We start from the raw sequence: 61,896 nt of genomic DNA, 5'->3' as shown, positions 1-61,896 counted from the left end.
TTTTGCTGCTTGACCAGCTGACCGTGCTGCTCAGTTGACGATGCTTGGGGAGTTCCCCTGAGGATCTTCTGGCCCATCGCCTCCACAACATCTGCTCCTTGGTCCCGTCCTGTCCTTGGAGAAAAGCTTGGGCTTCTGGGTGATGGACCAAGGTGTTGCCGACACTCACCGTTTCAGAGGATGCAAAATTTGGGATGTCTGGGAATGACACTCTCATTTCTACGTCCGTTACAAAGTCCTGCAATTCAGAGCCAGGATTTATATTTTTTATTCCGGATTCAGGAATATCATGATAGAAATTAATTTTGTCAGTGAGAGGTTCAGAAAGAACCCAATTGCACATTCACATATGCAAGCTCAGTCACCTCATCTGCATCTGAATGGTGTTCCAAAAACATGGACACGTAGGTAATGATGGAGCGCTCATCTGGTGAGGAGCAGGCTACGTCTGCAGAGAGAAACATTAAGATTTAAGATGGCAGCGGGGAAGCGAGCGAGGGTTAAGTTAATCAAAGCAGCCGGGTTCATCCCCTGTGTTAAAAAGCATCCGTCCTACTCAGGTGTTCTCATCCAAGATAATGAACCCAGCTCTCCCAGCTCCAGGGGTTCTCTTTAGTAGCTGACCTCGCTCTGCATTTAGGGAGCTAAGAGAAAAGAGGGTTTTCCTTGCAAGCGTAATATAATACTATGTTATTAGAAAATATAACATCAGAATATCTTGCCTTATTAAGGTTCTCGTCTTTCACAATGCTACCCCGCCTGTCACTCTACCTCATTTGTCAGTTAGGTATCGAGGAATAGAACATCTCAGAACCGATATCAGGGAGGGTATCATTGAGAAGACTCTAGAGATTACCTCTAGATCCTAGAGGGAATCTCGGGCCAGTTTTTTGACAACATGGTTTAGAAAGGCTGTCCTTTCCAAACCATGTTGACACCATGGCGCCCATTGGCAACACTTGACAGCAAAGACAGCACCTGATGGTTCTTTGGCGTAGCATCATGTCCACGCTGTGTGTTTTACATCAAACAAATGACTTATTGTAGCTTCCTTGCTGGTCAGAAGATTGCAGGATTAAGCGGCAGGTATCAGTACAAAGCAGGTCACGACTCCCTCTGACTCACTATTGAAAGTGTGCTACTTCCCCAGGAACCAGGTTATACAGTACACTACAGTATGCTCAAACAAAGAAATGATCTGGCAGAAGAAAAATCGATTTCCATCTGAGAGATTGCATTGTTTGTTTGTGATTCTGAACAGATCAATGGTGAGCCCTTTGAAATGTTTCCTTTACCTTCAGGCTCCAGTAGAGCTGGAATGCCCAGGTTGCTGCGGGCGATTCTGAAGGCCTCCTGAAGGTTCTCTCTCGGTTGTCTGGACAAGCCGTCCCTCAGATCCACCAGCGCTGGGTCTATGGACTTAATCAAGGCCAAGAAGGCCAATCCGTTCCTCCAGCTCCTCCCAAAGTCATGCACCTCCACCCCAAACCTACAGCAACACAAAGGACAGCATGGTGGATAGCCAGAACAAACAAACAAAGAACATCAAGGTGAACCCGCAGCTCTGATTGAAAGGATACTGTGCAGCATTTGGGAATTGTTTCTGACTGTGTTAACTCGTTAACTCCATTCCCCTGAAAAAACAAAACCACACTGTATCACTTTTCTCTCTTTGAGATGCTGCCAACAAAGGAACGAGCCTTATCTGTCGTTGCTTGGCTTCACTGGTCAAATATTTCTCTACTACAGCCGCCATTTGTCAATGCAGCGCGCAAGTTTCCGCAAACATTTCATTGTCTTTCAAATGAAGGTTCAACTTTCCTCCTCCACTTTGGTTATATCTTCAACTGGACAGAGAGAAAAATGTTGTAGGTAGTTTCATGGTAACTGGCTATGTATTCCAAATCGAAAATGGTTATCTAGTATATAAAAAATGGGGCAAAAGTTCTGGTATACATCTTTAAGTATAGGACTGTGCACACAGATAGTTTATCCTTTTGCTTTTTTGGATGGCTTTATTTATTTATTTTAATTTATCTTCTTCTATCTATTATTATTATTATTATAATTTTTTTTTTTTACAACATTTTCTTAATCATTATTATTTTGTTTTGTTCTGCCTTTCCCAAGATGCTGTGTCCTTTTGGTTTCTGTTTTCTATCTAAAACAAATTTATATATCATCTTTTATGTGAAATTAGCAACCAAAGTAAAACTGTCTATAATTTTCTAAATAATGAAATGCTTATAAGTTCATGGGACTTGAACACTGTTTATATTGAATGGTAACAAACACTGTAACATTGAAATAAGACACAATTCAGTATTGAAAGAAAATCTAAGCAAGAATGCCTCTCACTAAAGTCCTGTAGGGTTTTGGACTGCTTCCTTGGAACAGCAGTGTCTGTCATGTTATATTTTTTATCAGCCACTCGAAGATGACTCGAAGATACCTCTACCTCTTTTCCACTGCACAAAAACCCCACCAACACCCGCTAACTTCTGGGTTTTGTCTTTAGTGGGAAAGGTTACATGGTCCATGAAATGTCTACAGTGTGGGGACCGGGCATGCACGGAGTGGCGACCCCCCACGCTCCCCGCCGGGCTCCGAGACACTCCAGCACTACCCCAAGTTGTGTTTGTGATGTCAAAAGACAACAGAAAAAAAAAGAAAGGCATACTTGTCTACCGTCAATGGGAAAGGAGTCAATCACCTATTTTTAGCGGGTTTACCCGCGTCTAAATAACCTGCATATACATTGTAAATTTGGTGTAAAAATGACACTACAAACTCAGTGTTATATTTCTCCTACTTCCAACTTACTTGGATGTGCTATTCTGGGCCCATTGCAGGAGCACTTTTATAGGTTTCCCATGGAACTTTGCTGCCCCGGCTGCCCTCCTGCCCTTTGTGGGCAGCGTGTAGCTGGAGTAGCCACTGATGTCCCCAGACGGGGGTGAAAGGTTGCCAGAGGAGGGACAACTGCTGCTGGACAAAGAGGAGAGGCTGGAGGACAAACGCTTGTGGAGGCCGCCCGTCACCTCCTTTATCTGGAGGAGGAAATGACATGAGGTAAGGGAGCAATTTGTGTGTGTGTGTGTGTGTGTGTGTGTGTGTGTGTGTGTGTGTGTGTGTGTGTGTGTGTGTGTGTGTGTGTGTGTGTGTGTGTGTGTGTGTGTGTGTGTGTGTGTTTGAATCTGCAATGCTGACACTGTATATATGAGTGTATTTGTTTGCTAATTTGGTGTTTTTTGAAGTATTTAGGGGATGCGTCGATACAGGTGTAGGTTTCAGATCCTAGTTCAGATACCAGGCTCATGTAGCCTTCGAACCAGACGAATCTGCAGCTCCTGTTTCATTTGCTCTGCAGAATCCATCTGGCCACCCTCCCATTCTAACAGATTTCCACCTGAACTTGCCAGGGTTGGGCCAACCACTACTGTTTATCTAATATGGGGCGGGTTCGATATGATGACGATGCAGAGGAGAGCTGCTGATGCACCTTTCCAAGATGGCTGCCACTGATGTAGAACAGTCGATTGAATCCGCTATCGTGGATTGGATGGTATATTTTCTCTAAAAAGCTTTTGTTGATAAGAAAGATATGTTACTCCCAACAGGATTTGGTAAAAGTTGAATTTAGCAACTCACTCGCTCAGCGCTACGTCACATGTTTCATTGCTCTGATTGGTTGTAGGTCTATCCAATGCTCTGATTGGTTGTAGTTCCATCCAATTGTGTCCAGGGACATTTTGGTCTGCACCCGTTACTATCGCCCCTTGAAAATTTGGTCTGGTGATGGTGCCTTGGTTTCATGTTGCTTGTCCATTAAATAAAAATAATAATAACGAGAACACAGTATCTTCCAAATCAACAACCGTATAGATAGTAACGGAAAGAGTCGCGTTATTAAAAGTCATTTTTATCTGTATGAGAACTTTCCAAAATGTAGGGCTTTGTTGTTGTTTTAAAAAATAATGCTCTCCGTGGATTCTAAGTTGCAAAATAAATAATTTTTCGATTTCATCCTATGAGTTGATGAAATCGAAGAAGAATGAACAACTCCTACAAGGGATGACTACAAGTTGAGAATGACATCAAAGTGTGTAGAGAATGAGCTGAAAACCCAACCTGGAAAAACAGGATCATATTCCATACGAGGTTGAGGACCACAGGAGCGACGCCGTCCATGATGCTGGAGGCATCGATGCCGAGCAGCTTCACCTGTGCAGGCGGAGACCACAAAGTAGTAAACCACCAGGTCGGCTTGTTGCGTCAACAATTCGAATGAGGAAAAACAGTACGGCAAAGCGCTACTGCGCCCTCACATGCCGGTCGTCCAGGAACGCCAGCGCTTTGGCGATGTTGTTCAGCCTGAAGATGCGGTGGGTGGAAGGTCGGAAGCGATAAACCTGCAACGACAAATCACCTTGACGACACAAGATGGCTGCATAGCCACGCTGAGAGAGGAAAGCAACAATTCAACAGAATAGAATTCACATCGAATCACAGACAGAAATATGTCGAAATAAGGAGTTGGTTTCATTGCTCTGGATGAAATTTTCCTCCAAGGTGAACATTAAATTACACTTCCCAATCTATTTTGACCTGCTTATTGCTGGTCACAGTGTGTGGGTGGGGAAGTGGTGAAACTTTCCAGCTTGAGGGATGCCGGTCCATCACAAGGCCACACAGCATCCACTCATTAGGAAATTTAGGGTCCCCCCCCGAAATAAACATTTCTTTGTCGGCAGGAGAATAGAAAACCAAGATCTCGCTGTTCAGTTGGTGGACAATTCCATGTTAAGAAAGAAAAAATCCAGTTTCCATGTTTTTGCTCCAACCATGCACTGATCCAGCAGTTGGACCTCTGGGTGGGTGATGATTAGATAATGGTTGACTCAAAACCCCGGAGTGGTTTTTGTACATTCTGGACCCGGACTTTCCACCTCTGGTTTCAACCACTGGCTCTCGGACCAGCCAGCCTATTCTTACCTGAGGATACATCTGGGCGGTGGCATCCGAATTTCCATAGAAACAGGAAATGTTGCAACATTCTTTCAGGGAGGGGGTATATTTCTCGTTGGATTCTAACCAGTTTGCAGCCGGACAGTTCCTCCAGCAGAACCATCAGTGCTCTGCCGTCCTGGACGTCTGCGAACAGGTCGTTCAGCACAACAGGAGGATTGCACTGGAATCAACCACAGAAACAAGCAGAAATGTATAGTTTCATAGTATAACCCGAGTAGTGAGGCACAAACAAAATATTCTGTGTGGTCGTGAAGCGTCCTTACTCTCTGAAGGTAGTGATTCATCCATCTGGTGAAGGTTCTTTTCTGCACGGTCGTCCTCTCCCCTGCAGGAAACAGGACACGACCGGAATTGACATAAATAATTTTGTATCAATGGCAGCTTTTCAAAATCTAATACAGTGAGACACACCCATCTGGTTATCATGAGCAGGTAACAACACAACTCTGTCAGGGAATGTTGTGGTGGCAGAGAAAATTGTCCATAAAGAAAATGAAGCTGGTAAACCCTACGCTAGGAGTGGGTGGATAAAGCCTTATCTTTTGGTTTTACATTTTTTGTTAAATTTGTAAAAAGCAAAGATCAAGGTCTGTGGTCTCAAGACCACAACATATTATTACCACTGACTGAAAAGTGGGAGCAGGAAAGATCATTTGAAATGGGAATAAAGTTTGTAGATGAGGCATCATTCCTCTTCCTGGCAAAATTATTGCACTTGAATGTTTCTTTCCAGACAGTGAAGACAGTCAAAGTACCTCATGACCTCACACCCGCATACAAATTCTTAATGTTGAGTATTGGCATCTATGTACCTTGAGGGCGCCGAGTCTCGTTACCACTGGTCTCCACCGATTCACCTGGAACATCTGGACACTCTTCTCCCTGTAACGCCATTGGATCCCTGGAAAACCCTGGGACACCCTGCAGAACCTTAAACCCTGTGGAACCCCGGGATCCAACTATTCAGGATCCGTTCTCCACAGATTTGAGAATGCCTGTACCGTACCGCTGTAAGTTGTTCAAGCTCCTGCCAGGTTTATTACCCAGAATGAAATGAAGAAATGTCAGAGTGCAATGCGACTCTTGCCTGAACACGCTGAGGCTCCTTCCATTGTTTTTTATCACCTGTGGAGCCCCACCCACCCACCCACACCCCACTAAACATGTACTGCAGACTTAGGGGCTGTGGTTTAATCCAAAACGAATACAGTGGGTGCACAGTGTGTATGCAGTGCGGTGTGTACTAATTCTGCAGATTAAAGCACAATGGACTGATGAAATTAATATTTATTGCAGCAATAGCCTGCAGGTTGCACTGGTCTCTCTGGCTGACTGGCTTTTTCCAGTCCAGACTAGATGCGACATTCCTGAACTTCTCTTGCAGGTTGATGCTGTTTCCATCACCTCCAAAAAGTACGCGAAAATAAAGTTTTGTTTCTACAATAGTGATAATTGCCAGAACATGTGATATTTTGCCCTTAAAAAGGACTGTATGGTTTTGTTTACTTAGATAAATGAGTCAACGGGTAGGGTGGGGAAATACTGAACAACGTGTTATCTTGATCATGAAATCATCGCACATCACAATATTTGCATATGAATTCCAGATGCGACCTGAGGGTCATCATTGCATTCAGCTGTAGGGTAATGTAAAGTACGGCATCAGCCCAAAACTCAAGTGGTGGCAAATCTTTCCATTGTTTGCTACAAATCTGTGCAGCTCCCTTACGTCTTGAGAATTTGTGAAGACACCAGACAATATATTGAAAATAACACATTGATCCCCATAGGAGGAACAGGAAGAGAGAGCAGTGACAGCTGGGGCTTGATGATACTGAGCCAGTAAAGAGTTGGAAGCAGGAATTGATCTTAAAGATTGAGAGAAAAACTGGGAATACACTGAGAACATTAGAAAACAACATGGTTCTCAGAGCTGAAACTTGTTCTCCATCCTGTTCCTATGCTCGGGTCACGAAAAGAAAAAATAAAAGCCGTCAAACACTAAATCCCTCTCATTTTGAGTTCTCACAAGTTCAGAGGCTCGGGAGCCATATTATCATATTTTCACCATTTCCTTATTTTTATAAAGTAATACACATTTTAATCGAAATTGTATTTGCATGTTGGAAGCCAACATCATACCTGTGCCACACTCACATTCCTTAGAGAGAACGAATCACGGACCCGGCAAGTAAATTGAAAACATGTTGGTGGCCGTGGTGATTTTGTGACTTCCTTGTGATCCAACATGGTGGACTGATTTAAAGTGTAGACAGAGCATTTACACAAGGTCACACATTCACCTTTCCATTCCTCACCCTGACACTTACAGCCCGGCCCTACATGCAGGCTTTTTATTTGCATTTAGATGAAAGAAAACACATTTAAGCCTTAAACCTTTTGAGTTGAACTGGTATTCTCCACTCAGCACTGCTTTGAAACCTGAATGCAAAACACAGCTGCTAAACTTCAATGAAGGCTGTCACCTTCAGAGGTGGATGTGCGAGGGAAAATGAAAGATATTCCAAAGGATATCGAAAGCTGCCCCCTGCTGCACTGCAACGGTCCTGCAGTTTGGTGGGAAAGTAAAAGAATATAGATATTGATTCCATTCAAAGTATTACCAGAATGTCCTGATCTGGAGTGTAAAAAGTTATTGTGACCACAATTAAGGGGTTTATACACAATGTTGATGGATTATATATGTTATATTTATTCTAAATACTACATTGAAGCACAATTGTAGTTCATTACATTGAAGTATACGGTAAAGTGTGAGATTAGTCCAAATCTCTCCTTTCTCAAGTAAAGCTAAATCAAACACTACAGAACTCTTGAGAAATCATTTGTTCTATGTTCTTGGCATTATTCATTTATCACAATTAAATAAGAATAAATTCATTTCATGATATGGTGAGGATCTTAATTGAATTTCTATAATGCAGCAGTAAAAGATGATAAAACTAATATCACAAAGTTTAAATTAGGTAGATTAATATCTGATCAACATCCTGTGTGACTGAAAACCATCTCTGTCCAACAGAACAGTGACCCCACCTTACCTATCTATTACTCATTACCATGTCAACACAGCTTCCTGAAAAACAGAATAACTTTATTCCACATTTGTCATGAGATTGCAAAAATTATATATGGGTTATAAAAGATGTTCCGAGTTGGCCAATATGCTTCTATGTTTACAAGCGAGTTCCCTGCATTTCATGGACTCTCAGCCGATAACAGTCACCTCATATCAATACGATTGCTGTTTAAGTGATTTTCAAAACAAATCTAAAAAATAGAATTCAGCAGCAATGTGCCAGTTCTAAGTGTTTGATGGGAACAGCTCTCCCCAATTCACACCGTGTGAGGCTGATTCACTCTCCCTGCTTCAAGAAAGGTGATGGCTACGGGAGGCCAGGCCAACACCGCCGTGGAAAGCAGGTTACTCTGAAACCGGACATGTCCAAGGAACATCGCACGTGATACTCCCGAGCCTCGGGGAGTCACGCCTTTTTATTCTTTGAGTTTCTCTCTGCAACCTTGTTGGGCCATACGTGCAGTTTGATGAGCACGGGGCAGCTACACAACGTTGCAATACAGGTAAACACCAGAGGTATAATGGGACAGAGAGAGGTACAATTGAAGCAAGTATCACATTATCGCCATTTATAATAACAAACATTAAAATACCAACAAGATGGGGATTTAGTCATAGAAAGGAATAACTGAAGCAGACATCTTTCATTGACATTGTTGTATGTTTATTAAAAGATGTACATCATAAATTTTAAATATATAAAACGGTATTGAGCGGTTGATGTTTAGGCACAACCCACTGACCCTCATCTTATAGAGTGAGTGGGTTGCAAGGCTCAAATTCAGGAAAGTCTCACTCCTCAATGATAAACAGATTATAAAAGCCGCCCAATGTTATGGCAGTGCTGGATGTCGGCTGAAGCAAAACATGATCTATAAAAAAAAAAAAAAAACATAAAGGAACCAGCATTGGAAAGAGGTCGGGATTTCCCCAGCTAATCCACCATACAGTCCTGGTTTCCCTGCCTATTAAACAAGGTAATGCTGCAAAGTCTTTGGAAATAGGAACTCCAATTCCACTATTGTTGCTTAATTGACCCAATGCGGGTTCGCGTTTTCCCTTTGCAGGGTAGAATACAGGAACAGGCCGGTGCCTTGGTCACTTCTTTCCCATAATGAAGCTGGGGGCCTCGGCATCATCATCAGCTTCCCTCTCGTCGTCGTCGCTGCTGCTGCTGCTGCCGGAGGAGCTCTTCCCCTCCTTCCCGGCTTCCTCCTCCTTCGCTTTCTTCGCCTTCAGCTTCTTCTGCTTCAGCTTGTCCCTCTTCCTCCTGCGCTTCGCCGTCCTCTCCTGCGCCGCCCGCTGGTTCTCTTCCACCTTGTCAAGGTACTGCAGGTCGCTCCTTTGCTTCTCGGACATCTTGTCCAGGAAGTCCTGCCTCTGGTACTCCCGGCGCCGGAGGTGGCGGTACACATGGAACTCCCCGCTCCCGGCCCCGGCGCTGGAGCCCATCACGTCGCGGACGAACTCCGGCGGGGCCCGCGGGTTCCAGTCCTTCGGGCGATCAGGGATGGGGGCGGGTTTGTCCGGGTTCCGCATCAACCGTTCCAGCTTGAGCCGCTGCTCCTCCGCGGGGGTTTTGGCGATGATGAGCGGTTGGGAATCCTTCCCAGGAGGCTTCCCGCCCCGTCCAGCTCCATTCTTCGGAGGCTGCGCCGCCATTTTTGTTTCAAAACGCCTCACTTCCGTCTCCTGCAGCCGGAACCGGAAATTTATAAAAGGCATGCGTGACCCGGAAATCGTTGACGTTAGCGTGCTTATTTTTTGAACTAGCGATTACAGCATTTAAAGAAGAAGAAGAAGAAGACGAAGACGAAGACGAAGAAGAAGAAGAAGAAGAAGAAGAAGAAGAAGAAGTTTTAAGATATTTATTTTGAAGATATTTAAGATAAACGGATTTTTACTTGGCACAATTCAAATGATATTTAGACATTTTCAGCTTTTATATTTATTTGTCTAACATTTTTATATTTTAGTTATTATATTTTCTATATTAATTGACAACGTGAAAATCCATACACAATGCATACAAAATATTCCAACAAAATGCTATGAAATCGAACAAAATTTGTAAAAATAAAAATGTTGTGTTATGTGCTTCTTATAAAAAAATTAAAACGAAAAAAACAAGTCACTAGAGCCGGAAATCGTTCTCACCCGTATTTATCTAGTGAATTAAATTAAACACGAAACAATTAATCCTAAATACAATATCATTATTAAATATGAAATACAATATATGTAATTCATTTGACAAATTAATTAGTTAATTAATTAATTAATTCCAAAAACATACTAAAAGTTTCGACGTATACGTCACACTTACCAAACCTAAACATGATCGACAGCTCCATCCACCAATGAGACACCAGCTCACAATGACGTCACCGCGCCGCGATCCAATCAATGGCGAGAGTCCTTCGGAATAGGTCGACTACATTGTGAGTGGCACTGGGTAAGGAAGTCGTTCCCGAGAAGGTGAAGAAGCACCGAAGTCCGGACCGAGCGATCCGCCATGAACAACCTCATCAGGTCCAGCGCTGCGATGTGTCTGCGGGCCGGGGCGTCGGCCTACCTTCCGGCTAGGTGCCGGGCGCCGGCCCGGCACCTGTGCGTCTCGGCGGACCGGCCGCGGGACGTGGAGGACATGGTGAAGAAGGACAAGGTGGTAGTGTTCATGAAGGGTACGCCGGCGCAGCCCATGTGCGGCTTCAGCAACGCGGTTGTGCAGATCCTCCGAATGCACGGAGTGGACGCCTACGCCGCCTACAACGTCCTGGACGACCAGGACCTCCGAGACGGTCAGTGGCTGCGTCGAGTCAAGTTGAACGTCGCGATCACTTCTACCGTTGTGTCGATTATTGTTTGTTTATCTGCTGTCTGTGGGTACGGTGACCAGATGGGGGCGTCGGTTATTTTCGCTTAAAATATTGTTTGTTTTATTTTTTAATGAAGTTCAGTAAAGTGTATTTATTTAATGTGATTCTCATTTAAATACAATGTGTAACTATATCGCGATATTACGATATCAAAAACCCTAAACGATATCCATATATATTGCATAAAAAATAGACAAGTTACTTTTGCGCCTCACACTGGCCAAACATCCATTCAACAGCTGTAATAGAAGTGAACCGTTTTTTTTGCCTAGTCATCTGGCTTTCATTCCCCATTTCCACAGATTTCACCTCGTCCCACTATCAAAACACAACACAACCACAATGTGAAGTTGAATGTTTGCGCTGCTCATTCCCCGAGTAAAGCCTTGTCTATAATAAATAGGGATAATCCCCCATGAATGGATTTTGGAGTCCCCCCGAGTCCGGACGGGTGCATTTTATCAGCCCTCTGCAGCCGGGCCGAGGGGTGCGGTTCGTCTTAAGTCCAAACAAGTGGAAGTAACTGCCACAGGAGCACTGCTCCAGATACCGCATCCAAACAGGATGGCGAACGGACACGGTTACGTTGAGATGCAAGTGGGATCGCTTGGGTTTTAGGAACAGGGGAATGGTTTGAAGCGTTCACGTCACCTAAGCATGTTTTCGTTTTTTCTTTCCCGAGTTGAGGCTGATCATGCAATAACATGCAACAGCAGCCACACACAGCCGGTTAGAAGCAGAACACATTTAATCCTGGTAAGGGAGATTAATTGTTCGAAGTTTCAGTGTCAGAGCAGTTCACGTTAAAGTAGGCAATAATAATAATGCAAATAAAGAAGAAAATGACAATATGCAGTAAACCTGAGGATAACCTGAAAAAATGACAATATACACTTAATATACACACAAGGATTAACTACAATATATTAAGATAAACCTGAGAAAAAAAGGCTATTACATAAAGCTTATGATAGACAATAAGTTGTAATCCTAGAATTAACAAAAGTCAATAAGCCTAGAATCAATATAAAGCAAGAATAAATGACACATACTGACCTTTAATTAACTAGAAGATAGGAAACATTTTCAATAAACGGTAACCTAACAATAACCAAGAAAAAGGTTATTCTTATTCCTTAACTCTTTCAGTAGATTTAGAAATAACTCAGTCTGATCTGTTTTGTAAAGGCGACCACTCTATTTCTCTCGAACCCCACACAAGTAATTATGAAAACACCCCCAATTATCACTGAATTAGGTTGGAAGTATCGATGGCATCAAAATGACCTTTTCAGCGTTAACATTTCCCCATGGTTCAGTCCTAGAGGTTGTTTTTTTGACGGATAAACAGCCAATCTCCTGTCCCATTGATTAAACCTTTTCGGATGGCCCCATTGTCTCAATTTAAGAATTGTAACACTATTAGGCCTTATCTTGGACTAAATACCACTTTTAATCTGGACTAACAGGAATGACCTTTCTTAGTCATGGCTTAAAATAGTCTTGGTTTAAAAATCAGATTTCCAGAAGGAAGATAAGTCTCAGTGAAGGCTTTAATGGGACCGTTTATGCTCCTTTTTCATCAAGTTGATATAGGTCTCTGAGGTCCCCAAAACATGTTTTTGATTGTTATTTTGTTTATTTATTTTTGCTGAAAATACCACTCAGATTATGCATTCTAGCCATTCTAACATGCCTTATTCCGACTTTTGTAAGGCACTGGCTCACATGTTAAATCATTAAATGAAGCCGGAAAATAACATAAATGAAATAAATACATCTACAATAAAAATTTAATTATAACTGTTTTTTATTTTATTATTATTATTTTTTTAACCGCTGAGTGTACGTGGGCTGGTCCCCGCCCATAACGAAGCGACTCGACGGGGACGGACTGTCCTCAGTCTGAGGAACCGGTGAGGGACAGTGGACTGAGCACTTGTACCCTGATCAAACACGGTGCACTTACATCACTTCCTCTTGTGTCAGTCTCTGCCCTGGAGTAGGAGCTAAAAAAGCTAGTCACAACACGGTTCTAAGAACTACGATCGTTCCTAGTACCTGCAGTGTGGACACATAAAAGGGAGGGTTCCCCCAAAAGTTCTTAGAACAATGAAAATTTTCCTACAGAGAAAACGTCTATAGACAGGAGCTGACTAGTCCTTAATTACCTTTAGTATATATTTGTATTGCATATCTATTATCTTTTCCTAATCTGTTATATGTAAAGCACCATGAATTGCATTTGCTTGCCGACAGTTGCTCTATATATAGTTTTGATTGAATGACCTTGAACCGATTTAACTTGTTCCAAAACCTCAGGGGTTAATGTGTTTGAACAACCATGTGCTGCTTTCAAATAGAAACAGGTCTGCCTAAAAAAAAATTAAATCCTAATGACATATCCTATTTAATGTTGCTGGAAACCGGAGTGATTAACGTACACTTCACATTTTTAAATGGAATATGCATTTGTGAATCTCCAACTATCCGTGTGAATCCATTTGAGACTTTTCTACCGCACCCTGTGTGGCACAAAAAATAGAGATACAGATACAAATCACTCTGTATTTACTTGAAGTGTTCAAGTAAATACAGAGTGATTTGTATCTGTCAAACACAGTGTGTGTTTGACGAGTTACAAACATGACATTTGTTAGTGAATGCTTATGAGACTCTTTTAATCCCATAAAAGTCTCATCCTGTTGTAACTTATTTCTCCCAGGGGTCAAGGTGTTCTCCAACTGGCCCACCATCCCGCAGGTCTACTTCAATGGGGAGTTTGTGGGCGGCTGCGACATCCTGCTGCAGATGCACCAGAACGGGGACCTGGTGGAGGAGCTGGGGAAGCTGGGGATCCGGTCCACGCTGCTGGACGCCCAGAAGGAGTCCAAGTAGCGGCGGGGCGGACGGTCGATGTGGCTCACTACCTTAAAAGAAAAAGAAGGAAAAGGGTCGAGTCGGCCGGAGATGAGAAGCGACTCTGGCCTGCTGATGCGAGGATGAAACGTCCCCGTCCGACCCGAGGCAGAGTCGGGGTCTGAAGGGGGAACTGTGGGTTTGAGCACTCGCAGTAGAAACCCTTTACACTGAAATAAACGGGCCGTCTCCATCTAATGAGATATCACGCCAGTGCTTAAACCCAACCCCACCCTTTCGGACAAAGATCCGACGTTAAAGAGCCTTCGTAGAGGATTTAGTCACACGGAGCCCCTTTTTTTTTTTTTTTTTTTAATCCCAAAGGGTGGAGTTCCCACAGTCCAGAATTATTATTATTATTATTATTATTAATAATAATAATAATAATAATTAACATTAAACCCATAGCTACACATGAACCCTTGTCACTAGAACAGCTGACAGGGATCAGCCATGGGGCGTCGTCCTATTTGTATGGTCAGCATCGTCCACCTGGTGATGTAAATTCACATTTTTTACATTTTATTTCAGACTCGTGACACTGGCTTCAGTCTTCTTCTCTGTTGTCCCATTGACCGCTGAAGAACTTATTTTACCGAACGCACATTCTGAAACGCAACAATGCTCTTCCCTCCTCCCATGACTCACCTATTTCTTTGTTTGAGGATCAGTCTTTTTAAAGTGGATTTGTGTTGAGGGGAGCAGTTTAATAATCGTGGTTTTGCCGTTTTGTTCCAGATTTGTAGTATTTGTCAGTTTGTCGAGTTGTTTTTTGGACTGAGCCTATAAAATTACAGACATGGGCAGTCCTTCTGCCTGCTCTAGTTATTTAAGCAAAGCTATGTTATACACTGTAAGATATTGTACATTGCAATGATATTGAATGTATTTTAGTGGCATGCGCACAATTTATCAATAAAATATTTTTCAACACACAGAACCAGGACCTTGTTCAATGAAATCTAACCAGAATGGAATAGATTAGGCACTGGTAGTTTCTCTGAATGATAACTTGCACAGAACAGGCAATTCAGGTTTGCTCCACAACAAAAGGCACATTCTGAATTATCTTCAAACTGATAATTAAATTCCACCTTGCTTGAGTGACATCGCTATACTTCCTGGAAAACAAGAAGTGGGAGTGGCTCTTGTGGATAGCCAATGAATTTAGGGCATGTGGAATGAAAAAAAAAAACATGTTAAATCTCGTTAACCTCTATTATAAGCGTCTTTCCAACCGATGCAGGATTAAATTAAATCTGTCGGAAAAGAGATTATGAAAAATGCTTATTACGTTGCGGTTTGCGTAACAAAACCAGGGAAAACTCAATGTGATCAGCACTTTTCGAGCACAGAAGAGGCTATATGGCTTCATTATTAGACGAGGGAGTTTGTGGAGCTACTTCCCCAGAAGTTTTAACCACAACTCCCGCCTTTTATGATGATTTAGCTTCAAAGTGTGTGAATTAGAATGAAAAGGTAAAATGCTCACACAACCTCTCAATGAAGTTTTAATACAAAATACTATTTAAATAAAATACAATTGGGCTTTATGGATACGACGCTGTGGATGCAAACCAGACTTGGGTTAAAGGTCTATTTCACCAATTCCTCCCAGTCTTCTCAGACCTACCACCACCCTGCTCCACTGTGCCCCAGTCCAGAAACCCCACTACGAGCGTGAGACAGACAGGAAGTGAGGTCAGAGTTTCTGCAGGAAGCGCAGCACTAGGTCGCGCAGGGTGGTGCGCAGCGGCTCATTGCTGTCGCAGACAATGTGCGTCCCGTCCTCCTCCAGCTGGATCAGCGTGTCCTCCGCCTGCAGGTGGAGGATGTGTCCATCCGCTGTCTCCTCCACCTTCACCTCGGTGATGCCGTGCTGTGGGGCGGGGAGGGAAGAGAGGTGTACGATCAGCTGTTTGCTGACAACCACGGCCCAGATTTGACTTTTTGACAGGTCCAGGGTTGCACGTTAACTCACAGACAAAAGCTTTTAGAGGAAATTTTGGTTCCAATTGAAAACCCACGCAAACATGGGGAGGACAAACCAATACCACACAGACAGCTTCAAAATTTTCTATTAGATTTAGAAAGCTTGAATACCCACATTCATCAAATTTAATAACAGCCATTTCAAATTAATGCTTAAAAGTGAAGTCAAAAATACACAATACTTTACACTTCCTGGCACCCCCTGCAATTCCTTCCCACTAGGGGTCGCACCTCACACTTTGAAAACCACTGTTCTCGGTAATAGACCTTGTTCTTGGACTGTTGCTCTTCCAGTTAAAAACAAACCTGTGATATTATTTTCGCCTTGTATTAACACATTCTGAAAATAATTTTGCCTTGGTTGCCATAGTAAAATATCAAATATTTCATACACTGGAGTCTTGGACAACATTGAGCTTTTTTGTTGTTAAAATATAATAATGATGTTTTAACTGCTGAGAACCTGCATCTTACCTTGTGCAATGTTGCCAGGAATGCTTCCAGGGGCACAGCACCGCTCAGCAGAGGTTTAGGAGCCAGCACCTCCGGAGGCTCCTCCATGACACGCTTCCTCTTCTTAGAGGGGGCTGCAGGAGGGGGTTTAGGCACTGACTGGTAACACACAAGAGGAAAACCTCAGTTGGATATTGACAGAAAAAAAACAAAACGATTTAATCATTTATTTTGGAAAATGATAGACACTTGTAGCTGCTGTTTGCATATATACAAACACATATCCATCACACAAAATATCTATAAAAACATAAATACACCTGTAACATGTGCTTGTTATCCTTGGACTGCAGTATTCCAGACACCGTTGCCACGGAGATGCCAGGTTTGATTTCAGATGGCACCAGGCTCCTGGCAAGCTGCCAAAAACACAATCCAACAGGAAAACTTCAATACCACTCATTTATTATCATATTATTTTTTTTATACACCAAAACATAATTTCTTGAAGCATAAAACACACATTTTACATTCACATAATAAGTTGTGTACACTTTTCTATTTCTTAAATGACATTGAATTAAATCCAAAACAATGAGCTATATCTCTGACTAAATAAAGTTGAACAAATCCAAAACAACAACAATGATATCCCGTTAGTGCTGAAACACTTAAACAGTTGAATAACTGTCAAATGGCCAAACATTCGACTAGATATTTAATTGTGTTCTCGTGGCCTTTCTACACCACAACGGGAGAACATATCGTGAAAACACTTCACCTCTGGTAGGAGGTGGATGCGTTCATAGCGGCGTCTGAAGGGCAAGCTGAGCACGGCACAGCGGCGGTAGGCCATGGGCGGAGGCTGCAGCTCCAGCATCAGGTCCGAGCGGTGGGACTGGGACAGCGGGGGCTGCGTGTACTGCTCCGGACACACCACGTGGAGGGGCTGTAGAGAGGGCACAATGGTTCGTCTTGTGGGAAGCTTAAAAACCCTCCACGCTATCTTAAAATATCAGAACGAGTCCCACAAAGGAAGTATTTTGTGAGATCTGACCCTTATTCTTACGTTGTCACAAAACGCTTAATTTTCTTGGTACGATCCACATCAACGTGATTTTGTGGCTCCATATTTTGTCCGGTTTCCACAGTTCCATCGAACAGAGGAGACCTTACCTGTACCTCCTTCAGCAGCTTGGAGACCTGGTGGAAGTTGAGCCGAGTGTCGATGGGACAGTAGACGCACTTCATGGCCAGTGGCTGGTAGGGAGCCAGAGCGTCCAGGTAGGAGAAGTCCGGCTCTGGGGCGAGGGGTTAATTCAAAAGACTTTTATTAAAAAATACATCTCGTACTAAGAGAAGACACAGTTTGTAATTTAATTGCTGTGCCTCTTTCACTCACTACCTTTTTATTGTGTATCACCTACCCCGTAGATGTATTTTGAACATATTCTAAATTGAATAATCATTTCTTTATATTACCATTTTCACAAAAGATGCCCGATAAACTACTGGAAATGGAATTGCAGCATCTCTAAACCTTTACCCTCATAGAGAATGAATATGAATCTTTGAATACGCAAATTGTAAACCCACCCATGCCCTCATTAATGTCTGCGCGTGTGCGGCCAAAAACTCACCGGTGAAGATGATGGTGTTGAGGCTGGACCTCCCCCAGAGCTCCATGAAGTGAACCACGTCACCGAAGCGCAGGGAGGGATGCCCGGTGAACACCACGCACGGCTGGCGGAACTCACTGCTGAAGTCCCCGTGGATGCTAGGGTAGTGCTTCAGCTTGTTGGTCTGGATCAGCTGTGGGCACGCAGGACAACATACGCATAACCACATTAAGTTCAAGTTCAAGAGATTATTTGTCACATACATATACATACGGTCATACATATATGCAGTGAAATGTCATGACACCTGGTGATTACGCACAATAAGCTCTATAAGCTGTAAAAATACTAAAACATACCAAAATGTGTGTAGTCGACACAAGGTGCTCACGCAGGCAGCCGCAAGGGGAGGCGCCACAATCGTGATTCTGGGTTCTATAATTATATAATATAATTAATTGACTGTGTTGTAAGCAGATCAAAATGAAGCTGAACTGGTTAAATTACATTTCGTGAACCAACTCTCCTGTCATCTGGGTTGGTGGTTTTCCAGCTGCAGGTTCCTATATTCATTAGTTATGGTACATGACCAAATCTTTCCAGTTTATTTTTTAGGTCATTTTTATATACATTTTTTTCGTTATATTTTTGATTTTTATCATTAGTTTCAGTGTATATAACCATGTTTTTATTGTGTGCACTTAATATATTGCCATTTTCTTTGTTATATTCTCATCCCATTACTTTATCATTATTATTGCAGCTGCTGTGACACTGCAATAATAATGTATGAAGTGTTTATCCATCTATTATAAAATTAAAAAAAAAAGTATAATGTAATCATTTAGGGAGTGGTAATGGAGTCAGGGCTGCAGTGGCTGAGCTCCACATTAAACTGTCCCCCCGGGACCAGCTTGGCCTTTTTTTTGGACTAGGATTCTTCTGATAACAATATTGATCCATTCATGAGTTTCCTCTTTCTAGGGTATTTATTAAGCGGTGTCTGTGACTGTGATGCTTTTTTCCCCCCGCGTGTCATTGGCCCGACGTCTATAAACCTCCTCTAAGTGAAGCACCAAGCCCACTTACCTCTGCGTGGGGAAACGGAGGCTCTGGAAGGTAAACCTTGGATTGCTTGTTGTGGCAGAGCCTGGGGAATTGAATGTTTCATTCGTAGATTTAAAATCAGTGATTGAATTTCCATTGAGTTTCATCAACCGATGATCTTGGTTAATAGCAGTGTTCTTATCTATGTAGTTACTACTGATAGAAGTAAATGCAACCAACACAGGAACAGTCCAATGGATGTGTTTTCCAGATTATAAAATGTTAAGATTTTAACCACTTAATGATTTGCAAAATAAATAAAATATATATTTATATATGTTTCAAAGGAATGTAGTGTATGTAGTGTATATGCAAATCAGAATATTTAAATAAATATATAATATCTCACATTAAGCCCAAGTTCCAGTCATCGTGATTTATTAACCTCGAATAACCTCTTGAATCTTGGATCTTGAATTCTACTTATTCCACTTTATATTTTGTAAAACAAAAGTGTGTCATCTTTATAAATCTTTGAACTTATCATTTTCTTTTCATTTTTTTGTTAGAGGCGATATCTATTACTTACAAACACAATTGGTCCGTACACATCAGTATAGTTTGGTGTCGCTGTATCAACTATGAAAATAATGACACCAAATGATCGATCTAACTGCCGATCCCACCTAACGTTTCCTTTGTCTCAAAGTGATTCTACTTGAAGGAATAGGTCTGAAAATTAAAAAGCAGCATCTCACCACTCAGCAAAGATCTGGGAGAACTCCAGGGAGCTGTTGGCGACGGGTGAGATGAAGTAGAAGGGCGTGGTGCCCAGGTTGGCGCTCTCGATGAACTGGTACAGACACTCCAGCAGGTCGTAGATCACTCCCGACGAGTAGCATGGCACCAGCACGTTCCCCCCGGCACGGATCGTCATGGCTGTGGAATCACAACAACAAAACGATGAAAGGACCATCTATATTTTAATGAAGCTGTCACACACAGATGTACACACCCACCCAGGTTGCTACAGAACTCTCCCAGCATGCCGTCTGGGTTGGCGGTCGGCATCTGCGTCAGGCCCGTCAGTATCAGAACGTCACTGTTCTTCAGGGAGCTCTGGTCCATCGGCTGAAACCAGAGGAAGTGACCGAAAATTAACTCAAGTATGAGATGACTGCCCTCCAGATTATATTGTGGAGAGCCAACCGAGAGCAAAACTGCAAATGTTGTGTTTTAATTCAGCCAAATTATAGTTGAGTTATGTGATTGAAGAAATTGAAATGATTTGTCATTTTGTATGGTTTAAAACAAGCACTGACCAAATTTTGCTTAATAGAGTGCTATTTAATTGTCTTGTTGGCGAGATTAAGTGTGACCAATAGCTTCAGCCATTTTCAACAAATTGTTTGCCAATGGATAAAATAAAATATTTTGTAATTACACTAAAATGACTTCATCCAGCTTTAGCTAAGGTTACATCATAGTCAAGTAGTAAACAAAATACATTTTTATAAAAAAAATAATAATAATTGTACCGTGGCAACTTAACTGCAAACATTACAATACGCAGCACCAAAAAAATACAAATAAAACAAAATAATGAATAAATAAAATAAATCAATGAATAAATCGAAATGTCGTCTCAATGGGAATATATAATTCCACATAAATGTTGCTCTACCTGTGGATGTGTGGTGAGGAGGGAGGAGCCCGACACGTAGGAGACTTTCTCGTGATGTGATTGGATGATCCAGTTGGAGCTGCCCAGGGAGTAGCCAGAGCTCAGAGGGGAGACCTGCACGGCCCCAAACAGCTCCTGGGGAACAAGGAGATTGAGTTCCAGTTTGAGTTCCAGTTTGAGTGAGAAACACGAGCACACACTTGCTTACAGAGCACAAGGGGATCAAAAGATGGCCAGAAACGATAATGTCTCATGTCTCAAATATTTAAAAAGATAACCCAAGAACAGTCTACTGGGATTAAAAGATAAAAATAATACTAATTCAATTATAAAATATAAATAAAATATTAATTTAAATCAAGCATCATAAATAATATTACTACCAATACATTTTATTTGTAAAAAATATATATTTTTTTAAAAAAAGGTACTCAAAGACACTTGACATCACATAAACAAAAATAAATCACGTAGTAAAATACAACAAATGCATAAAAGCAAGATAACAGGAAAACGATGGTGGAAGAATGACAAACAAATACAAGTCAAATGGAAAGTGGGAGAAAAGGGAGAATTTCAGACATTACAAGCAATTTTAAAAAGTTGCGTTTTGAGCGCTGTTTGAAGGAGGCATTAAGATGTTTCTAATGCGTAATATGAATTTTGTGTCAGTGTATTCCCAATGGGAACAAGGTATAAAAGAATATTAATGATTTACCACTTTCTGTGAGTATCCTACAAGCTGCACTTTGCTGAGGGCAGAGTTGACTTCTTGCATACTGTAGCATCGCTTCCACGTCCACACTTCCACTGCGTCCTTCAGCGGACCAGGTAGCATCCTAATATCAAAACACACATTTATTTCTACCTTTAAAACACATAATAATACATTTTACAACCATTTTAAACTCTACAGTTTCAGAATAGCCACCGGTGGAACTAAGTACTTTGTTATTTTCACAAAGTCAGTTTTCAATCGGTCCCAAAAACAGGTACATGTCATAAAATTAGAATATCATGAAAAAGTTAAATATTTTTTGTCACTCATTTCAGAAAGTGAAACCCATATATTCTATAGATTGATTACACATAGAGTGAAATATTTCAAGCCTTCATTTCTTGAAATTTTGATGATTGTGGCTATAGATAATGAAAACCCAAAATTTAGTGTCTCAGAAAATAAGAATATTACATAAGATCAATTAAAAAAAAGGATAATTTAAACAGAAATCTCAGGCTTCTGAAAAGTATGTTCATTTCTATGCACTCAATATTTGGTTGGGCCTCCTTTTGCATAAATTACTGCATCAATGCGGCGTGGCATGGAGGCGATCAGCCTGGAGCACTGCTCAGGTGTAATGGAAGCCCAGGTTGCTTTGATAGCAGCCTTCATGTCATCTGCATTGTTGGGTCTGGTGTCTCTCATCTTCCTCTTGACAATACCCCATAGATTCTCTATGGGGTTCAGATCAGGCGAGTTTGCTGGCCAATCAAGCACAATAACACCATGGTCATTGAACCAGCTTTTGGTACCTTTGGCAGTGTGGGCAGGTGCTAAGTCCTGCTGGAAAATGAAATCAGCACGTCCATAAAGCTTGTCAGCAGAAGGAAGCATGAAGTGCTCTAAAATTTCCTGGTAGATGGCTGTGTTGACTATACACTTCAGAAAACACAGTGGACCAACACCAGCAGATGACACGGCAGCCCAAATCATCACTAACTGTGGAAACTTCACACTGGACTTCAAGCAATGTGGATTCTATGCTTCTCCACTTTTCCTCCACACTCTGGGACCTTGATTTCCAAATGACATGCAAAATTTACTTTCATCTGAAAAGAGGACTTTGGACCACTGAGCAACAGTCCAGTTCTTTTTCTCCACAGCCCAGGTAAGACCCTTCTGACGTTGGAGACGTCAGGAGAAGCTTGACACAAGGAATGCGACATTTGCAGCCCATGCCTCGGATTCGTCTGTGCGTAGTGGCTCTTGATGCGCCGACTTCAGCCTCAGTCCACTCCTTGTGAAGCTCCCCCAAATTCTTGAATGGATTTTGCTTGACAATCCTCTCAAGGCTGCAGTTATCCCTTTTGCTGGTGCACCTTTTCCTACCACACTTTTTCCTTCCACTCAACTTTCTATGAATATGCTTGGATACAGCACTCTGTGAACAACCAGCTTCTTTAGCAATGACCTTTTGTGGCTTACCCTCCTTGTGGAGAGGGTCAATGACTGTCTTCTGGACATCTGTCAAGTCAGCAGTCTTCCCCATGATTGGGTAGCCTACTGACCCCGACTGAGAGACCATATCAAGGCTCAGGAAACCTTTGCAGGCGTTTTGAGTTAATTAACTGATGAGGGTGTAACACCATGACTTTCCAATATTGTACTTTTTCCACAATATTCTAATTGTCTGAGACAATGAATTTTGGGTTTTCATTATCTCTAGCCACCATCATCAAAATTTCAAGAAATAAAGGCTTGAAATATTTCACCCTACATGTAATGAATCTATATAATATATAGGTTTCACTTTCTGAAATGAGTGACAAAATATTGAACTTTTTTATGATATTTTAATTTTATGAGAGGTACCTGTATATACAGTATATATTAAGAACCACCTTTGAATTTCCTTGTTCTTCCAGCAGGTGGCAGACTGGGCTTTGGGAACTCTCTCCATGAAGTTGACCAGTTCCTCCATCAGCAGTCTGAGGAAGCGATGACAGAAAACAGGCATTTTTATAAAAGGTAATGATAGTCAAATAATCCAACTTTGTTTAACGCTTCGGGCCAACTAAAACATGCAGGTTATCTGGCACCTATGACAATGATGAGGAAATCAAAATAGTGTGAAATATATGCTTTACATATATGCACTTTGCAGGTGGAACAACCTAAAGCTTGAATAAGATGACTTGAGGAGTGAACCTCATCCGACTTTATTCATAATAATAAAATTATTAATAATAAATTATTATTAGGATTATTATTGTTATCATAATATACATATAACTCAAATTGCTTTACATTAAAATGCATCAGATAGTAACAATTAAAGCAAACAAGCAAAATTCATTTACAAAGCAGGATAATAAAATAATTCAAAGAGTGAAATTAATTAAAATCTGGGTAAGAATAAGCTGATAAAAGTATATATACAAAATTGCATTCAAGGACATAAATCAAACAGGCAAAATTAATTTGATAAAAAAGGGCAAATATTACACAAATTTTCAGATTTTGGGGTCTTCGACTGAGACCATGGAAGATCACGATCGTCCCTCAGCGAATTATTTTCTTATTACAATGGATGTAATGATGCCCTGGATTTTACTGTCATGATAATGAGCCCTATACTCTGTGTGTGTGTGTGTGTGTGTGTGTGTGTGTGTGTGTGTGTGTGTGTGTGTGTGTGTGTGTGTGTGTGTGTGTGTGTGTGTGTGTGTGCATCCATGTCTTGATGGGATTATTTGGATGTTTCTTGTCTCCCTACCGTCCGATCTGCAGCGTCGGCTCAGTGGCGTATACGGTTCCAGTGAAGTCTGTATGCTCCGTCATGTAGGGCAGAGCCATCATACAGTGGTAGTTGGAGATCAGGATCACGTCGATGGTGGACAGATCCAGCAACTCTTTCTGTGTTGGATTGAAACATTTAGCGCGCTTTCATATCTGATGGTTGATTCATTTAATTTCATTAGTTAACTTAATGTACTGTATGCAGTCATTATGGGTCTTCTTACCTCAGGAAGACAGAATTCTGGCTGTGAGTCAACAAACACTCTCCCAGCGCACTCCTTCAGCTCCTGAACACATCACAATTAAGAATCAACAGGGACAGCATCGTTGCAACATAGTGTCAAATAAATATTTACTGTTACACTGTCTGCAAACAGAACCACATTTTGGCTTCTCGCACCTTCTCCAAGTTTATCATTCCATCCTTCGAGACCCACCCAGGCAACTTGGAAAGTCTTGGGCTGATGAGAAAACAGTTGAAATATATAACTTTCACTATAAATTTGATAGTTAAGACCCCAATGAGGATTTATAGAGAATTTAAAATGTTTCTGCTTGGGGCAAACCAATACATTTTTAAAACATGATAAAAGGTAGTGTCCCTAGTACATATACATATGAAAACTACCTTTGGGTTGAATGTGGATATGAACGTGAGTTATATTAAATAAACATTTTTGCTGCCCAAATAATTTACCTTGACAAATTATTTAAGTATTTTTTTGCTATGTTTGCAAATGATTATTATTTTTTTAACTTAAGTTCACTAGTTTTAACTCCCACTCTTTGAATTGTATACACCGTATGATGTAAGTTTTACAAACCGTATATATTTTCACTTCAGGCGACAAAACTTGGTTTATTATTTGTATAGAGTTTACAGGATTATGTGATTAAAAAAAAAATAGACCACATTTATGACACCTTGCAACATAAAATAACCGGGTGTATCATGACGTAGACATTGAAAACTGAATTTGGAACTGGAAGTGAGGGAAGTGGCTGAAAGAATATGTATTTGGCTGTAACCCATTTAGAGATTTATTTTTATGTGTTCTAGTATATAGTTAGAGATTGCAGGAAAAGTGACTTTTTCCAAGTCAAAGTGCCGTATTATCTGCGACAGCATCGTAGTATTTCCCTGCTGTGGACTCGCCTGTGCACCAAAGGCAGGGGCAGAAAGTTGAGGACGGAGGTGGTGTCCAGGCCACAGTCCAGCATGATGGTGGTGGATTTAAATTTGAGCACATTGCAAGGCAGCGTGGGGTGACCTGACAGGCAGTACTGGCGAGACATGGAGGGAAAAACACAGCGAAAAAAACACATTTCAAACATGTTCACATTTCAAACCTTGTGGTGGAAGAAGTAATAATACCATGGCTGCCACAGAATGACTTTTGTAACTTTTGTACCACATTGACATTTATACTTCAGTAAAAATATATAAGCGCATGCCCTTACATTTTCTTAAAAATATCAAATGTACAAGTAGTCTAGGACTGGGCGATATGTCGTTATAATATCAATATCGCGAAATGAGACTCAGTACCGTCCGGGAATTTGGTTATCGTAATACCGTGATATAGTTAAATGTTGTTTTTAAGGCTGTATTAGACTTATATAATTCACTTTTTTTTTTACTTCGTAGACTGTTATACCTTCTGAAACCATGAATAGTCATTAGCCAACCCCCAAAATATCGGCAAATAATCGATATGGAGATATTTGGGGGGAAAAAATACTCGTCATATCCGGTGCCCTGAACTACTGTAACAGAGCTCGTTTCTAAATAAATTAAAACACGCTGTTTTTATTAACTAAATGGACGTGACTGTATTTAAGGATATTGTTTTTAAATATAATTTTAATACTAGTAAGCAATATAGGAGATATACTACTTGGAAAATATCATTCAGTTAGGTTATGAAGTACTTTTACTTGGTTACTTTCCACAACTGCTACTATGATTGTTAGCTAACTGCTAACATACATTCAAGAGACTGGCTTGTTAAGGTAAAAAAAAAAATCGCCTCGATGCTTAAACGGAATTAAAGTTATTATCAATGTCTATATGACGCAGTTTTCCACTCACCAGTTTCATTTTGACATCTAGAGCAGAATAACAAGTGTGTTTTAGTGGGCAGTGCAGTGCTAGCCTAGCAGAGCATCCCACTGCTGTGTGACGCCAGCGGCTCTCCCTCGGCGGTGTCTCTGCTGCTGGTCCCTGTGCTCTAGCGCCCCCCGCAGGCCTTGATCTTACAAACGTTCAAAAAAACCTTTTGAATATCGACGACAAAACAACAAACGTCACGCACGTCTGCTACCAGAGGCTGCAGTGTTACGCGACGAATGAGAAATGCATGTGACGTGAGCGGCCCGTCCGCCCCGTGTGACTTGACTTGACTTGACTCCGTTCGTCCCGCGGGACTCGAAGGCCGCGAGTGTCGGGAGCAGTTTTGTCCCATGTGACTTGAACGCCGCATTGCTATCTCTCGCCGCTCCCCGTCACCTTTCCCCCGCTACGATGAAAACACGTTTACCCGTAACGTTGCGAACGTGACGCGGCTTCCTTATATCGGGTCAGGGCTTATTCGCTTTCTAACTCGTGCAGATTTTTTATTAGGGCGATAGGGTCAGCTTAGCGTGTGAGTCCCATGTTGTGTAATGGGGGGCTCGTACAGTTAGCCAAGAGGAATCAACCGATCCGGGACAGGTACGGGCTGAACCCCCTTCACGTACTCGCTCCATCTGTGAGTGTCTCTGTCTGTTGACGGTCAGGGGTTGCAGAAAATTGACGAGATTGTCAAGCAAATGCGTATTATTGCTGGCGTCCACGTTTTCCCGGACGCGGGCATCATTAGGTGTCGTTCCAAAAAGTGACCGTCCGCCAACAAGTGATCTCCGGCCGCTGGATTTGTTACAATCTGTTTATATAAAATATAAACTTCATGAATGAAACCAAGTCATGTTGAGGCGTAAACAACTTCCTGTACCACGGTCGGAGCTGCAAACATTCAATTTCGAAAAACTGCATTTTATTGTTTTGGAAGTGCAAAACTGCGTTTTATGAGTTGTATTGTCCCTTTAAATGTGTTTCGGCTGGTAAAAAGGACTGGGAAGGCTATAATCTTCATAGTATTACCCTCATGAACGGAACCACGTCATTTTCAGCATAGACAACCTTTCAGTGACAAGGTAGACGTTGTTATCAATATTTTGCTATCAGTTTTTGGCGGAGGATCGCTTTTTGACCCACCTGTCCTCGGAATTCCTGGTTTCCGGTGGAACGCAGAATTAGTCACAGAAACACGGGCATGGACTTTGAGACTGGGATCAACTGTTAATCTGTCTAAATGTTCAAGAAAAAAAAATTGAATACATAATATAGGTCAGTGGTTCTAAACGTGGGGTCCGGGGACCTCCCCAGTGCCCCGTTCAAGAGTTTCCAGGGGGTCCCCAGCAAAAAGATGAATAGTGAAACATCATCATTATGTCATTAGAGAGTGTACGATAATAAGTGATGTTTTTGAATCACTAACACTGATCATAGGGTGACCCTGTCGAAAGTATAGTGATGCCTATCTCACACAGGTCATCACAGCTTATCCACTTTTATTTTTAATGGCCTCAAAGTAATGGTGTGAGTTGGTTTTGATGGCTTGAGGGAGATAGTAGCGATACAGGATTCATAGTTTATGGTTCCAGTTTCTCTATGTGTCCCTCAAATCCTGGCTTTGATTGAGGATGCAGCCGATATGAGATGGCTGTCATCCCAGTCAAACCGCAGTGGGCTTCTCCCATCTTATTCCCAAAGAGTTCTCTCTCTCTCTCCATCAGATCAAAGGAGCTGCAAACTTGCTCTTGTTGCCATGGGAAACAGCTGCAGCAACAACCTGGGGATCCCACCGGCCAAAGGCCCCAACGCCGTGGGATGCACAGACTTCATGATGGACCACACTGCACAGGTAAGGCCGATCATTTGGGACATTTATTCCAAACGGATCATGTTGCTACTCTACTCTGTGGGCTTGAAATCAATGGAATTAAAAAAAAAATCCAGTACATAGTAATGTACTGGATAAACACAAAGATGAATACTTAAACTAAAAGGTTTTCGTGGTGCTGGTCATTTCCCAACAGTGGACAGTGCTTTTACATTTTGAAAAGGTTTGATTTTCTGCCAATTCTGTTCTCAGGGTTGAACGTTTCCAACCACAACAACAAGAGTTAAGAGTTAAAATGAACATTTGCTTTGAAATGATATGCAGCACATTGGAGATACAAATTAAATATTTATTATTATATTATTATAATTATGAATATTTAAGATATTTCTGACAAATACCTCGATATTGACAATTTGACGATATTCTGGGGATGACTTTTGATGTTTTCATGAGAAATATTTGTGGGGAAAAAAATCATTATTAATGTGGATATTATGACCAACAGGCATTGATTATAACATCTAGAACAGCGTATGGGCGTCAGGAAAACTGAATTTATTTTTTTGTAATACACCCAAAAAGATGACATTTAACTATATAGTAATTTCACAACAACCAAATTCCCAGATATCACATTGTATGATTTACCCGCTGAAACATTTTATCCGACCTATAAGTCGTCGTCGTCATCTTCATCATCATCTCATCTTCCTCGGCAGGGCACATTTTTTCGGCTCTACTACCCCTGTCAGAAGGCGGACACGGCAGAGAAGCCAGACTGGATCCCCAGCAAGGAGTACTTCAATGGCCTGGCGGATTTCATGAAAATCAACAGAACCCTCAGCGAACGCATCTTCAACTACCTCTTTGGTGAATATATCGCGCCACCAGTGGACAAAGCACGTCCAGAGCATTTGAGCCCAACTTCACGTAGACCTTTTTGTGGTTTTTGGTTCCGAAGGATCCTTCAAGATCCCGGCGTTGTTAGACGCTCCTTTCAAGCGGAACGGGAAATGTCCCGTGGTGATCTTCTCCCATGGCCTGGGAGCCTTTAGGTGAGTGCCGCACCCTGACGCTTCAGGAGGGTTTGTACATTATAAACCGTCACAGGGAAATAACTGTTTACTGTTCAGTAAATTGTTGTTGTTGTTTTTCTTTTTTTGCAGGACTTTGTATTCGGCCATATGTGCAGAACTGGCCTCGCAGGGCTTCATTGTGGCGTCAGTGGAGCACAGGCATGTGATACTTTACTAAATAGTTGCTTTATATGTTCATGAGCACAACAACATATCAACATTGACAACAACTTAAACAAAACTTAAGGGGAATAAAAATAAATAAAAAATAAAAAGTAATAAAAATACAGTTACAAACAAAAAACAATTCCTAACATATATCCGTGTTTACATACTTAGCAGCGCTCTGTATATACAAAATAAAATATAACAAAAGTAAATAAATATTCAAAACAAAAAAATGAATATTCATATCAGAATCAGAATCAGAAATACTTTAATAATCCCAGGGGGAAATTACTAATGAATATACATTCAAAACCCTAACCGCCGATGGGAGTTATATAATTAGACCAATCAAGGTTTATGAAATAGACAAAAGCCAACATTACTGTGAATGGTGGTGGTTGTTTTTTTAATAACTTTTCATTTATACAGAAAAGGATTGAGGCCAAATTTTGAATCCTGAGGGGGACAAAAATCTGAATTTTAGTTAATGTGATCTCAGAATTCTGACTTTATTCTGATAATTCTGAGATGAATCTCAAAACTCAACCGATCAATTTCATCAACTTTTTTGTCACATGGCTTTTTATTTCATGCGTCTCAAATCCTCTTCTGTATTTTGTCATTTATGTGTTAATACCATAAACCCTTCACAGCAGGGTTGCTATGAATTAATCTTTTTTTGCAAATTCTGCGTTTGATTGTATACAGTACTTAACAGATTCTGCCTGTACAATATGTGGTGCCTCTGCTGTAATACACGTGTTTTTTTCAGGATTTCTTGAAGGTATTACTTTTTTTTAATATTCTTATACTAAGGCTACTAATCCCAAATACAGTTTAAACCTTAACCACTTATCCTGATATATAACATTTTAGAGCAATTGCGGAAAGCCATTTTTAAACATAGAATTCACTTATCAAAACCCATTATAAACTAGAGTATACCGTGTGTGTGTGTGTGTGTGTGTGTGTGTGTGTGTGTGTGTGTGTGTGTGTGTGTGTGTGTGTGTGTGTGTGTGTGTGTGTGTGTGTGTGTGTGTGTGTGTGTGTGTGTGTGTGTGTGTGTGAGAGAGAATTTTTATTTTTAATTCCAGTGCTGCGCTTTGATGCTGTTTTAATAAACAGTGGTTAATGTTGCAGGATGGGTTCTAATTAAGTGAATTCTATATTTCAGCCATTGTTGTAAAATATTCTTGATCAGGATTAGCAGTGAAGGTAGACACTGTATACTGCATTCTGGATTATTGAGGAACATGAGGGTTTTTTGGATTACCATCCCGACGGTTCACAGTCGCGATTACAGTCGGAGGAAATCCCGGCTGTTCGGGACCCAAGCAGACGGCAACAAAGGGTCGATCTCCATCGGGCGCGGCCACCCCCTCTATAAGCGGCGGTGTGTTTATCTGTGGACAATGGCTCGCACCAGCTCATCACTTTTGTTTCAGTATAGACGGCCTGGGACTGTATGGAGATAAACATAATGGACAGTCTGACGGGCCGTCCTGACCGCCAGACGCAGCCAATATGGCCTCCCAAAAAAAAATCTATTCCATGGAATCCCACATTGATTTACAGTGCAGTGGCACAGAGGCCGACGCAGACAAAGGGGCAAAGTTCATCTGGAGTTGTGACCGACAAAACTGTGAGCGAGAGAGAGAGAAAGGAAGTAAATAGACTGAGTTGGTTACGCCCACCATAACCATGTCATAGAAGGGTTTTAACCTTTTTCTATACTTATTTACCATTACTGCTATTTCGTCCTTTGAATTTTGCAATCAGTTTCTAAGGAATTGGGATGAATTAAATACTGAAATTTAGTAGAAATCCATTTGAAATCATCTGTTAATATGTTTTCCAATTTATCTCTGAAATAATAAAATAATAGTCTTTAAAATAAAGGCCTGCTGATTTTATTTATTTTTATTGTTTACAGGGATGAGTCGGCCTCGGCGACGTTTTTCTACCGTGAGAAGCGCGAGTCGGAGAAGGCGGACATGGCGCCGCACGGATCTCCAGCCTCGGCGCCGCAGAACCTGCAGCAGGAGTGGATGTACTACCGTGCCCTGCAGCACGGGGAGAGTGAGTTCCCACTCAGGAACAAACAGGTCAGAGCCACACACACAAACCACCCAGAGAACCTCACAAGAATGCCACCGGGGCCAAACACTGGAGGGACACGAGTGGACAGAAATGTCACTATCCAAGATAATTATGCGTCAAGCTGAGAAAGAAAAATATGCTGTTGAATTGAAATTCAAATACTATAATAATAATGATAACAACAACAACAACAACAACAACAACAACAACAACAACAATAATAATGATAAATAAAGCTGCAAGCAGCAATACGCGGGGTCCAGGGAAGTCAGCCCTTCGTTAAAGTTCAATGGACGAGTGTGCTTTAGATCTCTGTCAGTGTCATTCTATGATCGGGTGGTGTTTGCAGCTGTGGGTGGGTTTCCTCCGCCCCAACTAACAGCGGTTATCATTCTGAAGTAGGGCTGTATGACTGGCTGAAATGATAATCACGATTATTTTTGTCAATATTGTGATCACGATTATTCATCCATACACCTGCAGGTTTTTTGCAAGAAAAAAAAAACAACAAACAATCATTTAAAGTTTTATATTTAAGACTGATAATTCGTAAAACAGGCAAGTGTAGAACAGTGATGTATGTTTGAATGGAAACTCCAATACGCATCTCAAATGAAACAAATAAAAACAGTGTTTTTATTACCCTCACAGTGTACTCCGTCAACTTATTCATGCGTGCAAGGATTTATACATTTGTGTGTGGTGCCATCTTTGTGAGGTAGTCATTGTTGGTCATCCACAATACTGAACCGCCGATGAAACTCGAACTACATCATGTTGGAACTGCCCCAAATGCAAATCTTATTCAGATTGTCTGTGGGTTTGTCAGATCCATGAGACCTGTGTGCGTCGTCATTTGCCCCTGCGCACGTGTTGCACCGATGACAGAAAATAGTTTTCACTAAATTATTCCACAATAATGGGCAATCCATGACATCCATAGACTACTGACATCAGCCATTGTCCACAGTCAGTTCATTAACAATAACAATAGGTTAAAAAAAGTATTAAACTAATATAAATTGATTTTATTATTATTATTATTGTATAGCACCTTTTATACAAAGTTTGCAACTCAAAGTGCTTTACAGATATTTGGGAATTAATAATTTAAAGTGAATGAATAGTACATTTGAGTAGAAAACACAAAAATCTAATAAAATATAATCAATGTAGTAATAATCATATTAACCTTTATTTAAACAGCTAATTTCATACATAACATGCAATTTATGGGGCTTTACATTAATAAGGAACGAAAAAGACAATCAAACAATATGAAATAATAATGGTAACAAGTCAGTAGTCATAAACGTAAAGGTAAACAAGAAAAATAATTAAAAAAATATATTGTACTCAATTTCCATTTTAGTATAACATTTACTTATTAATATTACATGCAGTGTGGTTGTCTTATTTATTATTTATTTGTATCAATTTTTTCATTGCCTTCTATCACTTGGTGTGTATGAAAGGTGCTAAACAAATAGTTATTATGAGTATTATTATTATTGTTTTAAGTTCAAGTTCAAGAGATTATTTGTCACATACATATACATACGGTCATACATATATGCAGTGAAATGTCATAGACCAAGTCTATAGCAAAGGCTGAAATAGTGGCTAGAGGTAAATAGAGCTGCGAGTGGATTTAAAATCCCTTGCACAGCATGAGACTCATACATCAAGTGATGAGAAATGGGAACCGGTACAATATGAAGCTTTTAATGTGAATACCACATCCCCATTTTCTGCTCTGTCTGCCGAGGCACGTGTTCAGTGTTGTTTTATTCCACTTCCTCATTTGTGCCGGTTGTTTCCTCGCCCTCTCCAGGTGAAGCAGCGAGCGGAGGAATGCGTCCGGGCGCTGGATAAACTCATCGAGATGAACTCGGGGATTCCAGTGGAAAACACACTGCGAACACAGTTTGACTGGGCCACTTTAGAGGTAAGGCACAGTCACAGGGATTATTACCAGGGTTTGGCTGCAACAAATAACATAAAAAAATATCAATCGATCAATCGTATCAACGAAGACGACAAACAAGTAATACAACAAATATAACTACAAATAAGGCGCCCAAACCAAGGGTCACAGCCGAAGGAAAAGTAAAAAAAGAAAAAGTAGACGCAATCAAAGAAAAAGTCCACGTCGGCATTAGAGGAAATCAGATGGCGAGACATGTTACTCCTTCATGACCGAGTTTGATGAAGTTGCATAAAAAATAGAAATGTCAGCAATATTTTGCAGCATTACACTGTTACAAAGGTCAACGGCCATTTCAGTCGGCATCACATGTACAGATCATCCAGATCGTATCAGATCAGAACGTATTAAAAAAAAACACTCGTTAAGCTCAATTTGAGTCATTTGTACTGACTTTGACTTTAAAATGTCAGTCTCAATATATTATCTAATATTTGTATATTGAAATATGAGCTAAATTGGCCTAATTATAATGAGTGAACATAACATTTAGATTTCAGAATATTTTCAAATAAAATGATTTTGAGATTTACAGTTTTCAAAATACTGTGGGGGGGGGGGGGGGGGCCTTAGTTGAAAATGTCTGCGCTAGAGCCTTAAAAACTCTGTTTCAGAAGAATTACACAGTGCTAACACAGCACAACACACAGTTCTTACTACAGATTCCTTACATAATTGATGAGGGACAGAGTTGCTTCTCTCAGCGTTTCTGTAGTGGAAACTCAAACCCATGAGCTTTTTATAAGAAAGTAAACACTGAATTAATCTAAAAAAACGTGAGAAATTCAAACAAAATTTGCAAAGACATTTTGTAGCCAGAAACGCAATCAAAAGTCGGAACGCCTTCTTCCCTGAACTCTTCACCACTGTTTTTCAGGCTGACACCGTTGTGTTTTACTTCCCTGTAACACCCTGTTTCGTTGTGCTTCCTCCTTTCCTCTCTCCGCCAGAACTCCATGGACCTGTGCAGAATCGCCGCCGTGGGACATTCCTTCGGGGGGGCAACTGTGATCGAGTCGCTGTGCAAAGAGGTCAAGTTCAAGTACGTGCAGTAAAATCCAGAACAAGTTTTGCATGACGGCAGGTTGCATTGATTCAGTCCAGGAGGACAATCACCCAGTGATCGCTTGTTGTGCCGTCTGTATGAACAGTATTTGAAATACACACATATCTAGAAAACTGTCAATACCAAAATCAGGCAAAAAAAAAAAGGAAGAGAGACATAATCAATTTTTTGCAGATGTGAATGAAAAACAAAATAAGTTTTACGAACTGAACCTTGTCGGTCGGCCGAGGTTTACGAATGGATTTTAAATAAATGTATTGTAATGTAATGAATGTACGTTAAAGACTCTCCCGCTTCCCGCGTCGGGCGCAGGTGCGGCGTGGCCCTGGACGCCTGGATGTTCCCCCTGGACGACGAGATATTTCCGCGGGTGAGGCAGCCCATCTTCTTCATCAACTCGGAGCGCTTCCAGTGGGCGGGGAACATCAGCCGCATGAAGAAGCTGGAGTCGGCCGCCATCCAGAGGAAGATGATCACTATCAGGTGGAGCTCAGCCACTGCAGCCCTGACTCCATTACCACTTCCTAAATGATTACATTATACCTTTTTTTTTGTTTTATAATAGATGGATAAACACTTCATACATTATTATTGCAGTGTCACAGCAGCTGCAATAATAATGATAAAGTAATGGGATGAGAATATAACAAAGAAAATGGCAATATATTAAGTGCACACAATAAAAACATGGTTATATACACTGAAACTAATGATAAAAATCAAAAATATAACGAAAAAAATGTATATAAAAATGACCTAAAAAATAAACTGGAAAGATTTGGTCATGTACCATAACTAATGAATATAGGAACCTGCAGCTGGAAAACCACCAACCCAGATGACAGGAGAGTTGGTTCACGAAATGTAATTTAACCAGTTCAGCTTCATTTTGATCTGCTTACAACACAGTCAATTAATTATATTATATAATTATAGAACCCAGAATCACGATTGTGGCGCCTCCCCTTGCGGCTGCCTGCGTGAGCACCTTGTGTCGATTACGCACATTTTGGTATGTTTTAGTATTTTTAGAGCTTATAGAGCTTATTGTGCGTAATCACCAGGTGTCATGACATTTCACTGCATATATGTATGACCGTATGTATATGTATGTGACAAATAATCTCTTGAACTTGAACTTGAAATAAACCTGACAGTGAACCAGAAAGAAGAACCTAAATACAAAAAATAATGGTAATGTACAATAAACCATAATGAAAAATAGAATTTTATATATATATATATATATATTATACAATATATATATTTTTTTTTAATTATTTATTTATTTATTTCATTTTATTTTGTTTTATTTTTTCACAAAAAAACAATTGAAAAATAAACCACAGAATGTAAACAGTAAACTGAATGTTGACAATAAACCTCTAAATTAACAGTAAACATATACCTCTGTATCAACAAAATTCATATTCTGGAAGTTGTGCAATTTAGAAGTGATTTTTGCATAATACACAAAACACTGAATTAATGGTCAAATACAAATCTATTTCAACACCCCGCAGTCACGACCCTCCGTTTTGAAAACCCCTGTTTGGAGGAAGGCCTGATGACTTGCTGATGTGCTGACTCAGCGTGTTTTTAAGTTGTCCCTCCCCCTCCACAGAGGCACGGTGCACCAGAGCTTCCCAGACTTCACCTTCCTGACGGGGAACTGGATCGGCAAACTGATGAAGCTGAAGGGCGAGATCGACCCTGAGATCGCCATCGACCTCTGCAACAGGGCCTTGCTGGCCTTCCTGCAGCGCCATCTTGGTAAGGGAAACGCAACCAAACATGGATATCTGTTCTGTTCCAATAACAGACTAAAACAGGACGCGGATTTTGGAGAGTAAGCCAATTGAGAAAAACTAACTTGATTTTCTAAATGATTCCAATAAAGGAAAAAAAAAAAAGTATATGTTAATCTTTATGGACTAACAACCCCGAACTAGTGGTCTAATGGCAGCGATACAAAAATGTTTTTTCCATCCCAGTAGTGCACACACTAGGATTTGGCAGGATGGCGATCACAGGTCAGGGATTGATATTCTGATACTGATATTCTGGCTTTAGAAGATCACAAGACTTCCGGACCACCTCAAATCAAACGTCTGCCAATGACTTAACCCTACAGACAAAAGACCTCCGTATGATTCCCCTTAGATCTTGGGAGATTTGTCTGGGACTCGAAAATCCGAGTGAAAGGCCTTTGGTGTGTAAAACTCATGGATCGGGACCGTACATGGTACCAGCTGTGGGAAAAGTAGTGTCTCCCCTCATCCTGTCTCCTCTGCTTTTTTTTTTTTTTACACTTAAAACTTAAAAATGCTGTTGCAGACCTCGAGAAGAACTTCAACCAATGGGACCCGCTGATTGACGGGAAGGACAAAAACCTCATTCAAGGAACCAATGTGACGATGCTCCAGTCATCCATCTGAACCGGTACCGCTGACCCTCGGTTGGTTTCCAGTCCTGCGCTCCACCGGTCTGGCCTCTGGCCGCAACACAGATACTGAATAAGCTAACGGAAGGAAAATAAGGACGAACGAGTGGCCGCTCGGATGTCTAACTCAAGGTTCAGCTACGGAAAAGTTAGGGCTGGGCCAGAGTTGATCATTGGGAGTCAATCCACATGACAGTGGCATCAGAATCTTTTAAATTGATCCAATATTGAGATAATAGTTTCAGCCGAATGCAATGTGGAGTACAATTGTTGCGGTTATAATATTAAAATTGTAATGAAGATTGCCGCAATATTCAGACATTGAATATACCTCATATGCAGACTTTGTAATCCAAACAAATAGGGAAATATCCAAAAATCGTCACTAACCAGGGTGTGCGGTCTGGTTGCCTCGTAGTCAACCTGCGCGGTACATCTCTATATTTGTTTAGAAATCTTTCGATTGACCTCATTCAATTGTCAAATGATTAAAAAAATAATAATCAGCCATCAAAAGCCAATGCATGATTTGCAACATGGCAACCCCTTCTAAAAGTTGGTGTCCAGCCCTGCTAATTATTTGATTGGATGTACTCACTATCGCCATATAGTTCAATGCAATGAACCTGATATGGGGTTTTAAATTCATTAGAGTAATATATAATCTTAATATATAATTCCAGTTCCTATAACTCCACAATGTTGATATTGTTCCTTGGTGCCCAGCCTGAAGACTTGTCAACACTGCAGGGACCGCTCAGGCTCATCCTTTTTTCACCACCTCACAGCCAGAGCTGACTCAGCAACATGAACCGTTGTGAAATTGCAACCAGTACCAAATGTTCTATCATGACAAGTTCTGTCCCAGAGAATGTATCAAAAAGCAACCCAGAAATACCTATAAAGAACATCTCCCTCGACGGGGAACACAACGCGGTTGCTTTGTGATACGACATTTGAGGTAGGAATTGGACCGAAATATAATTATATTTCTGGATTCTAGAATGCATAGGCAGTCTGACCCCCCTAAGAATGCAGATGTTTGGTAAAATGTCCAGGTTTAATGATTTATTTTATTTTGTACATAATATTTAATCAAACTGAGAAAAAAGTTCACATGAAAAACATTTTAGGAATTCCTAAAAATTGTTAAATGAAGCAAGAAAACAATCATCCAGGTCATTTGACACACCCTGTGCATTCTAGGGTTTAAGAAATGTTGCGCAAATAAGAATTGTCATTGATTTGACAACATGCTATCCGACAATTTAAGTTCTATTCCCAAGAATGGGGACATCTAGCGTGAATGCATATATTCATCTAGTTAAATCCTAAATCTCATTAAAAACACTAATACTTCGAATGTAAGGGGGTGGTGTGTGTGTGAGAGAGAAGTTTTCTAAACTTGACGTGTGATAAGATACATGTACCATGTGCCTTAGCCTCAGCCTCACGACTGTTATTCCCTTGACTTTACTCATCTCGCCACCATCCACCATCATGCAGTTACCGTCTCAAGTATCTTCATTTGTACACAACTGAAATCAATAAATCTTGTTTGTAGACAAATGTGAGTTTGCATTTTTGCTCATTTTGAAATGATCTACCAGGGTTCAGAGCAGCTTTTCAGCACTTTCTAGTTTCCTATAATTACAATTTCCGGGCTTTATGTACAGGCCTCAAGGATCAAGTCTGTGAGAGCAGATTCAAAGAAACAAGTTTCCCAATCTTTACCAAAACTTTAATTTTGCATTTGTTTTTAAAAGTGCACGGTCAGGGGCATGACTCAGAATCACAGAACTGTAATATTTATTGTGCCAACATAAATTGCAATGACCCTCATTCAGTTTTTATAGAAGAACATTTGAGAACTGACTTCCTTAAACAAACAAAATGCATGAACATTTCAGATGTCGAATTGTGTTGACACATTAGTAATTCTTAAAAAGAATTATCTGGAATGCAAGCAGAAGGACACTTATTGGCCTAACTCAACAAAAATAAACATGCTATCTAGGTATTTTTTTCCCCATCCAAAAGGTTCACAGTATTGAAATAGAAAAACCTTTGGCCCCTAGACCACAGAACAGGGCAAATTCACCTGTTTAACAAGGACATCAAATATTTTAGTGCAACAAAAATAAGTCATCTCAAGTCACACCCAACGGGCACATTGACACTTCCACATTCAACTTAAACACTGAGCGATCAAACTAAAACTCGTGTCCTCATCCTCACTGCTCCGCCTGAAACGCTGCTCTGTGCGAGCAGTCCTTGACGACCAGAAAAAGATGGGACACTGATGTGAGCTGAGCCTCTGAAACGGAAAGAGAGGAGCAAAACTGAGAGGATCCACCGGAGGATTCGGCCGAGTGCTTCTTTACTTACCCAGACCGTCATCGGGGTTGGAAGGCCTTTCCTTGATGGGGGCATCTTTTAAATCCTAGAAAAATATAATCCCAGTCAGAAAAGGGGTCGAAAGACGAAGGTCACCACAGGGTTCTTTGTCAGTTTCCATTGTGAAATCACTGCATATGTTATTTGTAGATTTAAAGATTTTGGACGGTGTTGACTTAATACATACTCTGTGGTGTGAGAAGTAATCAGGTCATTTTTGAGTCACAAGTATAAATAACCTAAGATAAGTCCACCATTCCACATTTTGTACTTTATATCAACTCTCAAAGAGCTTCAGACACGCTCAGCTCCAAGTGTTGATGGTCTCACAATGACAATTTATTCTTTGATAAATGTATTGGAGTAAAAAGGTCAAACATCTGCTGAGAAGTATAGAGTTTGACAAAATTGACCCTGAGTACAGTACTGTAGAGAGGGGCGAGTGTAGTTACCGTGTACGGAATGGGAGCTTGGTCGGACCGATGGTCCCTTGTTAGACTTTCAGCCCCATGTCCCCGTTCCAGGTGAACGACTGCAAAACACCCATGAATCACGACGACACAAATACGTGTTTAAAAGAAAAAGAAAAAAGTTTGATGTGTAGACAGTTTAGAATAAGCGCCGTTTAAGAAAAAAAAAAAGCAAGCAACAAGAGCGGTGGTCCGCTTCATTCAGGTTAATAGATTGCTGGATTATTAATGGACCAATACCCAAAGGGAATCTGATATTGGTGCTGAAACATGACACCAGCCACACCAATAAAAACAAACTTTTTATTTTTAAACATAGAACTATGTATGCACTTTGCTATTATATGTCAACCATTATTTATATTCACTCCAGTCCAAGTCTATGCTCTAAAACAAATGTGTCTGTTCAGTACTCTGCATTGGATGACACCAGAGTACTTATGATCTACAACTGACATTTGTACGGTTCAAGTCGGCATTAAAAAGACCCACTAAGTCATTATTAAAAAAGACACAAAAGTGTTAGATTCTATAACGAGGGGATCGCGGTTCTTACCTGTGAACTGTTCTGCAGAAAAGGCCTCTGTGGTCTCTGCCACATTATCCTTCAATAAAATAGAAAAAGCAAAGGAAAAAAAAAAAACAGTCAAAGAAAAGTGATTTTCTGGTTTTGTGTACAGACGCCGACTTCTCCTACCGTTTCCTGAGGATGAGCAGTGTCTCCCAGCTCCACGTCTGCTCCCAGCGCTGTGGAAAACACACGCAAGCAGGGAGGTACAAAGTAGTGCATCTCGACATTCCAAGGATCAGGACATTTATTTGTGATTCAACGTAGCATCCAACATCCACACTAGAGCCCTTTTCCCACTTGCACTGAAAGTTGTAAATCTACTGGCAATGTTCCGTATTTGCATAATGCGGGAACAGGAGCCGGTCTTGACGTTCCATAAAAGTCATTCTGTAAATTTCCTCACTCCCGACCTAGTATTACTTACCGTAAAATGCCAGTACAGCTCTGAATGGAGGTTTTTACGAATATTTATTTCGTACAAATATTTCAGAAGTTTTTGTTTTAGAGAAAAAAAAAAAAACAGAAAAAAAACAAACACATTTGTATCAATGGTGAGTCCGACAGAGCTGTGAAGCGCCGCTGCAAAGACGAGAAACTGAAACAAGTCCAATATCTACAGAGACGGATCTTAAATTCTGATATTCTAAAATTTTATTTTTCTTCTTAAAAGTGCCACTCAGACCCGAGACGTCTTTTACAGTTCAAAGTGTGGGGACATCGGGCACAAGCGCTGCTCTTGCCCGCCAGCTGCACCAGAGTGTAGGATAGGTTGAAAATGATCACACTGATTTTAATAATATTGGGTTAGTGTTATTAGATCCAGGGACGGATCATCAGCGGCGGAAGGAGTCCGTCTGGGAGGGGCAGGAAGACAGGGAACGAAGCGCTGGTCTAAAAACTAAACAGATTGTTTCCTTGTCTCCCGTGATATTAGACACCTCTCACGTGAGCATTACATACTGTATCCGTAACAGTCATTTATGTGGGAACAGACTCCATACGGAACTTCTCCATGAAGCAGGCCAATGAAGGAATAACTACCTACTGCCTTTGCAGGATATTTTTTAATCCGGCATGGATACAATTTGGGAAAGGGGCTTATGATACTATTTAGTACACCTATTTAGTACGAGAGTGTTGTACGCAGTGTGTTACGCATCAGATGGTATGGATGGCATACTACACACAGTCATGAATATTTATTACAGGGCACACATACTGGAATGTTTTCCAGTATATAAAAAGTAAAACAGTCAGAGATTTTGATTTTGTTCAAATTGGCAAAAAAGTAATGGATTCTTTCAATTGGTTGACTAAATATCAAGAAGAGCAACAAACCAGAATGTTCCTCCTCACAGTAAGGGCTCTCCTCTCCAACTGGCAGCTTCTAGAAATAACCAGGTCATTATTACGATTGTGACGTTCACATCCTTAAAACAATCCAGTCAGCAGACGGAAGTAGTGTAGCTACCTTTTTCTGTGCCAGAGGAATCGCAGTCTCCTCCTGTGAAGCCACATTTATACCTTCTCCCCATTCTGCAGAATGAGCAGCTGCCAAGACAAACATCAAAAATACACAACGTCAAATACACAAGTTGAAATTTTGAAAGATTTTTTCCTGAACAAAATTATTATTTTTTTATGTTCATGTATTGGATGTTAACTGGCCAGAATCATTTCTTAAGTGTCACAATCACAGCAACGTTCTTGCTATTTGGGATTTTGTTGTGAGGTCATTATATAAAGGAACACTTTACAAGTTAAAATTGGACCTGTTGATGTTTGAATCTCCAAAATCACCTAGAATTATTACAGTGTCTGTAGGTATCAGAGCTAAATGTAATACTAAAATAACCTTTTAAAAAGAACATAGTTAAAAGTATTAGATTAAGTGGTTTCAGGTTTAACATCAGAAATGTTGACTGATGCAGAAGAATCAAGTTAAAATTTATTTTGGCAAAGAAATAAATGGACAAATAAAATCAGATAAAATGTTTCTGTTAATCGTAAGGACCTGCAGACCGGTATCCAATCCAAGACACCATATAAACCGCAAAAAATAAAATAAAAAAATAGAAGAGTGTCAAGCCAGCAATGGCTGTGCCATGCTGTGCTCATGCCTGCTGAATGTTGACCTAGAAGGTATACTTTGGATTTCAAAGAGTATTCATTACTCACCATTACAGTTCTGTAACAGCATAAAGAGCAAAGCAGATTCATCCTGGAGCTAAATGCAAGCAGAAAAACGTTTCAATCCGCACACAATCAAACTGATGTACAGGGAGAAATATGACAACTTGGGGAGATAACATTTTTGAAATGAATAAATAAAATGAAAAATGCAATGTGAAATGAAACATTCAAACACAACTACCAATCCTATAAAGACTGGTCATATAGATGAGGGATGGCCCAACATCACACTATCTCTCCCGAGTTCTAAACTAAAGTATTGAATGACACCTAGTACTGATCCAAGCCGTTACCATAACAGTAAACAAATTGGCAGAGCACAATGATTGATTTTTCTCCATTAGAGACATCCAACATGCTTCAGAAAAGCACAAGCATCATCAAGTCACTTTTCTTTCATAGCTGACATTGTATTAACTCTCAGGATTAGATATTTTGTATTAACAATGTTCTGACACTGATTCCTTATCGTAGCCTGGTATCGGTCCAATTTCTGATATTCCTATCATTCCATCCATGCTGTATCCATGCTTTGATGTACAGTATGCATCCCTGCATTTCAAATGCTGTAAATTGAAACATTACAACACAAGTTACCATTTCACCAACTCCTGCAAGTGTGTCCTCACAGTCACTCTGTTCAACCAAATCTGTAAATATATAAAAAGGCAGAAATAGCAAATGAACACAAAATGAATTTGATACAATCCTCAGGACATTTTATCAAGTGTCCTATACTGATTACAAATGTTTCCTTTTCTTGATGGTTCATTATGGTATGATTTCAGTGTGAAGCATTGATTATTCTTTGTTCCTAAAATGTGGTATGAAATAGTTTGAATATACATTGACCTTGAATCCACGGCAAAGAGTACTAGGAACTTACCCAGTGACTCCTCAAAAGACGTGGCACTGTCATCGGTAGGAGTCTGAAAAACCAGCATGAGAAAATCTGGTAAATGAACCTTTAACACAATCATTTGTGGCATTTGTGGTGGTCTGGGATAAGGACACATCAACACACTGGTTGTTTTGTTTCACCAACCTGCTCAGAGTCCAGTGACACAGTCACAAATATACTTTCAGGATCAACCATCATCTCAATATCATAATCAACCAGCTGAGCCTGGCAATGAAAATATTCATATTAGTACATAGGCTGAACTCAGCTAGAAAGGAGAACAAAAGTGGAATTTAATATAAATTATATAAAAAGGTGCGGTGGAGTATACACTGATCAGCCACAACATTAAAACCACCACTAATAACCACCACTATAGTGTGTAGCTCTCCCTTGTGCCGTCAAAACAGCTCTGACCCGTCGAGACGCGGACTCCACAAGACCTCTGAAGGTCTCTTGTGGTATCTGGCACCAAGACGTTAACAGATCCTTTAAGTCCTGTGAGTTGGATCGGGCTTGTTGTTCCAGGATATCCCACAGTTGCTTGATAGAATCAGACTCTAACCCCTGCCATCCACATCATGTAAAAGAAAATATGATTCATCAGACCAGACCACCTTCTTCCATTGCTCCATGGTCCAGTTCTGACACTCATATGCCCATTGTAGGCACTTTTGGCGGTGGACAAGGGTCAACATGGGGACTGACCGTTCTACGGCTACAAAGCCCCATAGACAGCAAGCTGCAATGCACTTTGTGTTCTGACACCTTTCTATCATAACCAGCATTAACTTTTTCAGCAATTTGTGCTACAGTAGCTCTTCTGTGGGACCGGACCAACGGGCTCCCCACGCACATCAATGAGCCTATGGGGGCCTATGATCCTGTCGCCAGTTCAGCAGTTGCCCTTTCTTGGACCACTTTTGGTCGGTATTAACCACTGCATACAGGCAACACCCCAATAAGACCTGCTGTTTTGGAGATACTATGTGAACTGACTGTTCACTTGCTGCCTTGTAGATCCCACCCTTTGACAGATGCCATTGAAACGAGATGAGCAATGTTATTCACTTCACCTGTCAGTGGTTTTGATGTTGTGGTTTATGGGTATATATACACACATCAGCAAAGTGATAACTGATCGTTGACTCCATATATTTATTCTCTGATCAAGGTTTTGAGATGCCTGTGGTCAGATTTTAAATTATTCAAAAACAGTATATATGAAGACTTGTGTTTTATTTATTGATGAGTGCCACCTTCCCCCCTCTTTCATGGAGCCGTTTCTTTAGGCTGAGAACCCACTAAGAATTAATTTGCACACATGCCCTTCTTCACAATATTATTTCAATGCAGATTTACTGGTCTTTGCGATTGCATTTATTTCAAAGAAACGATCTACTAACTACTCTACTAACAAACACTGATATTTAAAATACAAATAACCTATAGCAAATAGAGGCAATACTCAGAGGCAATCTCTTCACAAACCCACATGTATGTCTCAAACTGGAACATAAGACATTAATAGTAACATATTCCTCTGACATTTACCACACTGCAGTCCTTCAGGTTCTTCAAGATCATTGCTTTGCACCAACGCAGCAAAGCTGGTGACCAGAGGACACAAGGGGAACCAACTGGGAGAACTTCCGCAGCAGGTCTTAGTTGGCCAACCTCTATTGACAGATGACAAAAGACAAGATGCAAAATATCAGTTTACACCTGGTTGTTTTGAACTCTGGTCAGATTACCAAATCCTATTCATACAAATCAGACAAGCAAGAATTATAGTTTAGCATCCAGTTTATGATTAAGATTGTGTGATCATGTCAATACTACGCCCCTAACTGCTCCCCGGGCACCGCTATATGGCAGCCCACTGCTCCTAGATACATTAGTTACTAGGATGGATAAAATGCATAGAAATGCATTTTGTTGCTTCAGTACGTGTACTCTGTAATGACAATTAGTTGAATCTAATCTATGAAATTCTGAGATAGTGTTCAATTAAAGATTTTCCATATATATTTAGGACAATTATGAACATATTTAGTTGACTTTTTACCCCCACATTGTACACCTATATCTAGCATTTAGGTCTGGGCAACATGAAACAATGTGTTATTAAAATAGACATTTTAATGTCTGAGTGTCAATAAGCTTATATAGCTGACATAATACAGAAAATAGAGGCTCATCATGACAACATTTAATTACCAACCCAAATCTAGAAGAACCAAGTAAAAAATAAAAATAAATAAAGAAATTAACTGCATAACTCACCAAAATCTGAATGAAGAGCAGTGTCGCCTTCCTCGTTGTGGGCATTCCTCACTTTAAGCAAAAATTCCAACTGAGTAGCTGCAGTCTCAGGCTCTGCCTCACGCAGGGGAATGCATCCCTCTCTGGTTTCCAGCTTGTCGGACATGGCAGGAGAACGCTCTGCTCCCTCAGCCAGAGCATCAATGCAGATCTGGGGGACTCCATCATATTTCTTCTGAATTTGGTCAGTTGTTGGCCCTTCAACCTCCTCATGAACATCATCTAGGTGATGAGTGTTTGGACCAACAGTTTGTTCTTTGTCTTCATCAGATGTACAACTTCCCTGTTCACCATGTCCATTAGTTGAACATTGCTCAATTTGATTATTGTCGAGATCATCTGACCAAGGTTGATGGACATTATCATTGGTATGAGCTTCAGATACCACTTCCACAACCTGGCTTGAAACCAGCTCTGTCCAACTCTTGAGCCATGTGGCTGGTTGAGGTTTGTTAGTTTCATCAACTTCCACTAGAATCTGATCCATCACCTCATTTTGAATACTGGCCAAAGACTCGGGCTGGACAGGAGCCTCAGAGCTAGCACTGTTCTCTGGCATAAATGTCAGTTCTGATAACTCATGAGTCCACCGTTCATCGCTATTATCACTCTTCGATTCCACAGATCCAATGACCATATTGATTTCTGCAGCAATGGCATCCTCAGGTTCCTCTTGCAGGTGAGACTGTGGCATAGCCCCATCACATAAGAGTAATTTGTGTGAACCAGATAATTCAGTAGCATCAGTGTTGCTTTTATTTTTGGAGCTTTTCCAATATGCCCTCATCATCTCATTGATGTTGTTGCCTTCACATTCTACCTGAACAATGTATCTTAATGTGCCATCTTTTCTTGCTACTCTCAGTACACTCAGTTGTAACAACTTATCGGTTATTAGCTCTGATAAGCAATTTACTGTGCCATTTTCCCAGCATCGGTTTACATCGTCAAAGCCATCAAGCTCACATAGAAATGCCTGTGTTGGTATTTCAACCAGCCCAGATGAAATTTGTCTCACATCCCTAATGTTGACTTGGGAGCAATTTCCATAGTCCACAAAGTGAATGGAAAGCATGTCTCCATCTCTGCTGATGACCTCTCCGCGATACCACTGCTTATCAGCAAACAGAGCAATGCATGGGCTACCATGGGAGAGAAGGCTGGCATCAACAGGCACATGGTGTACGGCATGTCCCTCTTCTGAAAGGTACGTTGTGATCTTATTGATATCATCAGTGCTTGTAGAGTGACACCAAAAGGATTTAGGCGATGCTATGCTTGTAACATAAACATCAAATTTCTGACCTTCTGAAATGTGAGCTTTATGGTAACACAAAGGCTTCAAACTTGGCTTCTCGGGTGGCATCTCTCTGGTGATATGGGTTTGGCTAGGCTTTTCTTTTATTTGAGCATTTTTCTCTGGAGTTGCATCAGGAAAACCACTTTGATTGGTGGGCATTTTACACAGGACCTTCATACCACAGTATTCAAGACTGACTTCCCACACAGATCCCAAATTCTTGAGAAATGTACATTTCAGCTTACTGAGAACATCTTTTTTGAAAGTGGACACAACCTCTGGATTGAGTGTCATTTCTTTTCCAAGATCCGCAGCTTCACTCAGAAGACAATGTGTACTGTAAACAGGTAGCTGCAGGAATCGTTTGTGCAATCTACCGATCTGTGAAATCGAAACTGTTGCTGTATTTCCAAAGTCAACAAACTCAACCCGAACGAGTCCATTTCCCTGGATTCCTCTCAAAACCGCACGGTACCATGACAAATCCTCTGGGAACACTGCCTGGACAAGGTCACCTGGATGCAAGGCTTTCAAGTTGATCGATTTAACAGTTGAATGACTATTGTTGAGCTGCTCCACGACTGACAAAAGGTCATTCTCCTCCCTGGCAAGTTGCACATAGAAACTTAGTGGACTGTCGCAATATGAGACAAATACATCCGCTTCTGTACCTGGTGTTATTGACTTCGGGGGCAGATCTGTGAGTTTTGGGAGGGGTTCCATCTCAGGTTCAAGTATCACTTTGCTTGTTTGACACCCTGCGCCATGTAATTTGGACGTGTAATTGCTTTCTGTAGACATGATCCATTTTACTGGTTCAGTAGAATGAGACTCCACTGCATCAGAGCCACTTCTGACACTCCTGGGTGTCCCTCTTGCAAGCTGTCTTTGGTGTGGTGTTTTGTATATCTGTGATGGTTGACTCTTTGCTTTCTTTGTTTTAACTCCAATGGTGCTTAATGGTTTGGGTGCAGAAGCGTGTGCATCATCTCCCACCACTGTGGCACATAGTAGGGCAGCTTTTGAAGCATGCTGTGCATGACTGGAATCCTCAAATGAAGTTCTAGCCTGGTAGATATTTGGCGTTTTATCCTCAAGTAGATGCATATTTTTGATTTTCAAGTTGACTTGGGTTTTTCTGTAATATAGTTCAACCAGTAGTTTACCACTCTGTTCTTTCGCCACTACCAGAGCTCTGAAAGATTGATTTGTTGCATTGGTTTTAAACCAGTCATTTCCCTCACTTGAAACATTGGCAGGGACATCGATGAGACCACATTCAACTGCTTGCACAGGCACAGACATGATATCACTAGCCTCCTTGGGAATTGGAAGCAGGTCAGTTTTGTCCACTTCAATAGTGTTTCCATAATCCACAAAATGGACGAGAATGGATGGCTGTGTGGCCTTGATCTGTCCCCGATACCAGAGGTCATCAGTGTATTTGGCAAAGCACAGAGCCCCGAAGGTTGTTGGGAGTTTCGCATTTTTAAGTGTGTCACACATGCTGTGTAACTTCAATGTGAGGTCTTCCAACACATCAGTATTCCTGTCAAGCTGGCAATAAAAATGATTGATGCCATGTACTGATGTCACAGTAATCAATTCCTCTGTACCTCTTTTGATGTTGTGCGATGAATAGCAGTATGTATCCAGTCGGAAAGAGGACCCAGAGACTTCTTTCGCAGGTGCATTATTGACCAGCTGCACCATGCGAGTGCAGACACTTTCAAAGGGAGTTTGTAGATCCACAATGTTAAAGACACCCTTTTGCTCATTATACATTATGGAGTATATAGTGCACTTTAAAATGATATGGCTGGATGCAGCAGTTTCCACAAAGTCTTGGAACTGAGCTATGGCTCGCTTATCCCAGTCCTTCATCAGTGATGTGGGCTCAAAAGGGTTGTAAAGACTGCATCGAAACGCTTGACCTTTCAGATTTAGGAATGGTTGACTTATTCTCCTCAGGTCATAGAGGGAGACTGTCTCCATCTGGCCATAGTCAACAAACAACACATCTACAAAGGCTGTCACATGCTTCTTAATTACAATGGCTCTGTACCACATCCCATTGTCAGGATGGCAAGCAACACATGCAGTTTCCACAAATGGCTGATACTGGCTACCAGCGTAGAAGGTCTGCATGTCTTGCATTAGCAGTTTCAGATGTCCTGCACTTTGTACCAGCTGGCACCAAAATGAGTTTGGGCTTTGGAGGTATGAAACATTGACATCAAGGGCACTTCCTAATGGAAACATGTGCTCTTGAAAGATGGGCCTGCTTTCATTCATTTTAGGGTTGACAGAAATGGAAATATTACTGCTCTCATAAGCTTCATGAGATGTGGTACCTGGATTCAGTACAACAGGTATCTTGGGATTTGGAATGGCTACTTTGCATTTGAGCTCAATTTGTTGCTGACCAGTCTCTGCAAAGCCAGAACTGCACATCAGCCTACTCACATCGCTCTCTCTGCGAGCTATTGAGTCTATTAGCCGAACAACATAACAGTCCTCACACTTGGAGATCACTTGCACTGTCAGGAGTTTATCCATGACTGATCTGCTGAAAAACTCAATGTCTTTCACACTCCATGAGTCATTTTTTGGCTTAACCCCAGCCAGCTTACATTTTAAAGCAAGCCGTGGGAGTGTTTTGAACATTTCAGGAAGAGCCCTGATGCTGCTCCTTTCAATCACTTCAGTGTTTCCATAATCAACATAGAAAACCTTTATTTTGGTCTCACTGACTTCAGACACTATTGATCTGTAGAAAACACCATCTGGTGCTTTGGCAGCACAGTAGAGGCCAACAGCGGGACATCTCACGATGTCTTGATTTTCAGAATTTCTGTAATATTCAGAAATGCCACCCAAGAGTAGACCAAAATCAATAGCATATTTCTGTGTTTGAATCCAGAACTCAGATGGAGTTGAAACATGATAAACAACTGCCACAACAGATGAATTTAGAGGCAGATCATCATCAACTGGTAACCTCCCTCCAATCCCCTTCCCTTTTGTGCCATCTACAGCTTTTGTAGAAGTCTGTGATTCCCTTTGGGCTTCATTCTTTGGTTTACTGGAATAACTGCAGATGGCATAACCTCCACAGGACTTTTCACACTCAAGCTGGCTCCTCTCATAAGAGTCAAACATAGCATTTATGTTTTGGTTTTCATCGCAATAGAGCGTGACATAGTGAACTCCCTCAGACAGGCTTTGGTATTCAAATTTGGCAATCACAGTCTTGTACAGGAGAAGGGATTTAAGATAACTAATCTGGTTTGCTGTCCATCCCACACCGTTGTCAATTATGCCATGCAGCGAGGTGACGTACGTTACCACCGGCATTCTGAAAAACTCAGAAGCCAGTGGTTTTACATTGTCCATATGTACAAACTGTTTCTTACCATAGTCAACATTAAGCACTTCCACCACACTGTTTGTAGGAACGACCCGCTGTAAAACAGACCGGCACCACCTACCATCACTTCCTCTTGCAGCACAAGGGGATCCAAGCATAAGAGGGCCGACAAAACCAGAAATTGCTCTGCAGTCATAATGTTGTGTGATCTGCTCTGTGAGTTTCTTAAGCTCTTGTGAGAACACCTTCAGCTGGCAGAAAACTCTAAGAGGGTTAGTCACTTCTGTGATGATAACGGTTTCCACAGTTCCTTTGGGCAGCTCTGGGTACATGAATGTTTGCCGTTTCTCTATTGGTTCTCTCATGTCCAAGGGTTTGTTTCCTGTGGGCACTGTCCAGTGCTCTGTGAACATCGTTTCTCCTCTGTCATAATGTAGTGACTTGTACACATAGTCCTTGAACTTTTCAGGAGATAACTTTCTGGAGAATCCCATTTCATGCATTTGTTTTTCTATGCAAGGGATGTGCAGGAGAAAGGTTCTGTCTGGCACCAGCACATCTTGCACAAATGCATTCATAGACCTCCCTGAAAGTGTTTTAAGAAACTCCAAAGCCATAGCAGACCACCTATTCTCAGTTGAGAGGGGCAGAACATTGGACAAAACGCAGAATTCCACTTCAGGTGGAAGTTTGAAGTGCTCTTTCTCACTCCATGCCAGCATACTGGTGGTGGTGCCCAGCATCCACCCTTTGTCAATGAGGAACACTCTGTAATTTGAGCCATTTCTTGAAACTATGCGTGACCTGTACCAAGTAGTATCCACCTGGACCAAGCACTGGTCTCCAGGATTTCCCTCAAATTCACAAAATAGGTTTTGAGGAGATTGAATGCTTTGTTGCAAGTACTGATGGTCTGCTTTCCTCTCTTGGCTGAGGTTTCCCCATAGCTCAACCAGCACACAGGTGGGATTCAAGTTTATTCTGGTTATGAGAACTGTAATGTGTGATCCGGGCGGTGGGAGTCCAGGAATGGAAATTTTGATTGTAGGTGAAGTCATCTGGTCATTTCAACTGCAATCTATTGGGGGGGGAGAGCCAATTAACATTACATTTATTTAGATCGCCCAGAGCAGCGCAAAAAAAAAAAAAGTATATATCATATAGATCAGTGTTAAACAAGCTCTGGCTGTTTTCACTTCATATTTTACCGAAAGATATTGCAGGTCAATGTTAATGACTTTAGCTATTTAAAGTGCCAATCAAAGACTTTTATTTAAATAAATGTCTGTTAAGTCACTATCGCAGAATGTTTTAAACACAAAGATGATTGAGCCTATGGTCCACTGATGAAAGGCCTTGAATTTGTAGTATTCTGAGAATCAAGAACCGGGTATTGGTGGACACAGCCCCCCCCCCCCCGATCTGGGCTTTGCAATTATATGCAGGGACGTTTGGAGGACACCGAGGGACTCTCTCTGACCGTGTGAGACAAGACATCATTGAAAATCGCCGATTCTTTCTTTATATCGCTCTCCTTTTGGGGGCTGCGCCGGGCAAGTTAGAGTTCAATATGGCGTTTGAGGAAGATCCACAACGTCAGCTCAGGGGGCCTCACTCCCTCTGCCACGGAGTGAGCAGAGGAAGCCCCAGCGCTTCTGGACCCTAACACTGGTCAGATTTCATGTTTGATAATAGCATGTGTAATATAATATATGCATAACAGATCGGCACAACAACTCTTCGTGGGATATGGAAACCCCCCCGGCGAAGTGCAGACTGCATGTCTGTTCATTATAAGTATGCCCATCTAATTTTAACATGGTTGTGCACAGACACAAAAAATTAAAACATGTAAAAGGAGAATCATCTGTCAGCATGGTGGTCATCCGTCTCCGAACACAAACAGTAACTGATATAGACCGAGGGCCACTCCAGCGCTACCAATGGACTGACGCCACTGGATCTCTGGGAAGTGAAATCCAAACACATAATGGCAAATACGCTTTTTGGCATTGGTGCTGCCAAAAACAAATTAAATCTCCAAGATTTACGCTTAAATCAATATAAAGTGCATAGTAAAACAGACAATTAAGAGCTAACCCCATGCCTGGACAGTCCCAAAAATAAACATTTGTAAATCACCTCTTTGTCAAACATACTGGCAAGTTGGCAGCGTCAGCTGTGAATGCAAACGTTTCTGTCTAAGTATCATTGAATTCTCGGTTTTCCTCTAAATCTTTTACTTTTTTGGAAGCCATTAGTGTAGTCTACCCTAGGCCTGCTTATTGCAGTGATAGCTAATGGAAGGAAAGAAACCGCCACTGGTCACTAGGGGACGCTGCACTGACTGTTCACGCACAAACAGAACATGACAGGGCGTTGTAGCCTAGCAAACCAGACGCTCCTTTTTTTACTGATGAAATGGATTTATATATAAATATTTTTTTTATTTGGACCACTTTTTTTTACAATAGCAAAATATTAAAACAATCGAGATCAATCAATCTTGAATAATTGTCACGAGAACCCTCTCCACCTGTATCCACGCCCTCCGTTTCACGCGGCTTACGTGCTAATGCTAACGGCCACGTCTTGTGACGCTACACAGAAACTACAACTGAGGACTTGGGAGAGACGGATGCGTCCACTTGCACATTAACACCGGCGACCGGGTCCGGTCAGTGTTGCGCAGCGCGAAACGTTCGCCCCGCTGCGGTCTATTGGACTATTTTTCGGAGCGAAGGGCACGAAGCGGAGCTCGCGGTCTCCGGGCGCACCGGCGCGCTAGTCAAACCGTTTCTGAACAATGTTCCGTTCGCCGCGAGGTATTGTTTTGTTCGTGGCCGTGTAGATGAACGGGACGGCGGCACAGCCAGTCGGGTATCTCCCCCTAAACCCGGGTGGTGTTGCTTTCGACTCCCCGCCCTTCCATACTCACCCGGGTAACGTCTGCTTTAGGGCACTGTGTCCGTAATGATCCGTCGGTCGGATTTAGACGTGCCGCCGAACGAGCCGCACTATCCCTCCGCGTCAATTACAAGGTTCGGGATTTAACGTCCGGGATTGTGACATCCCATAATTGTTGTCTGTGAACCAACGTAGATCGTACGATTTATCAAAAATACATAAATAATAATAAACGTACCCTCGATTACGATGAAGCATGAATTTACGTAACGGCGTTTTAACAAACTTTCTCCGGTGAACTAGGCCCAACGTGCGGAGGTGCACGGCGCAACTTTCCCCCGTTTCCAACCGGAACTATTAATGAAAACCCGAAAACCCAAATGATCAATGATAACTTTAACCCGAAAACCCAAATTATGAATCATAACTTAGACCTTAAAACCAATTATTGATAACAACTAGAGACCTAGAAACCCAAATTATTAATAATAACTCAAATCCCGAAGACCCGACATATTAATAATAACCTAAAACCCGAAAACCCAAATTATTAATAATAACTTAAAACCTGGAGCCCAAATTATTAATAATAACCTAAAACCCGAAAAACCTAAATTATTAATAATAAGTTAAAACCCGAAGACCCAAATTATTAATAATAACTTAAATATATATAATATTATATATATATATAATATGGATTTTATATATATACATATATCCACATAATATTGTGGATATGTGAAAACGCTGCCTTACATGAATATATTTTTTTCTTCATTTTATTCAAATACTGTAATTATTATTATTATTATTATTGTTATTATTATTATTATTATTATTATTATTATTATTATTATTATATTGTTATTATGATTATTAATACAACAGTACTCCTTTAAATTCGATATTTCTACAATTTCTTCCTAAAATGTGATTAATTTATTCCAGAAATATACTATGACTTTTATCATCACATTTGAAAAAAATACGAATTATACGAAAAATACGAATTCTAAGTACAATTACAATTATGAATATAATTTGAATTGTAAATAAAAAATGAATTTTAAATAAAATTTGAATTGTAATTAAAATTTGAATTCAAGATTCAGAGATTCAGGAGGTTTATTTGTCACAAACATATTCTTACATTCATACATATATGGAGTGAAATGTCTTTGCAACGCACCCAGAGATTATGCACAAATGTTACTAAACCGAACATAATAGCTAAACTAATTCCTACCTAGCTAACTAACTGAAACTTGCTGATTCCTAAAACGTAATGCAGTTAGTGAATAGAACAATATTAATTTAATTTAGTTTAAATAAAATAGACTCAAAAAGGTGATACAGAGTGTGGGTACAAAATAGAAGTGAAGGGAATAGGGTTATGTATATAGGATAGGCGATTTGTATATACAGATAGGTGCAGTAAAGTGCATGTGAGTAAAGGGTGTATGGAGATATACAGTACAGTATACCACAGTACGACACAGCAATATAGGAACACCGAACAGAACAGCAATACAGCGCAGTATGTAGTAACCCAGAACAGTGATACGGTAGCTTGCAGTACAGTATGCTACATACAGTACAGTAAGGCAGTGGGGCCTGTGTGAGTGTCTCAGTGCTTTCTGTTAGGACCCCTGGTGAGTTCAGCATTGACAGTTCTTATGGCTTGCGGCAAGAAACTCCGTCTCAGTCTTTCTGTTCTCACTGTGTGACTGCGGAGGCGCTTGCCCAACGGCAGCAGATGGAACAGTCCATTGTTGGGGTGGTGAGGATCCTTCATGATCCTGCGGGCTCTGCTACTACACCTACTGGTTTATAAGTGCTGTAGGGGGGGAGGGTAGTTCCAGTGGTATGTTCGGCTCAACGCACCACCCTCTGCAGGGCCCGCCTGTCCTGAGCAGTACAGTTCCCAAACCAGGCAGTGATGTTGCCTGTCAGGATGCTCTCCACTGCTCCAGAGTAGAAGGACTTGAGGATCCTCACGAGACCCGGAATTTCCTCAGCTGCCTGAGGTGGTAACGACGCTCCTGCCTTTCTCACCAGTGTCTGTGTGTGTAGTCCATGTTAAATCCTCTGTGATGTGGACTCCCAGGTACTTGAAGCTGCTCACCTCTGATGATGGTGTTGGAGCTGGACCTGGCCACACAGTCATGTGTGTACAGGGAGTACAGTAGGGTGCTGAGGACGTAGCCCTGGGGGGATTCAGGGTGAGGGAGCAGGACATGTGCCTCCCCACCCTAATCACCTGGGGCTGGGCTGAGAGGAATTATAAATAAAATTTGAATTCCTAATAAAAAATTGAATGCTAAATCAAATTGGAATAGTAAACTAGTTTCTAAACTCCTAAATAATTAGTGTGTGGTCCTGCGATTGTAATCCAAGATATATTCTCATACATCTATATTGAGGCGTCTTTCATTTGATTTGATTGGAAGAAATATTTTTTCGATCTCTCACCTAAAAACACATGCAAATCCTTTGATAAACATGTATTTTTTAAAACAATCAAAATGCATTACAATCAAAACTCATAACACGCAACAATATTCAATATTCCATGTGTCATGACATTTCACTGCATATATGTACGACCGTATGTGTAAGTATGTGTCAAATAATCTCTTAAACTTGAACTTGAACTTGAAACCGTGCCCAGAAGAAATGCTGCGTTTCATGGGAAATCGGAAATCGGGAGGTTAGTAAAGTTTATTAGTTGGACGTGTGTTCAAATAAAACCCTAACAACAGGAACTTCGCGCCGACGTGCTGTTGTGACGTTATGTCTGTTGTCTCGGTAACCTCGGGCCCGAGCGATCTTCCCCAAAATTCTGACTTGGAATTCCGCCGTAACTGTCCTACCCTTCGCTCTTTTCCTGGTAGGAGGTGGGAGTTCTGACATCAGAAGTACGCAGCATCAAGCGACCCAGCCGTACTGGAATTGCGTCATCAACCCGCGTCAACGTTTCTTCGCCGCCATTTTGAAAATCGGCACAACGTTGTGTTTATTTTTTTTTCGGGGGAGACTGTTCACATTAAAGCGTCTCATCATGGCGATGCAAGCAGCGAAACGCGCTAATGTGAGTTTTGGTAGTTTGTTATTTGAAATTGAACAATGGAAACAAGTGATGAACAAAAAAATATTAATATATAATGAAGAGAAGAAGGCTAAACTAGTAGAGGAGCTAGTCGAGCTAACGAGACCGTAGCACTAGCTTAGCTTATTATCTTCTTAGCATAGACATTGGATACGTTTTCGCCTTTCAATATCAACACATGTTACAGACTTGAAAAATAATGAGTTAATTGTTTTTATTATTATTCTGTCACGTGAGTTGTCACCGTTACTACATAATCGCTTGAATGCAATCGTTTGGTAAAGTCGTTGTCAATATTCATGTTTCCATTAAAATTTCAGTGGAGGATTGATCTAATGTTAGAAGGAATAAAATGCCAAATTTGTGCATTTCCATCAATTGAGTTGATATGAGGCTGCTCTATGAGTTTTTAAGTTTCAATGTCAATAAATCAATGCGCTATTACACTGTAAAAGGCATGCACTATGAAAGTGGCGAAAAGTGATCAATAAAGACCATTAAATTCTTAATCGCAATTATCTTCATGACAGACATTAACTAAAATGTCTTTAGGGAGGGGGATCAGACAAGATCACACATGTAGGCTTTTTAAAGCCATTGATGCCATGGGCACACTACACGACTTTCAAAGTGGTCCGATCGCTGTACTGTTCACACTGCACAACTTTCTGTCTTGTGATCGGAAATCTTAAAGTCGTTGTAGTTTCACACTATGACTGATCGGTGACAGCGGGTCACACATTAGAAGATCTTTCACCAGGAGGAATCCCATACGAGTCTGTCCAATCTCCAAACTACATTTTGTTACAGAAACACATGCGAGAAGTAACGTCGGAAATGACGCAATACGATGGACAGGATTATTTATCTTTTATAACATTGTTGATCGCTGTAAAATAAAAAATGAAACCAGAATTTAAATAAGAAACATTAAAAACCTAGAGGAGAAAAGTAAAATAGGTATGTTGTGTGTTTCTGGCTGCTGCTGCAGTGCACTGCCTTCTCTCATTAGCTGTAGCTCAGTGCCTCACTCCTGACTTGATCCCGACATGACCAGATACTAAACCTGCTTGATATCTCACTTGCGTCAGCGAGCCGTTGGCGAGTGCTCGTCCTGCAGTTGGATGGTGTTGTGAGCAGTTCACACCACAGGCTTGTCGCACACAGGAGCGCTCTATGATTTGTCTCAAATCTGGGGCTTTGCTCAGCAATCTCCCAAGAACCTGTAGCCATGTGGAAAACCAGGCTAAAATCACATAGTCTGAACACAGCATTAGCCACGATCATTAAGTCTTTTTAAATCCTACAGTCAGTGTATCTCCTCGTCTTCCCTTTTCGTATTGTGTGATTTATAATGATCTCGTCTTCTCTTCTTCCCCTCTCCTGCAGATCCGGTTACCCCCCGAAGTGAACCGCATCCTATACATCAGGAATCTTCCATATAAGATCACAGCCGAGGAAATGTACGATATCTTTGGAAAATATGGACCAATACGTCAGATCAGAACGTGAGTAACAACCAAAGTCTCTTTATGTGGATGAATAAATGACCAAAGTAGTCTTACCTGTTCAGTGTCAGTAAGACAAAATTATCATAATTGTTGTAAAGAAAAAGGGTTTTTTTTGTTTTGAGGTGATTTTTGTAACTAATATGACCTTTAGCTCCTTATATTCATTGTTCCCTTAACAGGCCTAACTATAAATTGAAAGCTGCTTTTAAAATGGTTAGGTTTTTATGAATAGGACAGTTTGGCTGTATGGTAGACTGTCTTTTCTTTTACTTTATCCTGCGTCCAACACTCCCTGGCCTGCTTCTTTTTCCATTGTGGCCTCATTACCATGGGAAAACAGGGACATTTGTCATGTTCTGGCATCGTGTATTCTCAGGGGGAACACGCCTGAATCAAGAGGAACAGCCTTTGTGGTTTATGAGGACATCTTTGACGCCAAAAACGCCTGTGACCATCTATCAGGCTTCAATGTCTGCAACAGATACCTGGTGGTCCTCTACTACAACGCAAACAGAGTATGTGTGATTGCCACAGCCTTCAATTTGTGTTTAATGTTAATATATACAAATAAAACAGTTCAGTTGAATCTGACTGAAACAATTTGGACTTGCAGTATATTGGGCAACAAGACTTGTGATACTTTACATGTATTCACATATTTTAACTAAAAGGCCTCCTTATGAAGCTGAAATAACCCCTAAGTTGTCTCTTTTTGTCCCTTCTTTGCGTGATCTCTTGCAGGCTTTCCAGAAAATGGACACAAAGAAGAAGGAGGAGCAGTTAAAGCTCCTAAAAGAGAAATACGGAATCAACACAGACCCCCCCAAGTAGTCACATGGAAAGCCGCCATGTTTCCCCTGTTTGTGCGTCTCCTGTACAAATTCAGTTCCTGCTCGGTCAAGAAGGAGGGTCCTGATACCGCAGTCATTGTTGTGGAAATGTTTTGACAAAATGTCTTGGACTGAATGGGTCTGATGTAAGGTATCCATTTGAGGAGATCAGAACATTTTTATTTTTATTTCTTATTTCTTACGAATTTGACAATTTGCGTTGTGTTTTCTGATTTATTACGACATTCTACCCCTGTTGTAGTTTTTCCATCTGTTTTTAAATTTTTCAAATGACTTGATTAAGCAATTCTCTGTTGCAATCCTTCTTCAACTAAATACTAGCATAGGTTACAAGAGACTATGAACCCCAGGGTCCATCACTCCCAACATTGTATCGTTTTCTGTAAAATAAACCTTTGATATGAGATTTTTTTATCGTCTTTTTAAATCAGAGGTAATACAAACACACTTTTCTTCATGTGAACTTATGATCGGTATCTAGTGTGCATCTATGCATCATCATCATCATATTCTCGTTCAGCCTGAAGCCTCTGGTCACATGGATCTCAGTGTAGACTGTACTTCTTAATGGTTCTTCACGTCCTTCCCATGAACTCTGCGTGATCCATTATTGCTGGTTTTGTGACGGGTTCCGGGATGAACATCAATGTGGCAGTTGCTGATATCTTAATACTGACCAAGATTTTCAATCACTATATCCTTTGATGATAAGTTGTACATATTTAAATGTCCTCTATGAAATGGGTGGCTTTTCATCAATGTACATTTATTATTATGGTCCCTTCAATTATTTAACAATGGCGACACTTTGTGCCCACAGAGAGCATAGCACAGCCAATGAAAAGATGATCTCAACCTGAAATTGCGCTGAAATGTAAATCTGTGAAAAATGCTGGAAACTGAAACCCAAGGAAGAGGAAACACTGTCCCTCATCTGAACCCTATAAATTGTAAAAAAACAAAAACTGTTCTTAAATATTTATTTGTGTAATATATTAATGTTTTCATATTATACCTAGGCTTTAGTTTTCTATTGCATGTTTGGTCTAACTAAGAATCTATAATTGTATGTGTCTGTGATTGACCATATAAATGTTATTTTGAATGTTTCAAAGGTGATCTGGTGGAGCAGACTGATGAAATAACACTGCTTTGATAAGCTCTAAAGACCTGTCTGAGGCGCTCATGGGTTTCCAAAAAACTGGTGTGACTGATAGACTGATACACTGATGAATGTTCACCTCGATATTTTTTATTAGACTATTTGGAATATAATACAACATAGCGGAAACAGAAGATTAATTCGTTTTTTTTGCACTTTCTCAATGTTTTGGAATGTTTAGTGCCAGTTCACATTATTGAATTTAATCCTCAGGTGCTGAAAACAATTTTTAAAACAGGTACTTGTGTCATAATACTGTATATATTTGTATTATTATGGGCAATTCTTCAGGAGAGATCATATAAGTCTCTCCTGAAGGTTTTTCGTTTCCTTTTTTATTTTTTGCCTTTTTGGAGAGTCCAGTGTGTGGCAGTAAATCAGGTTCTCAAACTACAGGCCCGCAAGACAATTTAATGTGGCCCGCTACACGGTGATAATTTAAGAGAGAATCTTTATTTATTTGTCACACAACACACCACACTACAACACATGCTTGCACACACACACACACACACGCACATGCTTTGGATGGTGGCCGGTGAAATGGTTCCTCTGCATTTAACCCATCCTGGCTTGTCCTTCCTCCGGGGCCACAGCCAGGAGCAGTGGGCAGCATACGTGGACGCTCCCGGGGACCAGGTGATAAGTGTCCATCGCTGGTCAGACGATGATGGGTGCATGTTTTTGAGGGGGGTCCTTACTGACGTGAGGTGGAGGAAACCCCATGTGAGCACGGGGAGAACAGGCAAACTCCACACACAGAAAGGCTCCTATTTGGGAGATAACCCGCCGGAGCGGGATTAAATCACAATGTGTGGGAACAAAACCAAACAGGCTGGTTTTCCTGTGAATTTCAACGCGGCCCCCTTAGAAGAAGACCACCTGGCCAGGGGCCCCTGGGTCATTTGAGTCTGAGACCCCTGGTTTAAAGCCTTTCATAACTCAACATTGAGGTGAATGAACCTTTTTATTGCTTCCATGAGGATGAAGATCTTCTATTTTCTATTCCTCTCTAATGTACTGCAAGATTCACTGATTTCAGATACTGTATTGATTGACACTTTCTGTAATTCTGTCTCAGGGCTGCTGCTACCCGTACTTACTTTAGTGCAGTGGTATTCAAACTGTGGGGTGCAACCCCCTAGTTGAATGCAGAGGTATTGCAAGGCGGTCTGCTTTAATATATATTTTAAGCACTATGTTTATTTAAAGTCTCCAAATCTAATAGGATAATAGTTTATTAGTTCTGCATGATCAAATTTTTATGATTATTATCTTATATCCTTGTCACTCCCAATGAAAATCTCATCCTCAACTCTGCCACCTCCAGTTCAGCCACCTGCCTTTCTGTCAGTGCCACCGCCTCTAAACCGTACAACATAGCTGGTCTCACTACCGTCCTATAGACCTTCCCCTTCACTCTTGCTGAAACCCTTCTGTCACAGATCACTCCGGACACTCTTCTCCACCCAATCCACACTGCCTGTACTCTCTTCTTCACCTCTCTCCCGCACTCTCCGCTGCTTTGGATGGTCCAACCCAAGTACTTGAACTCATCCACCTTCTCAACCTCCACTCCTTGCGTTCTTAGCTTTTCACCGCCCTCCATCCCATTCAGGCACATGTATTCTGTCTTACTCCTGCTGACTTTCATTCCTCTTCTCTCTAATGCATGCCTCCACTTCTCCAGGCTCTCCTCAAGCTGCTCCCTACTCTTGCTACAGATCACAATGTCATCTGCGAACATCATAGTACACGGAGACTCCTGCCTGATTTCATCTGTTAACCTGTCCATCAC

General features: G+C 41.0%; 6 protein-coding genes across 8 annotated transcripts; 3 read left to right on the top strand and 3 right to left on the bottom strand.

Annotated features, from left to right (window-relative positions):
• Positions 1-8,840: 8,840 nt before the first annotated feature.
• On the bottom strand, positions 8,841-9,799 carry prkrip1 (PRKR interacting protein 1). The gene has a single exon (XM_080020842.1). The coding sequence runs from the start codon at positions 9,791-9,793 to the stop codon at positions 9,230-9,232; it is 564 nt and encodes a 187-aa protein (XP_079876968.1). The 5' UTR covers positions 9,794-9,799; the 3' UTR covers positions 8,841-9,229.
• A 754-nt stretch (positions 9,800-10,553) lies between these two features.
• glrx5 (glutaredoxin 5 homolog) lies at positions 10,554-14,869 on the top strand. The gene is made up of 2 exons (XM_079996972.1): positions 10,554-10,932; positions 13,736-14,869. The coding sequence occupies exons 1-2, from the start codon at positions 10,647-10,649 to the stop codon at positions 13,906-13,908; spliced, it is 459 nt and encodes a 152-aa protein (XP_079853098.1). The 5' UTR covers positions 10,554-10,646; the 3' UTR covers positions 13,909-14,869.
• A 610-nt stretch (positions 14,870-15,479) lies between these two features.
• ints9 (integrator complex subunit 9) lies at positions 15,480-26,512 on the bottom strand. Its single transcript, XM_079996942.1, has 17 exons — positions 26,334-26,512; positions 25,398-25,525; positions 24,642-24,702; positions 24,466-24,528; positions 24,219-24,358; positions 23,347-23,433; positions 21,443-21,563; positions 20,725-20,859; positions 20,060-20,171; positions 19,799-19,979; positions 19,083-19,143; positions 18,015-18,186; positions 17,551-17,675; positions 17,156-17,323; positions 16,695-16,793; positions 16,396-16,533; positions 15,480-15,808 (listed from the first exon to the last, which is right to left on the bottom strand). The coding sequence occupies exons 1-17, from the start codon at positions 26,340-26,342 to the stop codon at positions 15,632-15,634; spliced, it is 1,977 nt and encodes a 658-aa protein (XP_079853068.1). The 5' UTR covers positions 26,343-26,512; the 3' UTR covers positions 15,480-15,631.
• Positions 26,513-26,690: 178 nt separating this feature from the next.
• pla2g7 (phospholipase A2, group VII (platelet-activating factor acetylhydrolase, plasma)) lies at positions 26,691-40,667 on the top strand. Of its 3 annotated transcripts, XM_080024599.1 has the most exons (12): positions 26,765-26,954; positions 28,079-28,206; positions 28,908-29,058; positions 29,150-29,243; positions 29,355-29,423; positions 31,366-31,537; positions 33,367-33,480; positions 34,470-34,561; positions 34,898-35,068; positions 36,210-36,358; positions 36,923-37,043; positions 40,576-40,667. In XM_080024599.1, the coding sequence occupies exons 2-11, from the start codon at positions 28,111-28,113 to the stop codon at positions 37,021-37,023; spliced, it is 1,209 nt and encodes a 402-aa protein (XP_079880725.1). In that variant the 5' UTR covers positions 26,765-26,954; positions 28,079-28,110; the 3' UTR covers positions 37,024-37,043; positions 40,576-40,667. The 3 variants fall into 3 exon arrangements, with proteins under 3 accessions (XP_079880726.1, XP_079880725.1, XP_079880724.1); XM_080024600.1 differs by lacking the exon at positions 40,576-40,667 and having other exon boundaries at positions 26,691-26,820; positions 36,923-38,558; XM_080024598.1 differs by lacking the exon at positions 40,576-40,667 and having other exon boundaries at positions 36,923-38,558.
• On the bottom strand, positions 39,263-51,613 carry tdrd6a (tudor domain containing 6a; the record flags this gene model as incomplete). The annotated part of the gene is made up of 4 exons (XM_079996607.1): positions 39,263-39,345; positions 39,417-39,471; positions 41,991-42,017; positions 48,254-51,613. The coding sequence occupies 4 exons, from the start codon at positions 51,611-51,613 to the stop codon at positions 39,263-39,265; spliced, it is 3,525 nt and encodes a 1,174-aa protein (XP_079852733.1).
• A 4,848-nt stretch (positions 51,614-56,461) lies between these two features.
• sf3b6 (splicing factor 3b, subunit 6) lies at positions 56,462-59,342 on the top strand. The gene is made up of 4 exons (XM_080024572.1): positions 56,462-56,556; positions 57,964-58,082; positions 58,462-58,600; positions 58,827-59,342. Exons 1-4 carry the CDS (start codon positions 56,527-56,529, stop codon positions 58,914-58,916), a joined length of 378 nt encoding a protein of 125 aa, XP_079880698.1. The 5' UTR covers positions 56,462-56,526; the 3' UTR covers positions 58,917-59,342.
• Positions 59,343-61,896: the final 2,554 nt, after the last annotated feature.

The sequence above is a fragment of the Zeus faber genome, assembly GCF_960531495.2.
Source record: "Zeus faber genome assembly, chromosome: 2".
Classification (NCBI taxonomy): domain Eukaryota; kingdom Metazoa; phylum Chordata; class Actinopteri; order Zeiformes; family Zeidae; genus Zeus; species Zeus faber.
Note: the sequence above shows the minus strand (reverse complement) of the source record. Positions and strands in the feature narration are given on the sequence as shown.

What these genes read in the sequence shown, in the direction of transcription:
- pla2g7 (XM_080024599.1), top strand. Translation starts at nt 28,111, where the DNA reads ATGGGAAACAGCTGCAGCAACAACCTGGGGATCCCACCGGCCAAAGGC. An exon ending in CATCTTCAACTACCTCTTTG is followed by an intron (nt 29,059 to 29,149) that starts GTGAATATATCG and finishes TTGGTTCCGAAG; the next exon opens with GATCCTTCAAGATCCCGGCG. An exon ending in TTGACTGGGCCACTTTAGAG is followed by an intron (nt 33,481 to 34,469) that starts GTAAGGCACAGT and finishes TCTCTCCGCCAG; the next exon opens with AACTCCATGGACCTGTGCAG.
- glrx5 (XM_079996972.1), top strand. Translation starts at nt 10,647, where the DNA reads ATGAACAACCTCATCAGGTCCAGCGCTGCGATGTGTCTGCGGGCCGGG. An exon ending in CGACCAGGACCTCCGAGACG is followed by an intron (nt 10,933 to 13,735) that starts GTCAGTGGCTGC and finishes TATTTCTCCCAG; the next exon opens with GGGTCAAGGTGTTCTCCAAC.
- prkrip1 (XM_080020842.1), bottom strand. Translation starts at nt 9,793, where the DNA reads ATGGCGGCGCAGCCTCCGAAGAATGGAGCTGGACGGGGCGGGAAGCCT.
- ints9 (XM_079996942.1), bottom strand. An exon ending in GAATGATAAACTTGGAGAAG is followed by an intron (nt 24,529 to 24,641) that starts GTGCGAGAAGCC and finishes TGATGTGTTCAG; the next exon opens with GAGCTGAAGGAGTGCGCTGG. An exon ending in TCCCAGATCTTTGCTGAGTG is followed by an intron (nt 19,144 to 19,798) that starts GTGAGATGCTGC and finishes TCAATTCCCCAG; the next exon opens with GCTCTGCCACAACAAGCAAT.
- sf3b6 (XM_080024572.1), top strand. Translation starts at nt 56,527, where the DNA reads ATGGCGATGCAAGCAGCGAAACGCGCTAAT. An exon ending in AAGCAGCGAAACGCGCTAAT is followed by an intron (nt 56,557 to 57,963) that starts GTGAGTTTTGGT and finishes CCTCTCCTGCAG; the next exon opens with ATCCGGTTACCCCCCGAAGT. An exon ending in CCAATACGTCAGATCAGAAC is followed by an intron (nt 58,083 to 58,461) that starts GTGAGTAACAAC and finishes GTGTATTCTCAG; the next exon opens with GGGGAACACGCCTGAATCAA.